The sequence below is a fragment of the Leptonychotes weddellii genome, chromosome 11, assembly GCF_054177405.1.
Source record: "Leptonychotes weddellii isolate Sample4059 chromosome 11, ASM5417740v2, whole genome shotgun sequence".
Lineage (NCBI taxonomy): Eukaryota > Metazoa > Chordata > Mammalia > Carnivora > Phocidae > Leptonychotes > Leptonychotes weddellii.
In genome coordinates, this window is record NC_138379.1 from 80,715,551 (window position 1) to 80,776,349 (window position 60,799).

General features: G+C 54.8%; 1 protein-coding gene across 1 annotated transcript; it reads left to right on the top strand.

The window, feature by feature from the left end:
- Positions 1-10,200: 10,200 nt before the first annotated feature.
- Positions 10,201-34,620, top strand: TRIM29 (tripartite motif containing 29). The gene is made up of 9 exons (XM_081799291.1): positions 10,201-11,057; positions 19,115-19,210; positions 20,014-20,247; positions 21,358-21,556; positions 24,159-24,260; positions 26,598-26,690; positions 28,380-28,475; positions 31,176-31,252; positions 33,466-34,620. The coding sequence occupies exons 1-9, from the start codon at positions 10,254-10,256 to the stop codon at positions 33,526-33,528; spliced, it is 1,764 nt and encodes a 587-aa protein (XP_081655417.1). The 5' UTR covers positions 10,201-10,253; the 3' UTR covers positions 33,529-34,620.
- The last annotated feature ends 26,179 nt before the right edge of the window (positions 34,621-60,799 follow it).

Genomic DNA, 60,799 nt, shown 5'->3' on the forward strand with positions numbered 1-60,799 from the left:
ATAACATAATAATAATAAAAAAATAAAAATAAAAACTGGGCAAAAGATTTAGAGAAACATTTCACCCATAGATGTAAGCAGATGGCAAACACATGAAAAGAAGCTTGACATCACGAATCATTGGATAGACATATATTAAAATTACACTGAGGTACCACTACAAAACCACTAGAATAGCTAAGATTTAAAAAGACTGATTCTACCATGTGTTGGCAGGATGAGGAGCAACTGGAAGTCATGTTAGTTCATGGGAATGAAAAGTGGCATAGCCACTTTGGAAACCAGTTTGATAGTTACTTATAAAGTAAAACATACTCTTCTCTCTCACGACACTGAGATCAAGACCTGAGCTGAGATCAAGAGTTGGATGCTTAACTGACTGAGCCACCCAGGTGCCCCTAAAGTTAAACACATTCTTATTATATGATCCAACAAACCCATTCTTAGGTATTTCCCCAGGGGAAATAAAAATAAACACACAAAGGCATTTTTGTAAGTATTCACAACAGCTTTATCTATATTAGCTGCAAATGCAAATACCTAGATGTCCATCAAGTGGTGAATGGATAAGTAAATTGCGGATTATCCATACAGTGGGATACTACTCATCAATAAAAAGGAACTTTTTGTATAGGCAACATGAATGAATCTCAAAAACATTATACTGAATGAAAGAAGCCAGACCTAAATGATTATATACTGCAAGATTCTATTTATACGACATTCTAGAAAAGTTAGAACTATAGTGTCAGAAAGTAGATTGATGATTTGCAGGGGCTAGGGGTGTGGGATTCCCTACAAAGGAGCACAAGGGGACTTTTTGGAGTTCCAGATCATGCATTTTACGGTGGTTCCAGAACTTTACACTTTTGTTAAAAACTCATTGAATTGTTCCCTTAAAATTAGTGAATCTTATGTGAATTATGCCTTAATAGATTTGATAAGAGGACACCATTGAGAAAATTAATAGGGAAGCCACAAATTTGGAGAAAATAGTCAGAAAACAATATCTGATAAAGGACTTGTTACCAGAATATATAAAGAACTCCTATAATTCAATAATAAAAAGGCAAGCAACTCCATTAACAATAGACAACAGACTTGAACAGATACTTCAGAAAAAAAGATGTGTGAATGCCAATAAGCACACGAACCCTTGCTTGACATCCTTAATCATCGGAGTGAAGCACATTACAACCACTACACACCCACCAGCATGGCTAAATTTTATTTTATTTTATTTTTTTAGGTTTTTATTTATTTAAGTAATCTCTACACCCAATGTGGGGCTCGAATTCATGACACCAAGATCCAGAGTCGCAAGCTCCTCTGACTGAGCCAGCTGGGTGTCCCTAGAATGGCTAAATTTTAAAAGCCTGACAACAACCAAATGTTGACAAGGCTGTGGAGCAACCAGAATGCACACACATGAGGGTGGGAATGCAAAACAGGGTAACCTCTCTGGAAAAAGGTTTGACAGGTTTTTATAAAGTTCAACATACACCTACTCTTTGGGTAATTCTACTCTTAAGAATTCATCTGCTTGTCTGATCCCTCCTGAGGCTGAGCAGGGCGGGCTGAGTCAATGGCGGCCTCCCATGGCTACCATCATCGGGTTAGTCCAACAAGAGGAAATGAACATTAACTTCAGCTGTAAGAAATGAACAAGGTTGGAGCTGAAGACCTCAAGTTGCGTGATTTTTCCCCGTTGACTGGATAACTAGAACTATCTGTGATGTCTGTGCAGCTTGGGGTTTTTATTATTTTTATCTAAAGAGGTCTCTTTTTAATAATTAACAAGTAAGTGTGTGTGTGTGTGTGTGTGTGTGTGTGTGTTTAAAGCCTGGTTTTTCTCAATACGTCTTTAAAGGTTTTTAAATCGTTTTATATCTGGTCAAGTTGAGATTTTTTAAAGAACCTCAGTTTTAATTTGTAAGAAAAGTTACAATTTGATTTTAAAAAGTCAACAAACAGCAAACACCTGTCAATAAAGGTCTTAAGTAATAATAATAATAATTTAAAAAAGAGATTAATTTGGGGTGGAGGTGGGTAGTGGAATTGACTGGGAAGGAACAGGAGAGAATTTTCCAGTGAGTTGGTAATGTACCATATTATGACAGGGATGTGGGTTACTTGGATAAAAGATTTATCAACATTTCACAGCTAATATTTGTACATTTTAATGTATGCAAATTTTTCTAAAAACTAGCAATGTCAATAATAAAAATTGAGTGGGTGAAAATGTAGTGGAAATGCAGAGAATGGCACAGCTTGATCATTGTGGAAGTGGGGTGATGGGTACCTAGGGATCTAAATTATACTATTACGTTTACACTGTGTATTTCTGAAAGTTTTCCATAATAAAAAGTGAAATAAAAGGAAAGGAAAGGATAATTGTGCCTTGCGGGGCTGTTGTGCGTTATGTGAGACAATGCTGGGGAAAGGGTTTTGTAGGCTGGGAAGTACATTTCCTTTTGACGTGAGCTTTGTCCCGTTGATCTGCCTCCCTGTCCCTCTCATTTCTGCACTCGGGTTCTTGCTCTCTACTGCATTCCTGTTCTGCTTCATCGTTCCTACTGCTCTCCGACCCGTCCCTTTCCCTTTCTCACCTGCCTGGCCACCTCCCCTCCCCACCCCACCCCACTGCCCTTCGTCCGCCCATGGCTCCCGTTGGCTGCTGAGCCAGGGCGCGTTGTCTTGATGCGTTGGTTGCGCAGCAAGCGCCGTGCTTTGGGGAGATTACGGAAGGCGCTGCTTCTTGCCTTTCTCCTCTCTTGCTCCCCACAGCTCTGTCACCTCCCACCTCCCCTGGGAGGAGGCAGGCTGCTCTTGTTGCACATGGCTCTCTGCGAGCCGGCGCTCTGTAACAGGACGGACAGGCTGCCTCTGCCCGGACATGTCGCCTCACCTGGCCTCCCTGGAAACTGTCAGATTTGAGGGGAATTTGAGCCGGGTTCCCCTCCCTGCACCCCAGTCCACCTCCTTCCCGGAGCCGCCCCGCCCCACCCCGTCTTCCATGGGGGTAACTGCCTTATGCTTGCTGTCAGCATTGTTCCCCGATTGTTCTTGCCACCAACCAGCTGAGCGCCTGGGACGGCTCCGGAACCCTCGAGTTTTAGGGCAGGACACAAGATGCCTACAGTTGGCTCTCTCTTTTCTTCGGTTCTAACCATCCATTAACTCGACAGGAATTTACTGAGCACCCACTGTGTACCAGGCACTGAATTAGACACTGGTGGCCATAGAGATGGCCCAAAGTGGGTGGAGTGGCAAAGCTGCAGCAGGTGAAACAGCCCCAGGGTGAGTCCTCAATGGCAGGGCCTTCTGGAAAGTTCCATTTGGTTAGACTTTGAGTGTGAAGGGTGGGCCTGGCCAGGAGAGGAGGACGGCTCCCCCGCCGGAGTGGCCACACCCAGCCTGCCCTGTGCACCCTCTTCCCCTGGGCACTGGTGCTTCTGCCCGGGTCGGGAGGACTCCCAGGTGGGCCGGCCTCCCCTGGAACAGCACAGGACTGGCGTGGGATTGTGCTGAGCTGGTGCCTGGGTGCTCCCCAGTTTGTGCCCCGTCCTTGTCCCACCAGTCCTCCCTCCAGATAGCCCTCCGGCCAGGCAGTGACTCAGGTGGAGCTGGCCTCATCTTCTTCCCTGTGACTTACGCCTCTGCCTCTGGGGGGTCGGGCGGCCTCCTCGGCCCCCCTTGCCTTTCAGGGAGTGCTCTGGCCCTGGTTCGGGTTCTGGTTGCGGCTCTGTGTCTAGTTCCAGTCCCTGTTCTGATCCCGGTTGTGGCGCTGGTTCTGGGTCTGGGTCTAGTTCTGGCCGTGGCTCTAGCCCCAGGTGTGACTGTGCTATGGGTGGGGGTCTGGCTCCGGTTCCAACTGTGGGCTCAGTCATGCCCACAGGTGAGGCCGTCCCCAGGAAGCCAGACCTTGCCAGGGCCGGGAGGGCAGATCTGACCTCACAGCCTCTCCTGCGGCCTCCCCTACGCCTGAGCCAGGGTGGCGGCAGCAGCAGCCATGGGGTGGAGTAGAGACTGGAAAAACATGGAAGACACGGAAGGAATTTTTGGACACCACCGAGGTAGCTGTACGACTCTAAAATCAGTTAGCGTGCTTAGCTCCAGAGGAAAAGATTAATCATGCGGTTTAAGGGGCAGGAAGGAGAGCTCGGCCCCCAGATTCTGTGGGGCTCAAAACCCACTTCTGTTCCTTATTAACCTTGTGACCTTGGGCAAGTGACTTAGCTGTTCCATGTCTCAGTTTCCTCCTCTGTAACATGGGGAGGATGGAAGTCCCCACGTTGTGAGATCACGGGAGTGCTGAGTGAGCTAATCCACGTTCAGGGTTGAGCCCAGTGCCTGCTACGTGGTACATATTTAATAAGCAGTGATAGGAATGCTGTTTGTTAATATTACTCTGTCCAATCCCTCTGAAGGACAGGGGAGTGACCTTGTCTGCCATCCACTGGAGAACCTTCGCAGGATTTCTTGCCTCCCTATGTGGGGATGAGAGACCTGCAGATGGGGGGAGGGGGTGCCCTCCATCATCCTCAGGTTCTTAGGGGAAATGTTCAGGTTTGGCCGCTGGGGTGTCTTCGTGACCAGTTCTCAGTCTTAATTTCCTCATTGGGAAGATGGGGATAATGCTATCTCGGTGATTAGTGGCGAAGTTTGGTGTGGCGTGGATGGATGGCACAGGACTGAGTCCCAGCTCTGCTTCGTGACTGTGGGCAAGCCGCTTCACCTCTCTGGGCTTCTCTGTCCTGTTTCCTCAGCTGAACCATGAATCATGTACCAGGGAGAGTTGTGAAATCAGGGGTAATCTGTGTAATGTGCGGGGCAGAGAGTCTGCCCTCCGTTAGAAATAGTAAGAGTATTGTCACTGATGATGGAGATGGGGAAGAAGCTCAGGGGTCCGGGAGGGCACTGGACATGTCTGCATGTTCCCTGGAAGAAGAGAACTACTGACCACAACCTCAGGATGAAAAGTGCATTTTATTTTCCTTAATGTCTTTCTGAGATGTTAGCACTGCCGGAACCTGGGCAGGTTCGGGTTGAATGTGTGTGGGAGGGGGATGGGGAGGGCAGGTGCCTCCTGAGGTCTTAGAAGCAGCCCAGGGCACAGAGTTCTTCTGATGACCGTCCCTGCTCCATGGGGCTCAAGCTGATTGACCCCCTCCCAACCTCTGGGCCGGCCTCACCACACCTGTTGTCTGCTCTCAGGTTTTTCTTTTCCTTCTAGATTTCACAGTTCTGGGGAAATTAGTTTCCAGAAATCAAACAGCAGGGAGGAAACCCAGAGGTCACCCAATCCATGGCCAACCACAAGGCGGGTCTGCAAAGCACCCTCGCAGCACCCCCTCCCCCACCCTCTAAAGGAGTAGACGTTAGCTCAGGTGGGACAGATACCCACCCTGCTGACCGACTCCAGTCCCTCTAGCTGGTGCTGTGTGTCTGCTTGCTGTTGTTTGCCCTCTGGAGAAGGGGAGAGAAGTTGGTCAGCCAGCGCCTACATCCAAATAACCCTCCCTGGTTAAGAAGGGTGTTATTAAGCCACCCGTTTCCAGGCTAAATAATACTAGTGCCTTCACCCTTTCCTCTCCGGTTGCGTTTTCCAAGTCTTTAATTATTTTCACTGCCCTTCTCTGTGGGATGCAACCCTATAATCATAGAATTTCAGAGCTGGCAGTTACCTGGGAGATGCACGGGGGAGAGCCAGGCACAGAGGGTTAAAGGCCTCGCCCCACCTGGGCTGGGGGGAGTGGGGAAGGAAGCCCAGTGTCCCCTAGACAGCTCCTCCTCCAGCAGAGGAAAGCCCTGCTCGTGTTTCCTTAAACAGAACCCTGTCGAGCAGTTCTTGTGAGCTGTGCACCAGCCTGGCATGTTCACAACTGTTACCTCCTTAATCCCTCTGCAGTCCTTCCAAGGAGCTGTGATTAGCCTCATTTTGTAGGCCAGGAAATTGACTCCAAGAGATTAAGTAACTTGCCCAAATTCACACACCAAGAGAGTCCCAGGGCTCCTTCACCCCAACCCTGCACCCCCTACCCTGCATGCTACTCTCACCCCAACCCAGCTGTACCCACAGAGAGCCGACGTCTGAGGGCCCTGATGGAGGGCCCCTTCTCATGAGAAGCCTCTCCAATCCCCTAGGTGACCAGAGCGGGGCTGTGGCAGGACTCAGCCAGGATTTCATGGAGAAACAGAACCTACAGGATATATATTTATATGAAGAGATTTACTTCAAGGAATTGGCTCATGTAATCGTGGGAGCTGGTAAGTCCAAAATCCAGAGGGCAGACTGGCAGGTTGGAGACTCAGGCCAGAGCTGCTGATACAGTTTTGAGGCAGAATTTCTTCTCCTCTAGGAAACCTCAGTTTTTACTCTTAAGTCCTGTCAACTGATTCAATGAGATCCAACCACTTTATAGAGGATAATCTTCACTTAAAGTCAACTGACTATAGGTATTAACCACATCTACAAAATCCCTCCACTGCATCACCTGGATTAGTGTTTGATTAAATAACTAGGTATTACAGCTTTGCCAAGTTGACGCATAAAGCTAATGATCACACCCCTCCTTTATGGGTGTTGATGGGGAGCCACGGTGAGAAGTCCATCTGATCCAATGGGCCTTTTCCCCAGAGTCCTAGGCAAGTGTTGGGTAGGTGCCAAGCCAGGGGACATGGGGATGGCGGATCCCTCTGTGGACCTCCTCATCTTGAAGGTGTCCTCGGGCAGGGTTATGCCACCAGACCCAGACCTGACCACTTGCCCCTGGTGAGGCCCCTCCTTGCTTCTGCTAACTTGAGAGTTACAGTTAAGACCCAGTGTCTTTTCAGGGGGTGAAAGGCCTGGAAGGAGCAAAGGAGGGGCTCTTGGAGTAGGAGGAAGTGTAAGAAGACTATTGCTTGAATCCTGAGGATCCAGTAGGCCAAAGGGCCCTTGAAGGCGGGGACAGTGTCTCATTTCTTCTGCACCCCAGGCTGGGACCATGGCTCACTGAAAATGTGCATAGGTCTCTGGCCCTTCCCCTTCCCTTGCCCCCTCCCCCTCAGGTGGAGGCCTGGAACAATCTAGGCAGGTAGAAATCAGTCCTGTTTTTAAAGTTCGTCTAAGAAGATAATTTGAAAGCAGGAATAGTCCCACCCAATCTAGAGAATTCTTAATATACAGTCTACCCTCCCGATTTCAGGATAAACTCCACACTATGAAGATAGCAGAAATGAGAAAATGAGACTTCCGAAGTTTTCTTACTGCTATAAAGTTTTGAATCACCACAGCCTTCTTGCTGCTGTCTACAACTAGGGGTACTCTAGGACAGAGAGGCCAGGAAGTCAAAAGAACCATAAAAGCACTCAGACTGGACTAGATCTGTCCCCTCCTGGATACAGTTGTCCCCTATCTCGCCCTTCGTTGGGCTGGAGGGTCAGTTCCTCATTGCTAACTCCCTTCCTTATAGAATATTTAAGTTAGACTCAAAGAAGAACTTCCGGCAGTGAACAGTCCTCCAGCTTGATGTGGATGGCTGAAGGAGGTGGTGAAGTCTCTTCCCTTTCAAGTCCTTTAGAGGACCTTTCTAGATACAGCCTTGTTCAGAGGCAGCAGCTGCCGCCCAACCCTGGGATCCCAAGGAAGCCAGAGGAGTTTCCTCCTTGTAAGGGGTTTCTTCTTTCATCTGGAGGTGACTGGTGATGGAGTCAGGGCTTACCAGGCCACAGCTATGGGTGGCTGAGGTCGTGCCACCTGCTGAATCAGGGGAGTCTTCTAGGAGGGGAACAGCTTTGAGATGCCTCATGAAAGAAGCCTGGGAGGAAGTTTGGGGTGGGCAGGTAGGTGGGCGTGGGAGAAAGGGACTCCGTGGGGGCTGGCTGGGCCTGCCTCGTCTGAAGGAGCTGACTTCATCCCAGCTCCATAAGGACACTTCCCTGAAGGCCCCACCTGCCCGCTCTTCTCACCTCCTAAACCTGCAAGGGCTAGGGTAGGGGCCGTAGCCAAAGTCCACCCGCACCTGGCATAGCGAGAAGCGTTGCAGCAGGAGGGCTTTAAGAGAGGTTGGAGGGTGAACAGGAGAAGATGAGACATGAGTGACCGAGGTTGCTCATGGGATCCCTTTCTTTCAAGGCCTTTAGAAACGAAAACGTTCCTTTGCTGCCAACTTAACCAGTGAGTACAAACAAGAGGGGGCTTGGTGGGGCCTGGGGACAGAGTCCTCGGGTAAGAGGAAACCCCACCCCTCCAGCACCATCCCACACCTCTTCTTAAAACTCTGGCTGCTCTGTGAAAAGCTTGTCTCTGCTCCTGTTCCCAGAGGCTGTTATTGCAAAGGATTAGCGAGCTCAGCCTAGTGAGCCAAAGAGGCAGGGCTCCCAGAACTCGACCCGGATGGTAGGGGAGGACTGGGAAACCGACTCCCCTCCACACAGCCCAGAGTCTGCCACCGCAGCTGGGCCCCATCCAGCCCTTTCCTCGATGGGGGTGCTGGCTGCCCAGGAGCAAGGCAGTGGGTTGTCGCCAGAGGTGACGAGGTGGCATGCCTTGGCAAGAGCCGAGGGTTCAGTATTCCTGCGGGTGGTCAGAGAGAGAAAGCGGAGGGAGCAGTTTTTCTCACTTTGCTCCCTGAGGTCTGTATTTATATGATTGTCATAGTCCAACAGCTCACTTCTGAGATTGACCGAGTGCTACACTTCACCAGCTGCTTGTTGGAGGGTATTGCCTGTGGCCCGGCCCAGGGAGGGCAGGCGGATTTTCTGAGTCACACAGCAAAACCGCTGTGGAGACAGAGGAGAGTGAAGTGTTTGGGCCCTGGGGCCTCAGCCACCTGGCCTGTTGCTGCCTGCATTCTCCTCATGAATGTTGCTCTGTCCTTTCGGTCCAAACAGGTTCTGACCTGCTCTGATGGCAGTAACATAAGGGCCGACAAATGCCATGTGATTTCACTCCTATGTGGAATTTAGGAAACAAAACAGAGCAGAGAAGGATAAACAAAAAAAAAAAAGGAGAGACAAACCAAGAAACAGACTCTTAGCTACAGAGAACGAACTGCTGGTTCCTAAAATGGGAGTTGAGGGGGGGCGGGAAGGGGGGAAGAAGGGGGATGAGGAAAGGAGGGCACTTGTTGTGAGGAGCGCCGGGTGTTGTTATGGAAGCGTCAAATCACTAAATTCTATACCTGAAACTAATATCACACTGGATGTTAACTAACTGGAATTAAAATAAAAAACTTAGTAAAAAAAAATAACTATTAGAAAATATGAAAAAAGTTCCAAAAAAGAAAGAAAGAAATGACCTAAGGGCCGCATGCATCTCGTTAGGGCCGCTGGGCCAGGCAGGACTTCTAGACGTCATTGACACTCGGGCGGCTCCCTGACACCCTAGCTAAAGAAGGGATTTTGGCAGCTCAAAGGTCTTGGGTTCAAATCTCAACCCTAGCACTTGACTGAGGCCAGTAAGGCAGCTTCTTGGAGCTTCAGTTTTCTTGTTTATGAAATAGGATACTTGAACAGGTTGTGGTGGGGATGAAAGGAGCCTCTGTAGGTGACAGACCTAGGGCAATGCCTGGAAGTTGGCAAGTAGGGTTCAATAATCAGAGGTCACTGCACTGCCCATCCTCCAATCCAAATCCAACCAGACCCACCTTTCTCCTTAAGGTGAGGAGGAACTCCACTGTCCCAGGGTGGGAAATCTCTCCTCTGAAATCCGGGCCCGCAAATTATAAGGCTATCTGGCTTGCGTGACCCAATTAATGGCCCTCTGTCCCGTAGACCTCGGCAGACACCTCACCTTTCGCCCCAGGGGCCCCTTGGCTCAGCAAAGCCTGCCCACCTAGGAGGACAGAGGTCCCCCGCTTCCTCGGGAGAAGAAGGTGCGTCAGAAAGGAGCAGGCAGACTGGTTGCTGAGCTGTGGAAAATAATTAAACCAGGGGAGAAACAAAACCCCACGTCCTTTAGAAATCGGGTGAGGTATGAATGTGCAGGGCGTGGCCCCCTGTGTAATGAGGTGCTCTGCTGGCTCTGGGAGCCAGCCGCCAGCTCTCCAGGCCCGTTGCGTCAGGCTTGGGCTGGTTGTTCCTCCTCTCCCCTCCTCCTCCTCCGCCCCCTCCTCCGCCCCCTCCTCCTCCACCTCCTCCCCCCGGTTCCCTATAGGTGTGTCTCTGGGTTCTGGCTACCTGACCCACTCCCCGCGCAGACGCCAGCCCGAGAGGTCACCCGCCTGCAGCGCCAGCAAGTCCCAAACACGCCAGCCGAGTGACGGGCCATGGAAGCCACAGATGCCTCCAGAAGCAACGGGGCCAGCCCGGAAGCCAGGGATGCCCGCAACCCCCCGGGCCCCAACGGTACCCTGGAGAATGGGGCCAAGGCCGAAGGCCAAGATGCCAAGACCACCAACGGGCACGGCGGGGAGGCGGCCGAGGGCAAGAGCCTGGGCGGCGCCCTGAAGACAGGGGAGGGCAAGAGCTCCCTGTTCTCGGGGAACGAGTGGCGGCGGCCCATCATCCAGTTTGTCGAGTCCGTGGACGACAAGGGCTCCAGCTACTTCAGCATGGACTCTGGGGACGGCAAGAGGTCCCCCTACGCCGGGCTCCAGCTGGGGGCCAGCAGGAAGCCGCCCCTCTCCTTCGCCGAGAAGGGGGAGCTGCGCAAGTCCATCTTCTCGGAGCCCCGAAAGCCCATGGTGTCCATCGTGGAGCCCGGGGAGGCCCGGCGGAACAGCTACCCCCGGGCCGACGGCGGCCTCCTCCTGCGCTCCAAGTCGGGCTCCGAGGAGGTCCTGTGTGACTCCTGCATTGGCAATAAGCAGAAGGCCGTCAAGTCCTGCCTGGTGTGCCAGGCCTCCTTCTGTGAGCCGCACCTCAAGCCCCACCTGGAGGGCGCCGCCTTCCGCGACCACAAGCTGCTCGAGCCCATCCGGGACTTCGAGGCCCGCAAGTGCCCCCTGCACGGCAAGACCATGGAGCTCTTCTGCCAGACGGACCAGACCTGCATCTGCTACCTCTGCATGTTCCAAGAGCACAAGAATCACAGCACGGTGACCGTCGAAGAGGCCAAGGCCGAGAAGGAGGTAACTCGCAGGGGCATCTGCTCCCCTGGGTGCTCCTGGGCTTGGGGCCTTGAGTCTCTGCTGTCCCTGGCTCTTTCCGAATCCATTTGTCGCCCCTCTGGCACCTGCACACTGGGGGCCAGAGGGGGTTTCCCTAATCCTCTAAGGCCTCAGGAGACAGGGGCATTGCCTACATGAGCAAATGGAGGCTCAGGAATGACTGGGGGCTTGATCAAGGTCACAGGATAAGTTCAAATCGGATCAGAGAATCCATCCGGGCTCAAGCCTGGGCTCTGTGCCTGGCTGCAGTGTTTCTTCTTTTTTATTTTTTATTTTAGGGAGAGAGAATTCTTACCACCTGAGCAGGACTGAGCGCTGGGGCAGGGGTCATGGGTGAGGAGGAGGGAATTTGGGGTCCACTTAAATGCTTTTTTTTCCCCCTCTGGCTTTAGACTCTGCATTTGCGGTACAGGGGCTTCTTGCTGCTTATCCGACCCCTGCCGGCCAGTCTCTTGACTTCCCCAACGGCCTCCTCTGTCCCTTTCGCTGGGCTCTGTGTGCTTTGTGTGTGCGGTTGCAGGTGCACGTGCCTGTCGGTGGACGCTGCTTGGGGAGGGCTGCAGTTTGTGGGTGGGTGGGACGTACATATATGTGTCTGTATTGTATATGAAGCGGGTGTTTGGTGCCTGTGTTTGTATATGGGACAGGCAAGTGCATCTGCATGATGGCTGTCTGTGTGACGGTGCCCGGACCTCCCTGGGGAGGAGCAGAAGCTTGTGGAGGCTTGTGAAAGGGCTGCATACGGAGAGAAGGCGTTCTGGGCCAAAGGCTCAGCTGGGGTTGCTGCCCCTTGCCCCACAGATACTGGGCAGCCCCCCACTCCCCTGGTGCTCAATGCGGGGGACGTGGCCTTCCTCAACAGCTTCTCTCTACGCCTCCGATTGGGGCAGCCCGGGACCCCTCCCCGCCCAGGCTTCCTGGCCAAGAGTTAGCTGATCCTTTTTCTGTGCCCCTCACCCACACCCATGGGCAGAGAGAGACGGGTTACAAATGGGAAAAGACGCAAAGATCCTCTTCAGGAGCCTTGTTTGGCCCAGGAAGGTGTTCCCAATTCCCCGGTGAACCCACCCCAGCCTGGCCTCAAGCCTCGGGCTGGGAGACAGTGACAGGGCAGGGCGGTGGAACCCATCCTTCGGGAGCTTCCTTGGGAAACCACAGCAGAACCAAGGGGGCAATCATCTTTATCTGGTGCAACCCAAAAAACTGCAGAGCCTCAGACTGGGTTCTGGGAGAGCCAACCAAGTTCCAGCCCTGGTTTTTGCCTCTAGTTAGCCGTCGGACCACAGACAAGTCCCTTGCATTCTCTCAGTCCTGGTTTCCCTATGTGTGTGAACCCAAGGTGTTGGACTAGATTGGTGGTCTTCAAATTCCCCCACGGAGTCTCAGGATTCTTGGAAATGTCAGGGATGAGGAGGGGGGCAAATTGGTGCCAAGAAGGCGGTGGCCTCAGGTGCCCACTTCCACTTCAACCAATATACACGCTTATTTATCTGTTTTATATGTCGGGTTTGCGTGCAAATTGCATCTGAAACCAGAGTGTCACCTAAAGAATACCCGAGTACCCCTGGAGGGCTGAAGGGTCTTGGGCAGCCCTCTGTGGAGGCGCTGGGAACTTGGAGTTCACCTTCAGGTGCTCAGAGCCACCGTAGGACTCAGAGACAGAGCCCTCGCCCTTGAGGGCTCACAATGTAGGTCAGGAGGCAAAGCTCAGACACACAAACAAGCCCGGGGTTGCATCCGCCCAGTTACACAGAAGCAACTGTAGATCAACATCAAACCATAGCGGGCAGGATGGCAGGCTGGCTGGAGTCCTAGCAATCTCCTCCATCTCCTCCTTCACTTTGCAGACGGGGACACAGGCCCCGGGAGAGGGAGGGACCTGTCCAAGCTAGTAGAGGGTGAGGAAGAAGTCCCCTAATTCTCTTCCAATATTTGAGAGCAACTGAGGGGAAGGGCATTGAGGAGATGGGATTCAGGATATGTGGGCTCTACAGGGGTTTCAGGGGAAAATGTCTGATCAATTGGAGTGACTTAAACACCGGGAGCTTCAGACAGCATGTGTGTGCGTGCGCGCACGTGCATGTGTGTGTGTGTCTGTCTGTCTGCACGCACACCCCAGCGGCATAGGGGTGGTCAAGGAGGGGTGCAGGGTGGCCAGGAGACTGGGCTGGAGTACAGCTGTTTGTCTAGGCTTGGCTCTGCTGGAATGTCAGACGTGGGAGACATTGGTACCGAGCAGGGTTAGTGGGTTGACTGATTGAAATGAATAAGCATGGGTCCCATCGTGTAATGGTTAGCACTCTGGACTCTGAAATGAATAAGCATGTCAATCCTGGCTTCCTTTGGAGGCATCCCCTGTAGACCCAAACATCAGCCCACACACAGTTTTTTGCAAGGAGCCCTGTCCAGAACCTGTTCAGCAGGCCAGCTGGTGAAGGCCCGGGTGAGGTCACCTGAGACTGATCTTGAATGGTTGCACGAGGCTGCAGGTGACAGCCGGGCCATGGGTGCTCATCTCCTGGGTTTCGACTCTGCCTGTAGCCTCTGAGCGGGGGCCATATGGAGCAAAGGCCACTTGATGTGAAAACATGCCCATCCTTCTCTGGTGGATCCAAGATCAGAATGTTCCAATTCCACTCCAAATGTTAGAAGGGATCCTACAGATGTCCACTCCTCTGCCTCTGGACATTCCCCAGGCTGGATTAGGCTGATGAGATTACAGTGTACATATCCATCCTTTTCTGTGTCTCTCTTTTTTTTTTTTTTTTTTAATATTTTATTTATTTATTTGACAGAGAGAGACACAATGAGAGAGGGAACACAAGCAGGGGAGTGGGAGAGGGAGAAGCAGGCTTCCCGCCGAGCAGGGAGCCCGATGAGGGGCTCGATCCCAGGACCCTGGGATCATGACCTGAGCCGAAGGCAGACGCTTAACAACTGAGCCACCCAGGCGCCCCCATCCTTTTCTGTGTCTCATGGCCCATCCTTCTGTCTATCCCAAGCCCTCCTGCTGCATCGGATCAGGAAGGATCCTGTTAGGGGCTGGTGGGGGAGCTCCTGCTCTGGGACAGGGTGGGCGAGAACAGAGAGGGGTGACCTCCATGGATGCTGAGGGGAAGCAGTTTATCTTGGAACCTCTTTAGAGACAGGAGGCAGGGGAGGAAAGAGACATTCCGGTTTTTATGGAGCACTGGCTGTTTACCTGTCACTCCTGACAACATCACCACAGGGTGTGGGCTACTGCATCTATTTTAGAGATGAAGACATAGGCCCAAAGATGCCAAGAGACTTCTCCAGAGTCCCAGCATGGAGTGGCAGGGCCAGGATTCAGACTCTTCTGATGGCAGTTTCCTCTCTACCATTTTACACTTTGTTTTCACAGGATGGCAGGCTATCCTGGGGAGCGTGGGGGCGCGGGGGGGAGCTCATCCTCAGATTGGAATCACCTGGAGAATCAAGACTCAGCTGCCTAGGCCTTTCTCCAGGAGGTTCTCATTCAGGGGGTTGGGGCCTGGAATCTGTATTTTTAAGTCTCCCTTGGTGATGCTGATGTGTAGCCAGGTTGGGAATCAGGTATCTTGTCCAACATCACCAGGAGGAAATCGAGGCGTGGTAAACGTGGGGTGACTTTCTCAAGGGCCCACTGCCAGTCTGGAGACAGCTGGGTGCTACTCTGTCTACCCCGTCTTGCGCGGTCCCTGTCCCGACACCCAAGGAAGCAGAAGGGACTGGGAGCCCCCATCACGCAGACTAGTACTGGGCTATTTGACATCTGGGTGGAAATGGGGAAATCTACCCAGCATTTCAGATTCTTATCCAGATAATTACCGTTTGCCTGAGAATACAAATTTGGCAATTAACTGGCTCATTTGGCAAATATCAGAGCCAACGGCCCATGTGGTTAAATCAAGCCTGAGGAGGATCACAGCCTCATCCCCCCTTCCCTGGGGGCCATGCAGGTAACACCTGTCCAAGTGAGTGCTCAGGGGTGTCTGCAGCAGAAGGCCCATCGGATTGGGGCACCCCCCGCTGCTGTGCCATCACTCTGCTCTCAGAGAAACCTCTGCTCCCCCAAGGCCAGAGGGATTTGCGGGCAGGGTGGCCTCCTCCGTGCCCATCCCAGGCAACAGAACGAGAGGCAACTGGACGAGTGTGGGAGAAAGGAACAAAGGAGGCATTTAGGGACGGGCCTGGGCAGGGTGGAGGGAAGGAACCGGGAGTGGGAGGAATTGAGGAGGGAGGTGTAGATGGGGATGGAGGGGTGGGGGAGCTGAGGTCCCATCAGATATCAGGGGCTTTCGTCAGATGCCAAGGGAGGAGGGAGAGAGAGAGCTGGGGCCTCAGGGGGCGAGAAGGAGGGTGTGGGGAGGAAAAAGGGGTGACGAGGAAAGAGGCAGGATGGCCAAACTGTACCATCTGTGGGGTGGGGGAGCCTAGGCAGGCTTAAGTTAGCAGGCGTGAAGGGGAGGACAATGTCTGGAAGATTCAGAGAAGAGTCTAGAGGCTAAGAGGGCACATAATGAGATCTGATTCCTATTGTTACATTTTGGCCTTAATGGCTTTCTAGCTCTGAAAACTTGGGCAAAGTTCCTAATCTTTTCAGGCCTTAGTTTCTGCATCTGTAAAATGGGGTAACACCACTTGCAGATGAAAGAAGAAAAAGGCTGGTGCTCAATAATACAATTAGTGTCCTTCCTTCTCCTAGTTTTGTGGGGGAACCCACTATCTTGGGGCCTTCCTATGTTATATTCTTTCCCACATCCTGCCTTTTCCAGCTTCAGGCAGCCCTGTTAGCAGGGAAAAGTTGCCAAGAGCCACACAGATGCTGCATATACCCCCAGGGGTCTCACCCCAAAGCCTCCTCCGCAGAGGGGAGCCCTCATCCCAGAGGCAAGAAGGGACCCTTGTAGCCGCACGGAGCTCCCAGTCCAAGGCCCCTTCCCCGGGCCCACTGTGTCCTGCAAGTCTGGTCTTGCAAGGCCCCCTCCCAGCCTGGGTCCGACTTCCCCCGTGCCCCAAAGAAATACGGAGCCGAGTCTCTCCTCCCCCCTGACTGAGTCTTCCGCCCACTGCTGCAGGCAGTGTGTCTCCACTTTCGACCCTGCCCTTGCATGCTTCCAGATCGGCTGCTCCCGCCCTCCCCTCCTGGGTCACTGGCCAACACCTCTGGCCCTCCTCGTCACACCTCAGCCAGCCCTGGTGCCTGCTTCCTTCCTTTTCTTCTGCAGGATGGACCCCCAGTGTCTGACTCCCTCTGCCCTTGGCCTGGGCTCTTCATTGTTCTAACCCCCTTCCTTTGCACTCGCTCTTGGGCCAGTGAATCCGCGCTTGTCGGGTGAGACTTCTCACTTGCAGGCCCCGACCCAGCCTCATGCTCCCATGGCTCCTGGCAGGTAGCCCCGGCACCTCTGCTCACCCCACATGAGTCCTCTGGCCTTAACCTTCTCTGGTCATACCGTTTCCCACGGGCAAGGTCAGCCTACCCTCATTCCCTTCCCCTCCCTCTGCTCTGTTCTCCCCAGTGTCAGTTCTCCACGATGCAGGCCTCTGGGTCCACACTTCTCCCTGTACCCCGACAGCCTACACACTATCCCCGGACCCAATACAGCGGCACCTGCCGTCCTCGCTGCTGAACACCACCGAGGCCTCACCTGATCACACCTGCCCACCCCACCCCCCGCCCGCTCACTTGTGCCCCACTGGCCTGCACCCTCTCTTCCAAGCCCGGCGGGAGGGAGAGCACCCGGCACGGCTCCTAGCCCATGGACCGTGCCCCGCACAGCGTGACGCTGGACCTCTGGCCGGGGCTCTCTCTGTGCCGGGCACTTTCTGAGAGCTTCACCTCCCAACTCCCAGCTCATCCATGGCCTCTGGGGGCAGACCTCTCACTATGTCCACAAAAGATAGAGCCACTGAGGCACAGAGAACTTAAGTCACTTGCAGAGGCCACCTGCTTAGAAGTGGTGGTAACTGGATTCAAATGTTTGGACTCCCAGTCCCAGCTCTGGGTGGGGTCCCTCCTGGCTCACCCGTGCTCATTCATGGGAGGGCTGCCCTCCCCCACCCTCAGCCACAGGCCCTGGGGCATGGGAGTGAATGAACTTTCGTTCTCTGCTTTCCCATCCATCAGACCTTGTTCTGGGGGTGCTGAGGTAGGGCTGAGAGACCCAGGGACCAATGCCCCCTCTCTAGCCGGGTCAGGAGGTGTCAGCTGCAGGGGGGTGGCTTCCGGCTGTCCCCTTCACCTGGGGCCTTGCTGGGAGCTCTCCTGGGATGGGCAAGGTGCCTGGCACAGACCCATTGTCCAGCCGTTTGTCTCTTCTTTATGGCTCAGATCCTTCCAGGCCACTGGATCTGCCACCCGTTGTGTCCTGGCTCTCTGTCCTCTGCTCTCCACCTTCCCGGCACTGTGTCTGTTGGCTCCTGGCTTCTCCCCAGCTTTGTTCCAGAAACTAGGCCAAATCCCACCCTCATCTCCTTTCACTCCTTTCCTCCTGACAGTCATTGTCCATCTCTGGTGATAGCATTTTCCATGGTGCGGGATTTGCTGCCCATTGCTGGTGGGGCAGATGCTACCTGAGAACCTGGAGTCTCCTTGCCTGGAGAGCCCAGGAGTGTGGGCAGAGAGGGGTTGTGGGGTGGGATCAGGGGTTTTCTGTCCGGGACCTCCACAGCTCTTGGTCCGGGCCTTCCCCATCTTCTCCACCTGCTCCCTGACCCTCTGGGCAGCCTTTCCAAGAAAGCCAGGGAAGCTCTCTCCATTCTCAATCCACTTCCCTGGGTGTCTGTGGAGGGACCCTAGTCAGCACCCCGTCGGCCTGATGGAGCCCTCCAGAGGTGTGACATATCTGTACCCCGCTCAGGACTCCTTGCCAACAGAGCTCACATTCCTAGTGGCTTGTGGCTTCCTCATCTTGACTTTTTTTGTGGGTTCCTCAAAGAGATAGCTGGAGAAAGGCGTGGAACTCTGCTCAAAAGGTAGTGGGGAGACTGTGAGCACCCTAAGGCGTTCTTGGATGCCTTAGTCTTCCTGCCTGCGGGGTGGAGATCACCCACCAGTCTTTCTAAGCTGGAAGGTGTTTTGAGATCACTGGCAGGGATCCCAGCAGAACAAAGAGGTGCCTCTTGGCCTGGCTGAATCGGCTTGGCCTTAGCTTCATGCCTCCCCTTCTGTCTCTGTTGTAGCTGCTTTCCAGAGAAGGCATTAACCCAATGGAAGGAAAATATTATCCGTACTTTCCGTATCCATTAGAGCTCACATCCCAAGGCACCTCGTCGGTCCTCTTCCCAACCCCACCCCCAGACCCCAGCAGGCTGCGTCCTCCCCTGAGCGGGGAATCCCTGGAGTCTGTTTGTCTTCTCTCCTCCTCCCTTCACTGCCTCCCCCACCTCACCGACCCCGAAAAGAAGTCCCTGTCTTGCCCAAACTGCGGACTGCACGGCCTTTCCCATAAACAGGTTTACAGCTGTGCCTGTCCAGACGGAATCCCTGCTGGTTGCAGCCTGGGCTCCTGCTTGCAACACAGGCCCCACGTCATGGCAGAGAAATGCTGCACACTGTTCCTGCCATGGGACACTCCCTGGGCTGGACTGGGCTGGGTCCCCTTTCTCCCTGAAGCTTGAAAGAGGTAGAAGCTTCCTCCCCTCCCTGGTGGCCTCAGGTCCATTGAAAGGAATGGGAACCCCATAAATGAACTAACCTTCCTGCTCACTTTGGGTGGGGGGATGTGGCAGAGGTTTAGTCCTTATAAAGACATGGCTGGGACGCCTAGCCCCTGAGGCCCGAGTTTATAGCGACATACATCCAACAGTTTGACTTGTTGCCAGATCCCTGGTGACAGGCTTGGGGCCTGGCATATCCGAGGTCCCAGTGACTGTTTGCAGAATACAGGCTGAAGGGCTGAGTGGTGAGCCCTGCCCAAGTTGGCTCCTTGGCTGGGCCCACTCCCTGATTCTCTGATGCTCCTCCACCTCCCTACCCCCGCCGGACTTCTCTAACCCTGGCTCCTTCTCTGCAGACAGAGCTGTCCCTGCAAAAAGAACAGTTGCAGCTCAAGATCATCGAGATTGAGGATGAAGCTGAGAAGTGGCAGAAGGAGAAGGACCGCATCAAGGTGAGCTGCCCCTGGGGCCATGGTCTTGCTGTATGCTCACCCCGCCTGTCCTACCTGGGAGGGGGCAGGCGTTGCCTCCTGTTCCAGGCCTCAGGCCCCCATTTATACTCCACACTTCTTTCTTCTGGGTTCTCCCACCCCCCTGGCATCCCCACCAATTCCCTTTCTAAGTCCGGGCCAGGCATTCAGGTGGCATCTCGTCCGTCAGCTAAGGCTCAGTTGACACCATCCCAGCAAATAAAGAACCTAGATCAACCCGTCCTCCGGTGTGTCCTCCAGTGTCTACTCCGTCCACCAGACCACCCAGCCACCAAATGCATGACGTTGTCCTTTTACTGATGCTAGTATGGCTGGGTGGATACATGTCTGCCATGGTTTGAGTAATTGCAAACCACTATCTGAAATCACTGACTCTTGACCCTGGCTACATAAACAGCCTGTCAATTCACTTTCTGAACAATGTTTGGTTCTAGTTGAGGTTTCATTGAGCGCCACCTGACTCATGGGGGAATCTTCTGGGTCCATGGAGTTGCCCAAGGTTGGAATGATGGCTCAAGTCAACCCACCCAGGGGAGGAGTCACAGATAGATAAAGACGAGTGGGCTGTGAATGAACCTGGCCATCTCTATTGACATTCAAAGATGCCTTTGAATGAGATCCTTAGCCAAACAGGCTTGCTGGGTTGGGGCAGTAGAAATGTCCTGGTTCTGACTCTGGGCTGGGAACCTAAAGATACACCCCACTTGGGAGGTTTTTAAAATTCCCGAAACCCTCCTTCCTCTCTCCTCTCACTCTGGACCCAGAGCTTCACCACCAGTGAGAAGTCTCTCCTGGAGCAAAACTTCCAGGATCTGGTGCGGGACCTGGAGAAGCAAAAGGAGGAAGTGAGGGCTACACTGGAACAGCGGGAGCAGGATGCCGTGGACCAAATAAAGGTGATCGTGGATGCTCTGGACGAGAGGGCCAAGGTGCTGCATGAGGACAAGCAGACCAGGGAGCAGATGCAAAGCATCAGTGACTCGGTGCTGTTTCTGCAGGTACAAAGCAACTCCTCTACCATTCGATCCCTCAATCCTTACACCCACATTCCCAGAACCTTCATCCATCCATCCATCCATCCTTCCTTCCTTCCAAGCTCCATTCCATCTGCCCACTTAATTTTTCCACCCGAGCCATTTCCCTACCTACCCCAAAGATGGCACGCAAATATCACCTTGTACCAACTTCAGTTGATATGTACTAACAGTGCTCCAGGCTCAGTAGGAAAGAGTTGTGGGGTTGATTAGTGAGGTCTGCTTTGGGTATGGGGCGTGGCATAGAAGTGCTGCCTATGTGTTATCCTTGACCTTATCTGTCTGTCTATTCATCCACTCATCCTTCCAATTGCTAGAGTGTTTCGGGTACCACTGCATGCCCAGGACTCTGGTAGGTGCTGTGTAGAATAGAGAAGTATAAGACACGGTTTTTGCCCCCAAGGAGCTGCAATCCAGCTGCGAAGATAAGACCTGTACAATTAGAGAGCAATATAGAAGAGTATGTAATTAAATGATAAAGCGTGTGGTTCAGGAGATAAGTGCCCATGGAAGCTCTGGGAAGGGCAAGCATGCTGGAGTAATCTAACACAGCTTTGTGGAGAAGGTGGAATTTGAACTGGGTCTTGAAGGCCCATAAAGGTTTCAGAAAGAGGAGGGACCCTCCGGCGAGGGGAGAAGGGAGGTGAGAAGCACAAAGTGCAGAGGCAGGCTTAGAGGGTAGTTTGACTGACCCAGAACATTCTAGAAATACCTTGCATCTCCTCAGTGCTTTCACTCCCAAAGATGTCACAGCTTGTGTTGCTCTCAGAAACCCCTGTGAGGTAGGATGACGTGTCCAGTTGAAGAGGTGGGAACCGTGGAGTCATAGATCTGACTACTGGCACCATCAGGGATGTTAGCATCTAGTGGAGTTTGGTCAAACCCTTTCATTTTACAGAAGGAGAAAGGTATGAGGTGAGGACAAGTGGAGCTACTTCATAGCCGAGCTGTGTCTAGAACCCACAAGGCTCCCAGCGTTGAGCCTTCCAGCTGGACTGAGAGCTCCCTGCAAAGAAGTGTCCCCGTAGCTACTAAAGACCTAGAAAGTTAATGGCTTCTTTCCTTCCTTGGTAGGAATTTGGTGCATTGATGAGCAATTACTCCCTCCCCCCACCCCTGCCTACCTACCATGTTCTGCTGGAGGGGGAGGGCCTGGGACAGTCACTTGGCAACTTCAAGGATGACCTGCTCAATGTGTGCATGCGCCATGTTGAGAAGATGTGCAAGGCGGAACTGAGCCGTAACTTCATCGAGAGGAACCACATGGAGAACGGTAGGTGTCCTCCGTGGGCCTGCCCCACGGCCATGGGCACTTTCCTCCCAGGCCGATCCCTGCTGCCTGGGCTGGCATCTAGCCAGCCGGCCTCTCATTGTCCCAAACCGCCCGTCCTACGCAAGGTGTTGGGACTAGGATTCAGGGATTGTAACCCTCCGTTGAACCGGCTGCCAAGGTTATGTGGTGTTACGAGGGCCCCCAAGGGCAGCAAGCATCTGGGCATTAGCTGCGCAAATGTCTCCTCTCTGTGGGTCATCCATCAAACCCAGGGATTGATTTCGTTCAGAGCTACATCTGATTATGGGGCCCAGCCCAGCAGCTGTGTGGATGCTGCCACTTGTAAGGGCCAGGTGCTAACCTGGTGACTTTGCAGACTCCAGTAGACGTGACCTAGAACTGCATCACGCTGGGAAGGAGACCTGACCTGTCACCATGGCCGCGCTGAGTGGTGTTGAACCCGGAGGCTGGACCTGGCCTCACGGGCTGGGCTGGGGACAATGGGACACATGTGTCTCAGTGATTCACCCGCTCCCCTGAAGACAGTTTCTCTTCCGAGTCACGCTGTCCCATCCCCCACTGAGGCCAATTGAATCACCTCATTGAAAGCCTCTTCATCTGAGAAACTAATCCATTAAGTCTTTTCTCAGCAGCCCAGCGCAGTCCCTTCAGGGCCTGAAGCCGGAGCACTTTCCCCCAAGGCCCCACCCGGTGGCCGAGGCCCAGCACAGGGCTTTAAGGACACTTCTGGCCCCAAACACCCAAAAGGGAGCGGTCCCTGTGTTTTGTCTCCAGGCGGAGCATGGGATTCTTTGGGGATGACAAGGGGATAATAGTGTGCCGATGTGCCGGGGCTTAGGGGGGCATCCATATATCCTGGTGATGGTGACATCACACAGTGTCCCTGTGAAATGTGAGGGACATTCAGTCACACCTGAGGATCCCTGAGCCACTGCAGCAAGACAATCATTAGGCTTCCAGCGGCTTTCGGATCCGGAAATCCTCCTTCTGACGACAATTATGATGGCATCAGCCGTGGTGGCCGACAGTGACCGAGGACTCCCAGTGCGCCGGCTCTGTGTGAGCGCTTTACTTACCGTGGCTCACGTTCCCTGCAGGATGCACCGCATTTCACAGATGAGAAGCCTGAGGCTCAGAGAAGTAGCTTTTCAAAGGGCACGCAGCTGAGCAGGGGATGTAGTTAGGATTCACGCTCTGCTCCTCGGCCTCCCGTGTCTTCCCATCCGGGAAGTTGCTGTGGCTGGTGGCCGAGCGGAGCGGCTGGGGAGTGTGAGGATCACGGTCCCTGGGGTACAAACCCAGGGGTGGAGCCCCTCCGCTGAGGTCTGCCCAGACGGAGGAGGGTGGCCCTGACTGGGCCAGGGTGGCCTGTGAGCCTTGCGGGGACCTCTGCCTGCCGCCCATGCACTGTGCCATTTCTAGGTCATAACTGTGTTGACCATGGCCTCTGAGCAGCTGTGGCCCTGGGCCCTGTGCAAAGTGTGCAGGGAGGCGCTGCGAGGAGTAGGGTGGGTGCTGATCATGTCAGTAGCCTTGCACCTGGGCCTGGGGCCCCGGGCCTCCATGTTGGTCTGTTGGGAGTGTGTCTGGCTATAGGGCGGGGCGGGGGGGATGGGAGGCCAGAGAGTCAGACCTCCTCTCCTCCTGGATGCCAGCCTACCCATCAGACCAGGGACTCAGTCCTAACCCCAAAGGCCCAGGGACTGACCACCATCATCCTGAGCTTGTGGGGCAGGCAGGGGTGGGGAGCACTGTGGGAAGGGCCGGGCCAACACCTGGGAGGACACGTGTTTGTCGTGGAGTGCCCTCCTGTGTGTCAGATCCCTGCTAGGTACAGGTGGTGGAGATGAAGGATGAGGGCCCGAGCCACTCATTCCTTCTCTTGCCCGGGGGAGAGGGAGAGGGAAGGGCAGAGGGAATGTGGAAGATGGGGAAGGAATGGGGTGCGGGGCAGCTGGGGGAAGGCAAGCGTGGCACCACCGATTTGTCTGGGTTTGAGGGTATACTGGTGGCTGGGGAGTGGAGTGGGGAGAGTCAGGGCCCCTCCACACAGCTCACTCCCCTCTGCGCGCCTCTGCTCAGCTGGCTGGATCCCTGGCCACGGAGGCCGACGCTAGGACCTCATTCCATGCCCGTGGGCTGCTGACAGTGGCTGGGACAAAGTGAGGACATAGGGATGAGGGCTCACACCCCAACTCTGCCCTTATTGGCCATGTGACATTGGGCAAATAACTTCACTTACCTCCTGAGCCTCAGTTTCCTGGTCTGACGCGTGAGGATCTCCAACAAATAAGAAATGGATGTCGGTGGCACCTTGTAAACTGCGAAGTGCTGTGCCTACGGTCTTACTCATGGGGGTCAGCCCAAGGAAGTAGATGGCTCCCTGCAGACCCTCTCTCACGTCCTAGCAGCTCAGGAGCAGAGGGGATGCTGGGCAGGGTGTGGTCTTCTCTGAGTTTGGAGAACCTCGCCTCTGCCTGGGACAGAGGGGCTGTGGGCTGACTCAGCAGAGCCCAGGGTGCCCCCAAGGGCCCGCTTCTGCCCACCTGCCCCTCTGATGACCGGCCTCTGTCTCTCCCAGGGGCTGACCACCGCTATATGAGCACCTACACTAACAGCTACTCGAGCGAGTGGAGCACACCTGATACCATGAAGAGATACTCCATGTACCTCACGCCCAAGGGTAAGAGAGAGCAGCCTGCCCCTCGGGGCCATGGGCCCGGAGACTCAGCCGGGTTCCGCCGTGCCAGAGTGACCGGCACTGGGCTTGCCCGCGGAAGTCCGGGCGCATACCTGCTGTCCTGGTGGAAGCAAAAACAGTCCCCTCTTCCTCCCTCAGAAGCATCCGGGTTAGAGATAAATTACCGGCACCAGCCCCTCCGGGCTTCCCTCCCCTCCAGTCCCTGCCTCCAGTCTGAACACGTCCTTCCCTTTCCTTCCAGAGGGTCTTCTGGCTGCTATTTTCTCCAGCAACCATCTGCCGGGCCTGAGCTGTGTTCTGCTCCTGCTTGCGTTGTTGTAGTCCTGGGGGAGGGCCGTTCTGCTCCTCAAGGACAGGGAGACAGCCAGCTGGTCTACCTTTCCTCACCTCTCCCTCCCGGCATGCCGCCTGGTCCTTAGCCCTCCCTCTCTGGATCCTGGATGGTCCCGGCCTGTGCCAGCCTGGGTGGAGTATAGACCAGAGCCTGCCTGTCCTCGGCCTGGGGAAACCTATTGCATCTTTTTGCACCAGCAACAAACAACGACAATGACCGTTACATAAGGGGGAGGGGGGGTGAGCCAGGTGTGTCAGCCCTCAGATAGAGGGTGTGTGTGTGCGCGCGTGATGAAGTGGTCTTCAGAAGAGGGGGGGTGTGGGGAAAAGCAAGAAAGGAGACAGGGAGATGTGGGGAAGGGGCTGGGGACGGGGGAGCGCCCAGGCCTGAGCGCTGATTCATACACCTCAGACACACACACACACCATGGGAAGGGCGTAGGGGATTTAGAGATGAGCTCAGCGGGAGGAACCTCTGTTGCTCCACCCAATTTGAAAACAACACCTGGGCCCTGGCAGAGGCCTGGCGAGGCACCTGGGCAGCCGAGTCCCCCCTGCCCCACATTCTTGGCGTGGGCCAGGCCAGCCAGCCTGGCCCCTTCCCTTCCCAGGGCACTGTCCTTGGAGCCCAGTCCTTGAGCCGGTGAGCGGCATTAACCAGCCTCCCCAGTGTCCCTTGCCCTGGTCGGTCCTTCTGAGGACCCCGATGTGCATTGATCCCCTCAGCTGGTCCCTGCTTGGTTCCCCCAGCTCCGTAGGGGACTGAGGGGGGTGTGGGTTCCACTGCAGTTCGTGGGGAGAGGAACAGAGCAGCAACAGGGGACAGAGGGAGGAACACCTGCCAAGATATTGTCAAGGACCTGGGGACCTTGGGCCTGAGAGGAGAGAAATTCAGCTCAGATGCTAGGAAGTCTTTCAGCTTGTCACTGAGTCAGGAGGTGATATTTGTAGGTGGAAGAAACAGGTTCATCCGGTGTCCCTGCCCTTGCACTGAGGACAGGAGGAAGGAGGAAATCTGCCCTCTGGGAGCTCCCAGGCTCAGGGTAGAGGCAAGGGAAGGGCCAGGGAGAGTCAGCAAGGGGATTGGGAGACAAGGCCACCCAAGGGCCACTGGCATGAGTCTGGGGGCTCTGGGGCAGTAAGCTCAGGCAGTAAGACTTCCCAGTGGAGGCTGGTTTCCAGGTCCCTGAAAGACGGGCAGTGTGCTCAGTAAAGAGGCATGACCGTGATGGACAGAGGCCACCCAGGTGAGAGGACCCACAGGTGCAGAGGCTTACAGAAGGACCAGCAGGTGCTTGGCCAGGCAGGCCAGATCCGGGAGCGGGGTGTTCGTTAGGTGGGAGGGGAGGAGCTGATCGAAGGACCCGGACACATGTGGGGAGCATGCCTTCTTCATCTGTAAAGTGGGAGTATGGAGCCCACTCTGCCAGCCTCTCAAGATTATTCTGAGAACCCAAATTCGGAGGCTCCTGAGCAATGTGAGGTCTTGTTCCTGGAGGGGGAGCACCTGGGAGATGTTTGTGGCCACTGGTTCATCATCACTGGCGAGCCCTTACCTGGCCAAGGGCCCAACACCTGTGCCCCCCACAGCTGCCATGATCCTCCTTTGTCACAGGCACCCCATCTCCCAGCCTCTGGGGTCTCCGTCACACAGAGACTGGCTCAGGAGGGAGGTGTCGGCTTCTCCAGCCTTGGTGATCCTCAAAGCCGCCCAAGTAGGGTGACCATACGTCCCTGTCTATGTAGGAGGCTCCAGGTGCTCCTGCTTACTTCCTAATGGTCTTCCTTTCACTCTTAAGTGTCCTGATCAGGAGGGAAAATTAAGCAGCTGCCTAATCTAGACCCAGAGGAGCTGTCTTAGTGGTGGAACCCCGGGTCCTGGGACAGGCAGTGGGAGCTGTCTGGGGACAAGGAGTCCCCCATAACCCCCTCAAGTCAGAAGCCACGGGCCTGCCTTGAAGCTGACTCAGCTCATCTGCTTCACAGGTGGGGCCAGGACAGCCTACCAGCCGGGGTCCCCCAGCCGCCTCTCCAAGGAGACCAACCAGAAGAACTTCAACAATCTCTATGGCACCAAAGGTGAGAGAGTGGCTCAGCACAAGGAGGGGCAGGGCCTGTGGGGGGTGGGCCAGGGGCCGGGGGGCTGGACTCCCCAATGTGAGGGGAATGTGGAGAGGTGGGATGGGCTTAGGGGCCCAGAGACAGGCAGGGAGGAGTCCTACTGAGCTCAAAGTGTGTGTGGGTGTGTGCACGTGTGTGTGTGTGTGTGTCTGTGTGTGTGATGGTGTGTGACATCATCAGTTAGGCTGTGGGGAGGCAGCCTGGAAATCCCTGAGTCCATAGGATCTTCTTCTCCCTGAACAGTGAGTCAGGGAAACCGGAAGTGGGGGTTATGTGTAGAAGCTTCCTTTAGCAAGTGTCGTGACCCAAGGACCTGCAGAGGACCTGGGCCCTTTGCTGATGGATGCACGTCTGTGTTGAGAAATCATGATGGTTAAGACAGACTAAAGTTACTGTAAGCGGGATGGATGGCAGGACACAAAGCAGGGCCGTCCCTGGAGATCCAGGACATATTGCTGCCGTGCCAGGTGAGGGACACGTCCTTAAGACCCAGAACAGGTGATTGAGGGGTGGAGCCGTGGCTTCCTCAGGGAGAGCTCCCGAGCACAGACATCCCTCTGCCCAGTGTGGCGAGGGCACCCTGTGCCAAGTGTAGGGCCATGCGCTCGAAGAGCCCAGGGTTTTGGAGGCTCTGGGGTGCCTGCCAGACATGTGCTGGGAGGGTGGGCCTGGGGCAGCTCCACCAGACATGGCCCCGGGAGGTCTCAGGTGGGGAGTGGGGGGCTTCTTCAGTGAGGACACGGGCCCTGAGAGATCTGGAGGGTCAGGGGCACCTGTAGACAGGGCAATGGCCAGGCCTTTGTGTCAGGGTTGGATGCCCATGGTTACTCCCACATGCACGGTAGGCTGCGCACTCCAGGAGAGCAGAAGCTGGGTTTCTCTGGCTCATTACTGCAATCCCAGGGCCCAGAAGGAGGGGCTCAGGGAACATGAGTCAAAAGAGAGGAGGGGTGGACAAACGAGTGAATGAAAGGGTGGGCCTCTGGCCCCTTGGAGCTCTGGGTGGATGGGCTCGTTAGGGGCCCACTGGGATGTGGCAGGGGTTCACAGTGGGGCGGGCAGACACCCCCAGCCGCCTCTGACTCCTGAGCCCCAATGTCAGGCCCCTGCCCTCCTGCAGGCGGCTGTGGGAGAGGACCACCAACCAGGACTGGGCCCTCTGCCACGGAGTGAGCTGACTGGGGACAGTCCCAGTGCTCCGGGCTGCTGAGAGGGTGGGCCTGGGGCAGGTGCATCATCTGTGGGGGGCTCTGAAGCCCCCAGACTTGAGTGCCCTCATGGTGCAAGAGAGAGCCTGGGGTGTTGGCGGGAGCTCAGAGGCAGCCCGGATGGAAGGTGGGGTGTCGGAGGGGAGCTGAGGGAGGTGAAGCCAGGAAGTGGAGGTGGTGGTGAGGGGGGCAGGCAGGCAGCAGCCCCCGAAATCGGCTGTGTGCTGGTTAAGGACTAGGTACCTGAGTCTGAGCACAGTGGGCCTTCAGGGGCGTCAGGGACTGGCGGACACTTGGTGGTTTAGGACAACTTTGATGGTGGGAAGGATTGGCAGGAAGCGTGCCGAGGGGCTGGGCAGATTCACAGAAATGGTCTCGTCCTGCCCGCCACCCCCATGCCAGGCTGCGCGGGTCTGATGCGCCTTGCTGTGCCCCCCAGGTAACTACAGCTCCAGGGTCTGGGAATACTCCTCCACCATTCAGAACTCTGATGAGGGGCCTGCAGTCCAAGGCAGCTCCTCCTTCTCCCTGAAAGGTGAGCTCTCCCCGCCCGCCCTGCCTTTCCTGTCCCTCTCCAAGCTCTGCTCTAGCCTCCGCTCCCTCCCTCACCAGCCACCCACCCTGGAGGGGACAGACCCCGGCCTGAGAGCCAGGGAGCTGCCTCCTCCATCCGAGTCTCAGCTGTCAGGGGACCCTGGGCCCAGGGCTTGTTTCAGCGAATGCTGGTCCCTAACAATGAGCTGCATTGTCAGGGAGGTGGGGACGCCACACCCCACCCCTGCCCCTGACATCCCCAGCGGGCTTCCATCAGGCCTGAGTCCTCCTGCTGCAGAAAGTTTAGCTTTGTTCAGCCAGTGCCGGCCGGCCTCCGTTGACTCTAGAACACTGTGGCCACGTAGCAGCCTGCCACATCCTGCAGAGCCAGAGTCCTGTCAGGCCCTTTTCCAGAAAGGCAGGACTAGACTAGATCTCTAAAGCCTCCCGAGTCTGACTCAGCTCCCCAGACCAGGCTGAGTTGGCCAGGCCCCTCCTGTCTCTTCTGAAAGGCCCTAGGGGCAGCTCTGTGGGCTGTGGTGTAAGCCAGTCTGTCTTCTGACGCCCCAGACATCTGGCCTGGATGCAAGGATACCAGGCTGGCTGGGGTCAGGGAGAGGGAAGAGAGAGGGCAGGGCAGGCAGGCCCCCAAGCAGTGGCCTTCGAAGGTGACTTTATCATTCAGTTGTCCCTTCCAGGCTGGAATCCCAGCCTATCCCCAGGGCAGGGATTCTTGGAAGGACCAGCTCACCTTGCTCACCTTAGAAGGTGAATATGACTGGAGGGACCCAGCCTGCAAGACCCCTGGGGATGTCCTCTCCCCAAGCCAGGCCTGGGAAACTCTGGCACGTGCCTTGACCTGTCTGGCTCCCAGCAGTCCCTCCCTGCTCTCTGGTCAAGCCTAGATCAAAGGCTACAGGTCAGGGAAGACGGTCACCCCCGGTGTGATTTGGAGCTTTCACGCTCCAGAGTATCTCCCCATCGGCTTGCAGCGCCCCCCCGCCCCCCGCCCCGCAAAGACCTTGCCCTAGGAGAGCCCCTCCTCAAATACACCGAGCCCCGCCCGTGAGGCTGGCCCCCGCCTGTTCCTACTCCAGCAGTCTGGAGGGAGGCTCCCGCATCTCAGCACCCCAGGTTGAGGTGTGACTGCTGCTGGCCCCTCCTGGGACCAGGCTGTGCTGTTAATCCCTCTCTCTCTCCCAGCAGGCACTGGGAAAGCCCCCTATCAGTTCACCACCTTGGGACAGGCCACCACAGAGTTTTCCAAACCACTGGACGGCAGTGGGCGGTTTAAAAATAATCCTGGTACCTGCCTGTCTTCCCTCCCCTTCTCTCTCCCACAGCAGGGCAGATGGGACATCCTCTGGGGCTCTCTGCCACTTCTAGCGTGTCCTGGTCCTCCTCCCCAGAGTTGCTGGAAGAGGGATGCATCCCCCCCACCCCTAGCTCACCCTTCCACTGGACTTCTGTCTGCTGCACAAGGCTGGTCTTCTGGACCACCCCCTGCCCCCATCCCCATCCTCACCTCTCCTGCGTGGCTGGCGTGGGTTTTTCTTTCTGGGAACTGCGAATTGAGATCTGAATTCCTCCTCTCTCCACCTCCCACTCAGGACCCATGGAACCCTCTTTCCAAGGCTGCCCCCCCACCCCCAATGCAGGGAGAGACCCGGGTTCTCTGCTCCGTCTCCACCCTCTTGCTAAATGCAAATGGTGGGAAGGGTCAGCCTGGCTGGCTCATCCTCCCTTAGAGCAGCCGGAACGGGGCTCTGGGCTGCCCCAGCCAAGGACAGACCCTATTTATTTCTTGAGCTTCTCCTGTCGGGGTCATAGTCTGTTCCTTCCCAGGCCCCGAGGCCTGTCCCTGCAGGCCCATGGCTGAGACCAGGAGTGCTTTCCACAGTTCTGTGGCCCAGAGCTCCTTACAGATCCCACTGGGCTGAGGGGGAGCAGGGCAGGTGGGAGGACCAGGCCCAGATAGCACCCACGTGCTCCAGGCCCCGTGGGCTTGCGGTCTTAACCGTGGACCTGAGCCACATGGCAAGTGACTGACTGTCCCTGGCCCCAGCCTCCTGCTCCTAGAACGGGCGAGAGGCCCTGGAACCGGGCAGGAGGAACATGAGGATGGGCTTCAGCATCCAGCAAAACCTGGGTTCGCATCCTGAGTGCCGCTTCCTGGAGGTGCAGCTCAGGGCAAACTTCTCCCAGAAACGGGGTGAGGGTTAACGAGAAGACCTGTGCGAAGGTCTGCACGGTGGGGAGGGAGGAGCCCTGGCCGTGCGGCATAGTCCGTCGGAAAGGGCGCCTCCTGGTGGAGACCCTGGCCAGTTGTGCTCATGGGAAGGGGCGGGGTCCGTGGTCTGAACCTTCAGGGCTCATGGGGGGACATCCTTGCGGAATAATGTGATCCTGATCCGGACCTGGATTTGGAGGCAACACTCCCCTGCCACCTGGCCCAGCCCACCTGGCCTTTTCCTCCGCCCTCTGTTTGCCTGGGTGCCTCCTCCCTTTGGCCAGCCTCCCCAGGATTTCCCCCGGTGCCCACCCCCCAGCTGCTGCACATCTCTTCAGGGGTCGCTGCCCTTGGTAGTGGGCTGGTTGGAGCTTGGTGGTCACTTTGGAGATGGTACCCATGCTGCTGTGTTCCCCGGAGGCCCCAGCAGCCAGCCCTGCTTCCTCCGACTTGTGCCTCCTGTCTCTGCAGGCTATCCTTCCCTCATCAGGAGCCAGAGCCCCAAGGCCCAGCCCCAGACTTGGAAATCTGGCAAGCAGACTTTGCTGGTGAGTGAGGGGCTGCCAGGACAGCCTGTCTGGGCATAGGCATGTCCCGAATGGGCACTGAACGGGGCTTCCCGGGGGGCAGCTGGTCATCAATCACCCAGGGGAGGTGGGGGGAGGATGTGACCTCTCCGGGCCATCGGACAGAGGGAGGGGGCAGCAGGGCCTGAATTCCTGCATTCAGTGAAAGGTAGCAGAGACCCAGGGCTAACAGGCAGTGGATCTGGGTAAGCATGCCCTTTCTGGGCCTCAGTTTTCTAATCTGTAAAGTGGGCAGCCCTGATTCTTTAATTTGGCAAATGGTTGCTGGGTGTCTGTACTTGCTGAATGGGGACTTTGTCCCCATCAGCTCTGCGAGTGTGAAATGCTCAGTCCAGGGGACAGACATCCTAATGATGGGTCCCACCTTCCTGGGGCCATTCCCCAGCTCTGACAGCACAGAGGCCATTGGGGTGATAACGTGGTGAGGCAGAAGCTATAAAGTCAGGAATAGAGATATTTAGGGGCTCAATGGCTAATGTCCCTGAACTGGGAATTGAAGAACCACACAAGAGGGGAGCGTGGCCTTGGGGTCTGGCCAGCTCAGGGGATCCTAGGTGAGTCAGATTCCCTCTCTGAGACTCTGTTTCTGCAGTTTTGTAATGCAGTACTGAGATACGGTGGTCCCTGATGCCCCTCCGACCTGACCCCCACCCAGGACCTCAGTGAGCAGGGCCTTCCTTCACAGGCTATGACTCCACTGCCCTGAAAGCTTCTCTCCTGGGGCCGAGGCAGACAGACAGCTGCCGGGGGATATGGGTGGCAGCAGGGGCTTGGCCGGGGACAGGGGCTAGGGTCCCCAGTTCCCTGCCGTCTTTGCATTTGGAGGTCAGAGCATGGGGAGGTGATTTGCTCCGGGCCACGGCGACTGGGGCTGGTTTAATTGGAGAGAATCTTTAATTTGCTGGTGATGGGAGCTAAGTGATTGCGTGTGTAATTTGGAGCTGGACCCAGGGGCGTTGCAAGAGCAGGACTGCAAAAAGCAGATATGGGGAGGAAAAAAAGAGGTGTTTTGCTCCTGGACTCAGTCCTTGCCCTCCCTACCACACACTCTTCCACCTCCCAGGGCCTGGGTCTCAGCAGAGAAAGCTCATTACCGTCTTGAGACACTTGCTTGGCAGGGCAGGGTTCCCATGTCTGTGGCTAGCATGCAGCGCCGGAAGAATGGATGCAGGTGCTCGCGTGGGAGGGAGGTTGTCCTGGGAGTCAGGATGCCTGGGGTCTGGCCCTCACCATTGTACCCACTTGCTGTGGGGCCTCCTGTGAGCCTTTCTTCCTCTGCTGCAGTTCTCACAACTGTAACAGGAGTCGGGGGCCTGGATGATTCTATAGCCCATCCAGCTCTGACGTGCTATGACCCTGAACCAGGGAGCTGACTGGGAGCAGAGCAGAGCTGGGAAGGTTGTTGCCGGCTCTGTGCTGAGCCCGCTTCCTGAATGAGGAGCCAGGATGAGAGAGGCGAAGGGGCTGGGCTTGGGGACCCCACCTCCGTGTTGGGCTGGGCAGTTATTTGCCTTCTCTGCACCCTCTCTGTCAGAGGAATCATGCGGAGAGCCCAGAAGCAAATGCCTGATGCCCTTGAGACTCAAGGAGCAATCTGGAGACATGGGTGGGGTTGTGGGGGTCGGGGGGTCGTGGGGGAGCCGTGGAGCTGGACTGCCGGGGCTTGAATCCCAGCTCCCCTACTCACCAGCTGGGTGGCCTCGGGCAAGTTTCTTAGCCTCTCTGTGCCTTGATTTGTTCATCTATAAAATGGACATGATAATAGGAACCCACTTAATTGGGCGGCTGTAAAAACCCCACGAGTCCTTCCATACAGGGCACACGTAACAGCACAGCGCAGTTCTGGAGAGGTGAAAATGATGTGCGAAAGGGAGCTGGTGGTGCTGGGGCGGGGACGGGGGCTCCTAGGCCACGGAGAGAAGGTTGGATGAGGGGCTGAGGTTCATGCTCATCAGCCGGCTGGCGGGAATGAACTCTGAGTGGGATATGAACCCGGAGACTCTGATAATATTGGGTAGATAGAGCCTGCGGGTTGGGCCACAGGCCCCTAGAACCATGGGTTCAGAGGACTGCTGCTTCCCCGGGGGGACGTGAGGCTAGGGTGGGTCTGGCTGGTCGGCTCTGCTGCCATCTGCCCTCCCTAACTACTCTTGTTTCCCTCCCCTCCCCGACAGTCTCACTACCGGCCCTTCTATGTCAACAAAGGCAATGGGATGGGGTCCAACGAGGCCCCGTGAGTTCCAGACAGGCAGCACACCGAGGCCCTGGCACCCCTGCCCTCCCCGGCTGATCCTGCTGCTCTCGCTACTGTGCTCATCTGCGTGGAAGGGGGACCCCCTCCTCCTTCCCCCCGTCAGCCAGGCCCCATCCAGGCCCCTCTCCAGCTTTGGGACTTCTAATGGTCACCATCTCTCCTGTGCTCAGAGACCAGCCATCGCAGGGGTGGGAGATAGGTTGGCTTCTCTCCCCTAATCCACCACCCTCCTCTTGGGTGGGATTGCTGGGGCCCACGTGGTGGCAGCCTGCCTCTCCCACCCATGCCCCTGCTGTCATGAGGCCTGTTGGCCGTTTCTCTCCAAGGCTTCTTCCCCGTGATGTGGTCAGTAGGTGCTTGGCCAGGATAGTTGCCCGTCTCTCATCCACGTGGGCCCAACTTCTCCTTCCCACCAGCCCGGCCCCATCAGGAGGCCGAGCCTGCAGCCCTGGGCCGCCGTGGAGGGGAAGCTCTCAGGGTCTCAGCATCATCCCCACCTTGCCGGGCGTCACCGTAACCGTGCGGAGTCCCGAGGTCCCTGGGGATGGGCTCTCCTGGCTGCAAGGATGGTCTTAGCCAAAATAGGTCCCTCTTCTACCTGCTGAGATAAGCAATTCCCTCAACATGATATAATCCATCCATGAACATAGTTCCTGGCCCAGCCGCCCAAGGGACATGCCATTTTCCTCTGGAATCCTGGTTGTCCTGCTGTTCTGTGTCCTCCCTGGCGACGGCAAGTGAGCAGGCCGGGGACGGTGTGTCTCGGCTGGTCACTTGCAATTTCCAGGTAACTGCTGCTGTTATTTCTAAGGGTAGCTTACCCACCGCCGCCCACCCTCATCCACTGCCCCCATCCGTCTTCCTCCTCCCTCTGACTACCTTCCATGTCGCACGCTGTCATGGGGCGCAGGGCCTGGAGAGGGACCAAAGTAGGAGCAGCAAGGTGGGGCCCTTCCTCCTCTCACCATCCCTCCCAAGGGCCCTGGGGGCAAGGAGGCGGGGGCCAGCTGGCCAGGGGGAGAAGGGGGGCATTCAGCTTGGGCTTTCCCCTCTGGAATAAACCATTGATCATGGACTTCTTTTGTATTGAACAAACATGTCTAGAGGGTCCCCAGAGGGACTGGTTGCAGGTCTTCAGGACACTTTCCCACCACTGATTAGTGTGGGGTCATCTTTCCTCTTTCCTCCAGAAGACATGGCTCCATCAAGTCTCCCTCTCACCCCATCAGAGCCCCTGGGGTGCAGTGCAGGAGACTGGACCTTTGTTCTTGGTGGGCCTCACTAACAGTGAACAGAAGGGAGGATGGGGGGAGTAGGGCACCCTGGGGTACGCTGAATACCCTGGGCCTGTGAGTGCTCAGACCGCCCCCATCCCCTGTCCCCATCCTCGGTCCCCTGTCCCCATCCCCCACCCCCATCCCTGTCCCCATCCTGGGTCCCCTGTCCCCATCCCCTGTCCCTGTCCCCATCCCCAGCAGGGAGCAGGACCCCAGGAATGGCTGTGTATAGGCTGGAGTGGAGACTGGTCAGGGGCTTCTCTGTGGTGGGGAGAGCTTCCTGGGCAGGGGGACCCCACAGCCAAGGCCTGGCAGAAGAACCACCAGGCTCCTGAGGGCAGCACCCTCCTGGGCTTGGGGCATGCAGGAAGGAGAGGAGCCCAGAGGGGCCTGGAGGGGTAGTCAGGGAAGGTTTCCTGGAAGAGGTAAGCAAGACAGGAGGAAGCATGACTTGGAAGAGAGGGAAAGAGGGTGCAAGCAAAACGCACACTTTCCTTGGTGTGGCCAGGACCGCCCCCCCAGGCCCCTTCATTCTCACTGTCCTTCCTTGCTCTGCTCCTCACCTGAGGCCAAACCACACCAGGGGAGCAGCCCTCTCCCCTGCCACCTAGTAAAAGTACCTAAATGAGCTAGCTGCTGGCGCATTGTGGAGGGGCAACCCCCTTCCCTCCTCCCTCTCCCCACCCTGCTGGGCCAGTGGCCAGGCTTCCGGAGGTAGAGGTGGGGGGTCCTTGGGATCAGAAAAGGAAAGGGAGAAATGAGCCAGACGAAGAGGGCAGAGGGGAGGGGGTAGGAGAGGAGAGGATGGTGAGGGGGCCCAGTGCAGCGCCATCAGGAAGGAGGCTGCCTCCCATGGAACCAGCATGCTCCCCCCCCTCCATGCTTTCCCTTGGGAGCTGTGAGGACAGTGTCCCCTGGATCGGCTGCTGCTGTTTCCCCAGCCCCTGCTCCGGGTCTGGTTCCATGAGCAATGCTCTCTGGAGCCCCTCCCCAGGCCAGCACTCGGTGCCCTGCAGCTTCCCGGACCTGCTTTAGGACCTGCAATCCCCGTGGCTGTGATGCGGAGGAGGGTCACGCTCCTGGGCTCTAGGGATGCTCAGTTCTTGGGGAAAGGCCTTGGCCCCCCACATTTGGGGCCCTTCCCAAAGCCGCGGCTCCAGAGGAGGGAAGAAGGGGAGGGACCGAGCCCAGCTGAATTCCCTGGACCCCTGCCTGTCCTGGGCCGGGGCCTCACCAGGAACTACCGGTAGTGTGGAGGCTGGCATGCTGGGAGGACAGGAGGACAGCCGCGTCCAGGGAACCTGGGCCCCAGGCTGGGGCCTGGGTGGGGATGTCCCCTGAGCACCATGCTCTCCCCATCATTCCCCGCCAGTTCCATTACCACTGGAGCTGTGATTCGAAAGCAACTGGGGGAATCCTTTCTTCCATTTCTTGCGAATGCCTCCCTCCTCAGTGAGTGAAAACATCGGACCGTTGCAGGCTCCGGGATGGGAGTCGAGGGGAAGGGAGCCATCTCTCCCCAGAAAGGGAGAGAAAGGAGAGAAGCAAGACTGTTTCCATTCTTGTTCCTCTCAGCACCAGCCAAGCCTGGTCCATGCTCCCCTGTGTCTGGTCCCCACTAGCTCTGGGCTTTAGGCAATTCCAGGCATGCTGTGGGCAGCCTGCTGGCAGATGGGGGAGGACCCTCAGGGGGCTGGGCTGGGGGAGGACGGAAGCAGAACTAGGGCTCAGCAGGGAGCCCTAGCCAGGTAGTTGGGAGTTCTCTTCCTGGCTCAGTCACTTTGGGCTGTGTGATCTGAGCCAGCCGCTTGCCCTTTCTGGGCCTGACCTTCTCCATCAACAGAAGTTTGGTGGTGTTTTCACTGGATCATTCCTGAGGTCCTCTCCCAGCTGTAATAGTTTGTTGGGTAAGGATCACAGCAGCAAGGGTGGTTGGGAGGGACTGGAAAATTGAGCTCCCATCCCAGCTGGGGCTCCGTGACCAGGACGGGGTTGAGAGCCAGGTGGATTGGATTCTCAAATCCCCGAGGCGCCCCTTACCCAGCCCAGCTGCCCCTCCTCAGCTCCACACCCTGCCAGTCAGGGATTGGACCCCTCCCCAAGCAGAAGCCTCCCCTGCTCACAAGGGCAGGGGGTGAGGGGGCCTGGGGGCCTCAGAAGCATCTGAGTCCTGCTCTGGGCCTGGATCTCCAGGACCCACTGCAATATGGACTCCATGACGTCAGGGGTTATTCCTTTTTGTTCTAGAAGGGTGTGGGCATGTGGGCAGGCCTTGGAGGCTAAGAAGCAGTTGGGGGGGGGGGGGCGGGTAATCCGGGACATTCCTGTGGGGAGCTGACACTTGGAATTCAGACTTTGGGCGACAGTTTGGAGCCAGACTGCCCGAGTTAGAATCCCGCCTGTGGCACTCACCAGCTGTGTGACCTCGGCTAGCTACCCAGCCTGTCAGAAGCAAACAGCATCTTAGAGGATTGCTGGGGACACAAAAACAATGTGCAAAGCACCTGGCCCCAGCAAGTGCTCAGTAATTGAGGCACAGTAATATTATTGTTGTCGGACTAACAACAACAATAGCAGCAACAACAGCATCCCAACCCGGGACCAAGCTCTATTTCTCCAGCCTTTTCGGGACCATGGGGGGGTTGGGGGAATGGGGCCAGTTTCCACTTTCCCAGCCCCGGAACCAGCTCCACAGCTCCCTGTAGTCTGAGACATGGCCAGCAGGTGGCAGCATTTCACTGCAGTTTATGGGCACTCAACCTCCCTCCCCAAGCCACTGTCAGGACTGGGGCCCCACAGCCCTCCCACTAGGGGAGCCCCTTTCTCCACTCCTTCTTCATTAGCTAAATAGACCTTGCCCCAGGCTGTGGAATGTGTGATTACAGGCCGGCAGTCCCCCAGCCCAGCAGGAATGAGAGGCTTGCTGCTCACCCCACCACACCCCGCCCAGCCTGGCATGGGGACTGCAGTGTGGGGCATGGAAGGGTCTCATCCATGTGGGGGGCTGCTACCCTTGGACTCTCCCTGCAGGCGGGCATGCTGAGGGAGGGGGCCTGGTGGGCATGTCAGGTTGAGTTCTGCAGCCCCTGAAGGTTGAGGGGACTCTACAGGTCAGCCTACCAAGCCAGGTGGTAAATAGAAAGCCAGAGTCCTCAAAATCCAAGGCAGGAGAAAATTGAGGGGCAGAGTCCCTTGGCTTCCTTCAGCCTCAGATTTCCTGCCTGCAAGGTGGGGAGATCGGTATCTTGCTCCTGATTGTGCAGGGAGATCAGAAGGGTAAAAGCTGGGGCCAGGACACATGTCCAGAGGGGGCAGGGTCTTGGAGGCAGAGATGTGAGCCCAGCTCCTATCCAGGTCTTCCCACCAAATCCTCAAATTGCCTCCCAGGAGGGACCCAGGCAGTTTTATCTTTCTGAATGTTGACTATTAAGTTTGAAAACTGTTGTTCAGCCGCATATACGAGGGAGATAAACACTAATTGCTGGGTGCGTGGGCCAGCCCCTGATTCCTAACCCATCACCCCGCCAAGGCGGAGGCTGAGAAGGGCAAAGGCAAGGAGGAGGGGGTGGGGCTGAGGGTCGTGGGAACCACTAGACCCTCTTGCAAGAGGGAGAGTGGTGGGGAGGCAGGAACCCTCCCCAGGGCTGAGAACGACACCCTAGTCCCTGGGGCTCTCCAGGGAGGACAGAAGCCAGGCTGGGGAGGTCTTTGGCTCACACATGGTGAAGAAATTAATCCTAAGTGGACTGATAATTTGTTTCCCCACTGGCTTCTTGGTTGGCCTGGGGGGGGGGCGGGCAAACTGCATTTCTCTGAGGTTGGTTCCATCTTCGTGTTAAGACCCTTAGTGGACTGCAAACCCTGGTCCTTACAGGCAACTTGCCGAAGGCGGATCCATCAGTGGAAGGCGTGGCCTTGAGAGCCTGTCCCTGAGAAGGACTCATGATTATTCCTTGGGAGGTGAGGTTGTGGGTCTTTGATGGCTCAGGTGGGGACCTGCCTAGAGGGGGACGTGGACCAGATAACCTGAAGCCCAGGATTGGGTCCACTGTGCAAGCCCAGGTGAGAGAGAGGGCTGGGTTGAGGATTCAGGATGGTGGGACAGAGGGGGTTTCCTTGTCCATTCCTAAATCTTCATGGCGTGCCAAGACCTCGGCACGGGGAGACAGGAGGCACTGCCCCGTCAGGGAAGCCGAGGATAGTCATAAATGAATGCGGGCTGATTTAGATGTGATAAGTACCCGGCAGAGGGACATGGGGGAGCAGGGCTGAGGGAGGCGGGCTCTCCTGGGGGGGCGGTGGACCTGGGGGTAAGGATCGTCCAGCAGGGGACCTGCGTTGGAGAGTGTTTTCTGCAAGTGTGGGGAGGGCAGGGGTCAGCTGGCTGGGGGTGCTGAGGAGGGGACACTGGGCAGCGGTGAGGGGGGCGGGGTCCCATCACACAACTCTCACGGAGAGTTGGGGTTTCCTGTAAGTGTGGTGCTGCCACCGCAGGATGGTGAGGGATCAGATTAGCGCCCTAAGAAGAGGGCCCTGGGATGGATGGTGATGCTGTGGAGAGTGGAGGTCCAGCTGGACAATGACGGCGGCCGGAGACACGGACGATGGGGCCAATTGTGGCGGGTAGACCGTCCGGGTGGAGGAACGGGCAGAGCCATGGAGGCTAGGAGTATAGGAGGATGAGGCAGTTTGGGAAACCGGCTGAGAGCAGAGGGCCCCTGGGCTGGTGAGGTGGGTGGGCGAGCAGGTCCCAGCTGCGGGGGACGGGAGGCCACAGCTCAACAGCGGGGGCTTCCGGGCTACGGTGGAGGGGGGGGAGGGACTCCTGCCAAGGGGTGTGGAAGCAGGGAGGGCACATTTGGGTGACATGACCCCGGAGATGGCTCCTTGCCTGTCTGTCCCCCTGGGAGGCCGTGTGCTGTCCTGGATCTGAATCCCGACACGGCCAGTTGGCCGCTGGGTCAGTAGAACAAGTTACTTATTCTTCCTGGTCCTCGGTTTTCTCGTCTGTGCAATGGGGCCCATAATGGAGTCCACTCGGGGTTTTTGTGAGGATCAGATGAAAGGAAGCTAGTAAAGGGTCACCACAGTGACTGGCACCTTGTATCACCTGATAAATAAGAGCTCAGGTGCCCAGAACAGGACAGAGGGTGGGCCCTTTACCCCCTCTGCCCGTTCTCTTCTGACCCCTGCTTTTGCTGCTGGTGGAGGCAGAATTCAAGCTCACCATCCCAGGGAAGGACCCGATTATCCGGCAGGACCACCCGGCTCTGGCCCCTGCGGCCGGGCTGAGCTGGGACCCTTCCTCCCCCGGGTGGGCAGGGGGCCCGGGGCCCTCCCAGCCGCGTCTGCCAGGGTTACCAGGCCGCAGGAACGGACGCTAATGCTTGTCTTCCCCAAGTGCGGGGCCAGCCACTACACGCATGGGTGGCCGGGGTAATTAATTTACACATTTCATCCTGCTTAAACTAATAAGCTGCTGTATCCTCCTTCTTCACCGAGCCCCAGACTTCGTGCTGGGCCTGCCAGGGATGTCATCCAGCCATGATGACACCATCACTACCATCCCACGGGCTCTGCCCAAGGCTCTGAGGCCCTGTGTTCATGCTCCCAAGCCTGCTGGTCCAGGTCAGCTTCAGAGGCCATCTCAAGGCGCCCCATCCACCTCATGCCCATCTGGGGGCAGAGGGGGGGACCCTGGAGTCCATCCTCACAGCCCCCTGTCCCACTGGCTCCCCGTCCTGGAGCTGCAGGGTCTTCCCGGTTCAAAGATGACCGAAACCTGAAGATATCCCCCGCAGGAATGAGGACAGTCTCCAAGAAAGGCGGTGAGGGAAATAACGTGGAATGTGTCCTGCTGTTTTGTTAAGAAAGGGGCAAATGGACATCCCGATCTGCTTGGAGGTTGGAGCCCAGAGGGATACACCAGAGACTGGCTACCCTGGGGAGAAGCTGGGGCCCTGCAAAGCAGGGTGGAGGGAGACTTCTGCCCCAGATCCTTCTCTACTTTCTGAGTCTCCAAGGCTGTGAATGTATTGCATATTCAAAATGCATCAGCTGCCCCAAAATCAATACAAATGTAACGTAAACACCCCTTTTGTGCAGCTCATGTGTGTTGGATCTCACTGTGCACCTAGGAGTGAGGGTGCAGAATAGATCATGTCACTCCCTTCCAAGACTGAGAGGTGAGGGCACGAGGTCGTCCTTGAAGAAGATAACCATCGGTGAAGGCAACACCCCGAAGTCCAGGCTCCTTGGGCTCAGGGAGGAATCTGAGTGGAGTTCGGGGCTTCCTGGAGGAGGGAGGCTTGAGCCAGTTTGAAGGTAGTGTAGGAGCTGGCCAGATGAAGAGGAGAGGAAGGGCTGGATGGAGCTGAGGTGTGAGTTCCAATTCTGATTGTTAAAATGTGGGGTGCACGGGGGCCCGGCATCCGTGCCTGTAACGTGGGAAGAATTTGCTCAGGGAGCCCCCAGAATGATCACCAACCCTCCCTCACCGCCCTGGAGCCGTTGGTAGGAGCTTTAGGACCCCGGTCTGTGCTGACTGAGCCTTCACAGAGAGGCTTTCTCGTTAGCTGAGGACAGAGGGCCCGCTCCTTCTGGCAGCTTCCCCCTACTTATGGATTCCATTTGTACGCTCCGATTCCAAATCCTGAAGGATTTAATATCCACTCTGTAATCTACTGGCACCAATAGGTATTATCTAACTAAACCTTAAATTGAAAATGCTAGGCTTCCATTTTCCCCAAGCCGTCGGGAGAAGTCGGGGCTCTCTACGTCTGATGTAATTTACTCTTGGGTTAATTAAAGTGTGTCGCGCTCCTGTCCTCGGAGGCCCGCCGCCCACTTCCCCTCCCCTGACACGCCCCATGGTGCAGCCCGGGGTGGACGCAGCCAGGCAGGGACTCGGGCTGGCCAGTCTCGGGGCTGCAAGATCCCTCCTGTGTCTATCCTAAGTACCTCTTGCTTTAAGTCCATTTCATTTCATCTCCTGAGAGGTTATAAGTTGTCTTGCTGTAATGGACATTCGTTCATTCACTCACTTACTCATTCCATCACCTGCGCATTTATTAGGCACTCATGGAGGGCAGGGAAATAAAAAATGCTAAACACCTAGTCAGGCGCTTCTTACCCCCCTGTTTGCCATGACAGTTTTATATGATGCCAATTCCCCAGGCCCACCAGTTCATAGAGGAACACAAGGGGATGGGGAGCACGAATAGTGAATGTTATAGATGCTCAATCTTCGCCAGACATAAAATAACTATTTTTAAAAAAATTGAGCTTTTTGAGACAGTTGAAGATTCACATGCAGTTGTAACAAATAACACAATGAGATCCCATGTTGCCCCCAATAACACCATCTTGCAAAACCCAAATACAATATCACAAGCAGGCTATGGACAGTGATGTGGTCCGGGTGCAGAGCATTTCCTTGGTTTCCATTCTTTTAAAATTTTATTTTATTTATTTATTTGAGAGAGACAGAGAGAGAGAGAGCACAAGCATGGGGGTGGGGGGAGGGACAGAGGGAGAAGCAGACTGCCCACTGAGAAGGGAAGGGAGCCCGACCCCAGGACGCTGGGATCATGACCTGAGCTGAAGGCAGATGCCTAATGGACTGAGCACCCAGGCGCCCTCTTGATTTCCATTCTTTCCACGAGGGTCTCTTCTGTTGTCCTTCCGTAGGTACCCTCACCTCCCCTTCCCCCCTCTTCCCTGACCCCTGGCAACCACTGATCTGTTCTCCATTCCTTTCATTTTGCTATTTCAAGAATGCCAAACAAATAGAATCACAGGGTATGTCGGCTTTTGGGATTGGCTTGAAGGACTCCTGTGAGGTGACGAGGTAAGCATCACACATCCACACTTTACAGACACGCGAGCTGAGGCCAGGGCAGTGAAGTAACCTGCAGGCGCGGGATTCAAGCTCAGCTCTCCCTGACCCCCGCCCCAGGCTCGCGACTGTCACACTGACTGGTGGGTGTTGTTGGAACCGATGGTTCTCCAGGCTCCCGGTGTCAGGGAGGAGCTCCCTTGGCATCCAGCACGCGGCCGGAGGCCCTGAATTGTTGAGGGTCTCAGTCCCAGAGGCAGGAGGTGGCAGTCCCAGCCTGTCCCACCCAGCCTGACTCCTCACAGGCAGACCGAAGGGGGCCCCTGCGCTGGGACCCCTGCTGTGGTGAGGTGGCCGGGGCAGGATGATTCCTGCAGGCCGGCGGACTTCCCACCGTGTCTGGAGGGGTGGGCTGCGGACTCGGGTGCTCTCCCCTGCCTGACTTCACGACAGGCTGGTGGCACTCCTTGGTGGGGGGTGGGGAGGCTCATGCCCTGACGTTTTCCCACCCCCTGCCCACCTGCCCCCCAAGTGCTGTGGAGGCCTCACAGCCTGAGAATGGGTCTCACGAGTCAGGTCAGCCTCGGGGCCACAACTGGTCAGCTCCGAAGCCATGTCATTGCAGAGCTAACCAAGCGTGGGATTGCTCAGATTGCTGGAATGAGCGTGGGCACCCCCTCCCGGCCACCTGCTCTCACCTGGGTCCTGCTCCTGCCATAACCTGACCAGGTGGCTGAGGGGGGTTACAAAGCCAGGACCCATGGCTCCCACATCACTGTGACAAGAGCCTCATCTCCCTGTGGAGGCCTTAGCTCCTGCTCCTTAGGGAGGGGGCTCTGGCTCTCTCTGTACCCAGGGGGAGGCAGTCACTCCCCAGACTCAGCCCTGTGGTCCCTGGGCAGGCCTGGGTTTGTGCCTGAGGCTATGAGTGGGGGAGGGAGGGGCCCCACTGGATCCCAGGGCTGGAGTTAGCAGTGGTGACCCGAGCCACTCGGCATCAGGGGACTGCTACGGGCAGAACCAGGGCTAGCGGGAAGGAGGTATGATAAAGGGCAGACAGTGTTTACTCAACGAAAGAAAGAATTTTGCAGGAACTAGAAGTATCCAGCAATAGAGCGGACTGCTTCGTGGGGTAGTAAGGTGTCCCTGTCAGTGAAGTCACTCATTCATTCAACACACCCTGATTGTCTACCTTGGGAAGGCAATACACCACTGCGGCTCTCAGCTCTAGAATCCCACAGACATGGGGTCACTCATCTTTAGCAAGTTCTCTGGGCCTCAGTTGTCTCACCTACAAAATAGGAATGATACCAGTTCCTTACCTATCACAGCGGAGCCCGACCCTGCTTCCGGTGATGCCCACCACACCCCCCTCCTGCCTTGTGCCTGACACACCAGGGCTGACTCCTGTCAAATGCTGTCAACAAATACTCTCATTTCACCCTCAGGGCAAGCTTCTGCTTAGCCTAGACTCCGAGCTGCAGCAGACCAAAGGCCGTGCGATAAAAGTGGGACCGTGGGTAGGGGCTGAGGATGGAAGAGGCGGTGCAGGCTGGTGGGTGGATCTGGGCGAGACGGAATGCAGGTGACTCTAGCAGCCCCTTCAGTGGACGCCAACGCCTCTCCCGGGACCCGTGGGCAGAGGAAAACTGGAGGCTTCTCCGCCCAGGGAAGGTGGCTACGTGTCCAAAGGGAATCACATAAGCACTCCTCATAAATAGCAGGCAGCCCTGCTCCCGCTAGCTAACAGGATTAATCTAAATGCACACAGATGCAGGTGGGCAAAATCAAAACAGAACCCAGGCTAAATGACACCGCTTAACAGTGGAGCCCTGGGAGTCTCGCAACACGTCACCTGCCTGGCTGGCCCACCGTGGGGGTGAGCAGGGCAGGACGAGGCCACGTGCGATGCCCGAGTGTGGCATGGAGGCCAAGGGGACCCTGGAGGAGGGCCAGGGACCAGGGAACTCAGGCAGCCATGGAGGGTCCAGGGCAGTGTCTGAGGGTCATCGCGTCCGGGGCGGGCACACCCTGAGAGGCGGAGGCAGCTGGTGTGCCCTGAAGACGTGGGAGAGGCCCCTGTGCGCTCCCATGGCCAGCGCTCCCGTCTGTCAGTCCTGCCTGACGAGAGGGTCCCAGCCCCGGGAACCCTACCCAGCGACATTCACAGACAGAGAAGCCAGGTCGTTAGGTTGCTCTGCCTGGTGGTCTGCCCTCCACAGGGAGGGAAGAGAGGGAACCTCTCTACCAGACAACCACATTTAATCCTCTCTATGGTACTGTAACTCCACTTCACAGTTGAGGAAACTGAGGCAGAGGTAGCTTTCGATCAGCCGGGACCAGAGCCCATGCTCCTGGCACTGCCCCCAAGCTTCCTCCCTTCCGTGGCTTGGGTGAGAAGCAGATCTTCTTTCCTGGGCCTGCCTTGGGCTCAGATCAGCTCCAAACCCAGGGTGAGAGCACAAGCTTCTTCACTCCCCAGGGTCTAGATCCGGGCTTCCCTCTGCCTGAGCTCAGGACGCCCATCACCTTGCTGATGTCCTCTGGCCCTTTGGTGAGGCCAGCTTTTGTGGACCTGGAGGGGAAAAGTGAGAAAGACATGGAAATGACTTTCTGGGCCCCTCAAACTAGGAGAGAACTGGGGGGGGGGGCTGTCACCACACCCATCTCTTGGCCTCTAGTTGGCAAGCAAACCAAGAGCACATCCCCCTTAAGGCTTAAGAATGAGAAAGCCGGTTGCTGGTGTTAACTGAGCACTTACTCTGCGCTGGGAGTTTGCTGAGCCCCTGATTCATTATTTCTCCTAACCCATCCAAGGACCCCAGGAGGTGGGGACTGCTTGTATGACCTCCGTCATACCGGGGAGTAGCTGAGGCCACTCCACTGGTAAGCAGGACATTTGGGAGCCAAACCTGGACCTCAAAGGCCTGTGATACCCCCTTTCCCAGGATTCGGCTTGTTCCCTGTTTCCCAGTGTCTTGAGTTGAGGCAGTGGAAAGGGAAAATGTGAGTTGTTGTTCTCGCTCCCCCAAGCGACCTGGTTCAGTGGCCAGTGACAGCCCTTTTACCTCCGGAGACTGAAAACTCCCCGTTTGTAAAACCAGAGGAAAGATCTCCACCTTAACTGCATTGCTGCCTTGTTGTGGGAATCAAATGAGAAAAATACACATGACTGGGGTTTTCATGCTGTGAGGCGCTGCCTAAACATGAGTTATGATTCCACACCCCAGAGCAAGCATGTTCCTGAGCTCGGTGTGATTTTTTTTTTTTTTTTACTAATGCTGTCAGGAACGATAATCACTAATAACAATCCCATTGCTTATGTACACACCTCTGTGTGGGGACCTCAGTGCTCCTGGGGACATTGTCTCTGCACAAAGCCTAAGAGGAGGAGGTTAGTGCTCCCCATTTTGCAGTGGGGTAAACTGAGGAACCCCCAGCAAGAACAAAGAGCTGACCAAGGTTCCCAGCCCTCCAGGAGAATGCTCTAGGCTTAGAATCTGGGATATCTAGAATTTCCTCCCTCCAGCTGCGAGGACTCGCAGGCTGCTCCTGAGAGTGATTTATGGCAGAAATTCGCAGACTGAGTGCTGTGTCAGCGCTTCCTTCCCCTCCTACCTTCCCATTCTGGTGTTGGCTGCCCTTGATCTGCCGCTCACCCCTGTTCCTCCCAGCCTGCTGCTCACCTCCCCCTGCTTCTCCCCGCCAGGAGTTGCCCAAGGCTGAGCTGGGCCTGATTTCAGCTCCTTTCTGGAGCAGAGCTGTCCCTAGTGGCTGGGAAACTTGAGGGGGTGGGGTGGGCAGGGAGGGGAGAGCAGGATGGAGATGCGCCCCCAGTCCCAGGCAGGCAGTCCTCTCTGTGGTCCCAGGTGATCTTCCATAAGGCCCCTCATGAAAAAGGCAGGAAGGAGACTTGGAGAGAGAAAAGCCACGTCACGTGCTTGTGTTCAGTAACCATTCAGTAGCAGAACCAGCTCCGAGCCCCACAGTCTGGGGGGGCCCCCAGGCCCACGTGTTCCCTCATCCCCAAGGTTGGGAAAATAGGGACATCAGGAGAGTAGGCAGAGCTGGCCCACTCAGGGCCACACAGATCCCGGTGTGGAGCTCCCGGTGCTTTGCCATCAATTGTAAGGCTTGAGCTACAGGCACCCAGATTCCAAGTCCCACTGGGGGAACGAGCTTCTGGACTGAGGAGTGGGGAGCAGGAGGCTAGAAGGAGGCATTGGGTCCTTCTTCCCAAGCTTTCATCAGGACTGGTGAAGCTGGAGACCAAGGACTTCTGGGAAGGCAAACGGGGCCAGCGAGTGGGTGCTTCCCAGGCAAACAGGCAGATCATTAGATAGTTAAAAACAACAACAAACAAAGGCCAAATATTAAATTTATGAAAGCCAAGGATGTATTGTATTATTAACTTATTTTTTAACATGAAGAAATGGGAAACTCAGAGAAGTTTTTCAACCTGCCCACGACGGTCACACAGCTAACGGAGTCAGAAGAGACGGCTCCGGGCTGGGTGGTCAGAAGCCGGGGTGTGGGCCACTCTCTGGCTGGGCCCTGGCTCCGCTCTCCCTGCAGCCCTCACCTCTTACAGGATCCAGAACCTGAGAACACCTGCTGTGCCCTCGGCTTCTAAGCTGAGCCAGACTCAGGGCGAGTGCGCTCAAGGCCACTGCTCATCCTCTCTGGTTGTTCGGGACGACACACTGCTCTCCTTTCATGTTCAAGTCCTGGGTGGGCCTGGGGAGCTCGGGAGGGCCTGGCATTGCTACCATGACTCTCATTTTGGGGACCCAGAAGTTCAAGTTTGGCGGCACTGGTGAGTGAAGAAGGAAACTGGGGAACTGAAACAGGACCCCGAGGGCTTGAGGGGGACGAAGCGTGGGCTGTCTCGAGGGAGAGCCGGTCCTACCCGGCAGGTGCAGCTGGGATCCTTGGGCCGCCAGCTCCCGATACACTAATGCTTTGGGCCAATGGGGCCAGACGTTCCGCCTGACTCCCTGTGGCCCGATCCTCATATATTGACTCCGTGAGTGGGGTGGCTCGGGCAGATCTTCCATCACGCCAGCGAACTTGTTAGGAATGTTGATTGGCGAGTGATTTGCAGCTAATTTGTTAATCAACCACAGCCTCCAGCGTGGGTGTGGCTGTCTCTTCACGAAGACTCACTAAGAAGATCCCATTCGAAGAAGCTGGCCTAGGCAGCTTGAGGGGAGCTGGTGGTGGTGATGTGGCCATGGGCTTGAACGCCTTCGCGTCCACAACCTCCGCGGACCTCACCGCCCTCATCTGAAACTGCCTCTCTCAGATTTTCCCCCACCCTCCCCCACCCGAGACCAGCCACTCCTCCCTGAGGCCGCCTTGCTCTAGGACCTCAGCTGCATCTCACCTCATCCCCTCTGCCTCAGTTTCCCCATTTCTTTGACAGGTAGCTACTGGATCTCTCAGTAAGGAAGATGGGTGATGTTTGAAAAAGTCGCCCGGGTGCTAGAGCTGCCTTGAACTGGCCCACGATTATTAAACTTTCAGTGATTTTGCAAGCTGGTTGATAAACACGGCCATTATTAAAAATTAAATTATACAAACTTACAATTAAATAAGTTATATTAAACACAAAGGTAATAAATACTCAAAACTCATTACTGAGTCCTAATTATTTTACTCCATTTTACTATTATCTATACTCCTGAGGTTATTTACATCAACTGTATCTGTATGTTGGAAATACTATATAATGGCGCATGGCTAAGCATCTCTTCCCAAATCCGCATTCGATAATGTCACGTTGGTAGATTGAGATCAGCCAGGTGGGAGTCTCCAGAACATGGAAATTAGCAGATGCTTTGAGTCAGGTCTTCATTTATTGTTTTTTTATTTGTTTAGACTTTAACAGTGATGGGGAAAATCTTAATAATGCAGATTGAACTTAAAAGAGTTTTGTGTGTGTAGCTATTACATTGTAAATGGCACCAAAAATCGAGGAAATATTCTCGCAGTAATTGAAGACTATTATCAGATGCAGGGAAGAAGTCACTCACATCGGTGACAAACAGAAAAAAGTTCCCGATGAACATCTTTGTGGTTTCTCTTTCTTTTTACGCATTAATGTAAATGCAAATATCAACCAACATTCAGGTGGGAACTACTCTCATTGTCAATTGCAACCGTAGGTTGGCTACGAGTTTTGCAAAAATCAACAGAAGCATTTTGTAAGAACCCACAGGCTATGCAGAATTTACAGTAAAGGGTATTGTACATTTTATTAGTATTTGTAAAATATTTGCAACCTATTTTTTATATCAGCAAAATTATGCACATACAGCCACATTTTTTTTTCCTAGAGAGCCAGTCATTGAACACTTATCAGCATACCACTGACCACTATCCTCTTCCTTTTTGCCCCCCGCCTGGCTCTAGGACTTGAATGGTACCATCCAGCCTTAATGTCTGCTCCAGATGTTGGGGAAGAGGGTAGAGCTTGGCCTTCTCATCCTCCCCAACTCTGTCCATAAAAAACTATTCCTAGCTGTGACTAGGCATATCCCCTGGGGGGACCCAGGGACAAAGGTGTCTGTAGGGCACGTTCCTGGGCAGGGAGCAGAAGGACCCAAGATGGGAACTTGCCTGCTCCGCTCTGGGGGGGCCTCTCCACCTGCTGTCGGACTCCATCTGGAATCTGACCATTGACACCACCTTGAGCAGGGCCACCATCATCTCTGGCGTGGATTTTGGCAAGAGCCTCCTGACTTGTCTTCCTGCATCTATCCTTGACCCCCCTGCAGAAGGGGTCAATAGACAGCCAAAGAGATCCCTTTAAAAGCAGATCACCTCCTCCTCTGTCGGAAGCCCTGCCGAGGCTCCCCTTTCAAGGCTTTCCAGTGGCCCCGCGCCATCCCGCCTCTGCGGCCTCATCCCCATCGCCTGCCCTTCTGTCCTCACTGTGCCTCTTTGCGGTTCCTTGTGCCCGCCAGGCAGCTCTCCTCTCAGGGCCTTTGCACTGGCTGTTCCCTGCCTGGATTGTCTTCCTCCAAGTCCCTGCTGGGCTAGTTCCTCTGCCTCCTTCAGTTCCACTCAAACCTCACTCCCCCGGAGGCCTTCCTCGTCACCGGCCAACACAACACTTGTCCCCCCGCCCTCGCCACACCCGGTCCCCCCCCCCACCCTAGGCAATTTTTAATTTTTGTCATACTATTTCTCACCTTGTAATATATTATCTAATTTCCTTATTACATTTGCCATGGAAACTGAGTGTCATGAGAGCAGGGACCTTTGTCTGTTTCATTCACGGATATACCCATCCTCCAAAAACAGTGCCTGCCCCAAGGCAGGTGTCAATAAATATTTTTGAAGAAATGCTTTGTGGGAGAAAGGGCAGTTTCTGAGGAGGAGTCCTTGCAAGAGAGCAGAAAACACTTCCTCTCTTGATCGATGCCAGGATGGGAGGCCTGCCTACCTCAGCTCAGCCTGGCTTTGCAGCTCATCTCCCCATTCAGAGCCTGGGCAGGACCCTGTAAGAGTCAGGATTCTCCAGAAAACAACCGACAGGCATAGATGCAGATACATCGAAATGGAGAGAGAGTTACAGGAAGGAATTGGCTCACGTGATTATGGGGGCTGACAAGTCCCAGATCCGCCGTGGGCAAGCTGGGTCTGCGGGAGAGCCGGTGGGCTGGTTCCAGCCGAGAGCCGCTAGGCTCAAGACCCAGGAGGAGCCCATGTTTCGATCCAGTCCAGAGCAGGAGAGAATGGAAGCGCCAGCTCCAGAGGCACACGGTGGGAGTTTCCTCTTCCTCCTCCTTTTTGTTCTATTCGGGTCTTCAGTTGATTGGACGAGGCCCACCCACACTGGGAGGGCAGTCTGCCTGATTCCCTCTAGGGGTTCAGATGGTAATCCCCTCCTGTACCATCCTCACAGATACACCCAGAATAATGGCCCACTAACCCTTCACCCGCCCCAGCCCTCACAGAGCAGAAGCAGAGCAGGATGCAGCAGCCTTTGTGACACACGACCTTCTCCCAAGGGGGCAATGTACTGCTGATGGGGCCTCTTAGCCCCACTGTCTCTTCCTGCTCTCCAGGGGCCGAGAACCTAGGTGACGAGGAGCGGAAAGATGGCTTAGAAAACCTTTGTGGCCTTGGCCTAACCTCTGTGTTCTCCGCCCCCCCAAAGATTTTATTTATTTGAGAGAGAGAGAACGAGCGGGGCAGGAAGGGGCAGGGGGAGAGGGAGAAGCAGACCCCCCCACTGAGCAGGGAGCCCTCCGCCGGGCTCGATCCCAGGACCCCAAGATCGCGCCCCGACATTTAACCGACTGCGCCAGCCAGGCGCCCCCTCGCTTCCGTGTTCTCATCTGTCGTATGGACTTGATATCTCACAGCTTCAGGGCTCAAATGAGAAAATGCTTTGTCAAATATAAAGCATTTTGCAAGCCCAAGGTATTTGTCTTGAAAACTTTCTGTTCCTACCCAACTCTGGCAAATTCCTATCCCTGCCAAGGGAGGGGTCAAGCCTGCCTTCTTATTTATTCCGTGTCTTTTGTCCTAGGAGGAGGAGCAAGGAACAAGGCATAAATGGAGTCAGGGTCTTTGAAGACAGCAGCAGTAACAACACATATATTTGAGAAGCTAGGCTGAGAACTGATGCTGGTTCTGTCCTGAGCCCTGGAGGGAATCGTCAGATTGTTGGATGTCCCCACTCCTGTGGCCTTGCCCAGTTCTGAACGTGGCGGATAGATATGATATCAGAGAGCTTCCTGTCCGGGGGCTGTGGAAGAACAGGCGTGTCCCAGATGAGCTGTGTGCAGGCACGCCTGGAAGCAAGGGGATGAATGGGAGACCCCAGCTCCTATCGGTCCCAAACAGGTATATTCCCACTGCTGTTTCCCCACTGCCATTAGCGCGTCCCTTGCCCCTGGCCCTGCGTGGTTGGGAATGAGAAACCGGAAGGCACCTTCCTTTCTAGGTCTCCTTTCTGGCTCCTCTTATCCAGTCACTGACTGAGCCCAAGTCCAGGTAGAAACTTGTCTGTCTGGATTTCCAGGATTGCCGAAGCCATCTGCCGTCCAGGCCTAAGAGCTCTTGTGCAAAGATGAAGCCATGATAACGGGCGCTAAGGGGCACAGGGCGTTTCAGCACAGAGGCCCATCAGGGAGACGTATGGCGGACGGGATAACTTGCACGACGGAGTGGTGAGGGCAATATCCAGGAGACAAGATGGCTGGCAGCCTCTGCCCTCCTGTACCCTGCAGAGAGCAGAGGGCGTGGGGACACCTCCCCCTTGCCCCCCCCCCCCAGTGTCTATCCTTAGCTACTCTGCCCTGGGGACTTCAGGTCAGGGTGTGGGTATAAAGCTCCTTGGTTTCATGACATAGTGATGGTGGGGCTCATTCATTTATTCATTCAATCGTTTACTGACTTAGTAGATATTCATTGAAAGCCTATTCCGGACCTGTATGCTGGCACTGTTTTAGATGTGGGAATCCAGATCCCTTTGCCATGGAGCTTACAATCTAATCTAGCTGGGAGACAACTGCATCCATGTAAGCAAGTGTAAAGAGGGAAACCGGATGGGTATGGGTCTGGGCCTTGCACATGTCGCTTACTAGCTCTGTGACCTTAAGCAAGCTACTTAACTGCTCTGATATTCAGTTTTCTCGGCTTTAAAGTCAGGATGATAAAAACACTGCTTTCATAGAGTTGTGAAGGTTACTTGGGAGAACATATACAGAGTACACAATAGAGAACTGGCTGGTGGTAGATGCACCTCTTATGCTTTCTTGTCATTATTAATATTGCATCTCCAGAAATGGAAGCAGGAATGGCCTCTCATTCAGCAAAGTGACACCCTGAAGGAGGTGGGTCCAAAGCATCATCACCTTCAGTTGGTAAAACATCAAATTCAGCCAACTCCTTGAGTGTTTGGTTAACAAGAGCTCTAACAACTGACTTCTTTTTTTTTTTCCAATGTTGGGATCAGGTGGTTATTTGAACTGGATGAACCAATTGGTGGTTCTAATTGGGTGAATCAATTCATTTTTCTGGGGCATCACGGGGACCCAATCTGAGATTGGTCACAGTTGGATCCAAGGCCCTGGGTGCCTTGTTTCACAATGCATCTTTTGGCCTGGTTTTGTCTTTTTTTTTTTTTTAAGTGTTTATTTTAATTCTGGTTAGTTAACATACAGTGTTATGTTAGTTTCAGGTGGCCTGGTTTCATCTTAATTTCATAACTGTTAAAGCTACGTGATTAAGCATGAGGACACATGTGCGTGTGCACACAGACTCACACACACACACACACACACACACACTCACACAAGGAAAAGCTATGCCAGCTCATGATTATCCCCGCTGAGTTGGGACCAAGAGAACCCAAACTTTATAGTTTGCCGACAGCTTTTACCTCTTCTTGGCCAGATCTTTCCCACTGCAGAAGCCAAAGAGCCAAATGGCATCATCTGAGTTTGGTCACTTTCCTGCCAGCCACTGGCCAAGGCCCTGGCTGGTGGCCTACTGCTCTGCTGCCCATTCTGAGGGGGCACCGGCTCTGCCTGGCGTGGAGAGGGGGGCTGGCACTGCCCAGCCTGTAGGTGCTTGCAAGAGGAAGCAGAGGATGCTGGTTACTGGCAGGCAAACCTGTTGCCGCTACAGCTTGGCACATCTGGGTGGTTTTAGCAGTCCAGACAGAGAATTAGCACGGAGGGAGAGCCTGCATGGCCACGCCAGCCCAGCTCCTTGGTGCTGGCCGTGGAAAGATCTTTCTTCCTTGGCAGAGAGCTTGGGACATCTCAGTGGCAAATTTATGTGAAGTGGGATAAAGGGGATCCCAGCATGACTATGACCCCATCCTCTGGGGAGGTTCTCTACAGTACTTTTTGCTGCATGGTTGGGAAACCTACACTTTCTGGGTTTTTCTAGAAAGCAGGAGTAGTGAATGCCACTTCTGAGTTCTTGGGAATTGGTGAGCTGGTGCTGTCTTGGGGATGACTGCTGTCTGCTCTGGGAGCAGTGTCCCCCATTGTCAGCCCCAGCCCTTGATGGAGTGCTTAAACTCTGCCTTCCTGGACCAGCTGCTGACAGATGGTGCCGGGAGCCCAGCATTCCAGGGCCAGCCCCACCTTTTCCCAGCTATGGGATGTGGACAAGTTGCTTAACTTCTCTGGGCCTGTGTCCATCGGCCCTAGCCCTTGTTGTGAGGACTGAGTACAGGAATGCTGGATAAACAGATATACCTCAACCACATGCAAGACATGAGAGTATGCTCTCCACACACAGCCTTTCCAGCAGACTAGCCCCTGTGGTAAGTTTTCTCCTTGCTTCTTCTTAGAAAACTGCTTACTTGGATATAAAACCCTTAGGAGAAGCAAGCTGTCTATCCCGAGGGATGCCCACTACCACCCGGCCCGTCTGTCTTGATCTATAGATTTCTCTGCACACTGACGCCCTCAGCCTACTCCAAAGCCTGTCCCTGGGCAGGCACAGACTGGAGGAGGGGTAGGGTGAGCCCGAACAACTACAGAAACCAAAGATTAGGGATTCTCTTCCTATTTCTTTCTGGGTTTCCTGTTCTGAGATGGGCAAAGGCAGCCTGATTTATTTTTGACAAACATATCTGCATTATAAATTATACTGGGGATGGAATTGTTACATTAAATCGAAGTTAATGTTTGACTTCTGTTCAGGGCGCCATAAATAATCAAGTCCGGGGTAAGGTTATGGACGGAAGTCACCCAAATTATGCTAATAAGGATGATTAAACTTTTGAATTCTAAGTTTCTGTAAGAATAACAATCAGTTAGCATTTACATTTCTGCTGTGCCCTAGGATTTGCAGCTTTTTCTGAAGCCCCTATTAAATATAAATAACAATACCATTTTGTAAAGCCAAGTTGAGCCCGATGGGGCATATTCAATTCTCTTTCCTGGCGCTCAGCTCCTGCAGATGTGGGTGAGGGCTTAGGCTGGGAGTCTGAGGCATGCAGAGCTGGCGGCGAGGGTGGGACAGAGTGTCACAGGACTGCAGTTGCATCTGCCTTGGAACTACAGAGGGATTTTCAAGTTCTAACAGGACAATAATTCAATTTCGCATTGGTCCATTCGGTGAGGAATGCCGGGAAGTCCTGTTGAGCTTTAGAAGTGCCCCCTGCACCGCCCCCCGCCCCCGTGAGCAGCGATTTCTGAGGTTTTGAACTTAGGATGAGGTCCCAGTTCTTTGCCTTCCCTGCTGGCATGCTGTGGGTCTTTGGGCCCATGGCATTAACTGTCTGTGCTTTGTTGTCCCTCCATCGGCTCCGGGGACCTTTTCTAGGAGGCCGCTGGATTCCCTAGCTGAGCTCGAGAAGGAGCAAAAAGGCCCAGTTGATTTCCAGCCTCATGTTTGGCCACCTGTTATGAAAACCTGCCCCCAAGATGCTTATCTCCTGATGCCTGCTTGAGACCCAGGCAGCTGCTAGCATAATGACAGGTCAGCTTGGAGGTGAGGCTGCTGGCTGAGTGGCTATTGTTTATCCCAGTTTCAATTTCACCGTCATGACAACCCACACAAGTCATTGTCCAAGCCGATGCCTCTGCACTGAAGGTGTGTGAGGAACGGTCCTCTGGGCTCGCCCCCCCCGAGGGCCAAGGACCCATCTCTACACTCATGGGGCTGCTCCTTTCTCTGCACCACGTGTTTAGGGTGATCTTATTTTTTTCCACCACTTACCCAGAAATTGTTTTTGAAAAGTGTCTCATTTCCACTGAATTTGGCCCAGAATGATGGGGGCCTGGATCTGTTCTCCCTAGTCAGCATTCTTGTAGGTTCTCTCTGGCTCCCGCAGGGTCCCGCACTGCTGTGACCACTGGATGTGGACAGGGGCCAGGCAGTGGGTGGGAAATACGCCTGCTTCACACCCAGAGCAGCGGAGGGAAGGCCTCCCGAAAGATCCTGCTCCCAGAACTCAGTTTGGTGCATCTCCGACTGGAAACCTGCCTCTGCGTGGCTTCCCAGCTACGGGGTGCCCCTCCTAGAAAATTTCAAGAGACAGATGGCTGGTGTTTCTGTTTTGCTCTACTGCTTTGAAGAATCCTTGAGTCTGTGCGGGGCTGTTTAGACACCAGTTCTGGATGTTAACGTCGGTGAGCCTTGAAAGAATTGCTCTGGCAGAATGGGACGTGTGTCTACTGAATTTCTCTTTTGGGTCGTCATGTACTTTATGATTCTGAAAGCAGACGTTCCTTTGATTTAGGGAGCAGGCTCAAAAAGGGGCTCTTTTTTGTGTTGGCTCACTGATGAGTCTGTGGGGAGGAGACCTCGGCCACGTTTGCCCATGGCAGAGGGTTACGAGGCAGGCCTTTATTGGGAAGGAAGCCTGCCTGCCCCCTGACAAGCCTTCTTTTGGAGGTGGCTTCCCTTGTGGCTAGAGGGTCACCTGCTGTGACCAAATTGATGGCTTATTTGCCTAAGTATCATGGTCCAAGATACACACACACACACACACACACACACACACACGATATTGGGATTGCTTTGCTTGAAAGAGGCCAGAGGGACTGGGTTGCTAATTGAGTCTCCAAATCAAGGAAGGCTGTTACAGAGACAGGTGGATCCACTGCTGTGGGAAATGGGGAAATGCTGAGGTTAGGCCCACATGTCTCAGCCCCTCTGTTATCATGGGGATGGGACGGGACTGAGCTAGGCTGTGGGAGAGGACAGAAGGCAGGCAGGGGAGTCAGGAGCCAGGAACTGAGCTAAGCCAATTTGGGGTCTGGGAGAGGAACCCTGTTAGAAGGTGGTCAGATAGGGGCCCAGGCCGACGCGGCCGGTCAAGCTAGGAGCCAGTAATGCTCACCTTCTTCACCTTCATTCATTCTGTGGATATTTTGCTATATTTGCTGTGTGCCAGGCACTCTTCTAGGTCGTCACGAGTGAGTGGTCAGTGAAACAGGCAAAAATTCCAACCATAACAGAGCTTCGCTTTCTACTGGAGGAGCCAGGTGATAAACAGATCATTAAACACCTAGTGCGTCAGATGGGAAATAAGGTCTACACTTAGGGGAGGGGCATAGGGAGTGCGGGGGTGTCGCAATTTAAAATTGGGTGAGCAAGGCAGGGCTTTCTGAGAAGATGATGCTTCAGCGGACTGCAGGAGGTGAGGGCTAGAGCCATGGGGACATCTGGGAGAAGCAGACCCAGGCAGAGGGAACAGCAAGCTTAAAGCCTTGAGGCCTGGCAAGCTGGGGGAAGAGGGGGGAGGCCCGCTTGGCTGGAATGAGGGAGGGGGGGCCACAGGAGTTGCTGGCCAAGAAGTAATGGGGCCAGAACACTCTGGGCTTTGCAGCTACTGTAAGGGTTTTGGGGGTGTGATGGGAAGCCACAGGGAGATTTGACAGAGGAGAGCTCTTCCAGGATCCTTCGGGCCACTGTGTTGAGAATACATCGAATTTCCATTAGGTCCTCACTCTGTCCTTGTCCTGGGACTGGAAAAGGTGCATATGATTACCAGATGACCTAAACTCTGCTAGGATAGGAACGTTTCTAGGAAAACATTGAGCTGAACGTGTCACACGTTTGTACCCATGAGCGAAGAGGCTAACTTGGCCCAATCTCGGTATGACCGTCGCCTCATCTTCCACCCCTGCCTCAGGGGTGCCAGCCACGGCCAGCTCTGACGCCCAGGCTCCTGCCCTGGTCAAGTTCTCCCAAGTCCTGCAGCTTGTCTTTGTGCCGTGGGATTCTGCCAGCACCTCCTGTCCCTGGCCACTCCACCACGGGGACACCGCTGCTCGCCGCAGAGGCCTAGATCGCAGCTCCCTCTTCTGAGCTAGAGGGATCCCAGCAAAACTGCTGTGTCTAACTGAGACCTGTTCGAGGTCCAGGGCCTCCAGCTCTCTGACCTTCGGCTGACTTCCACGGCCCAACCAAGACTGACTCAGAGCAGCTCAACCCCAGAGGTTGGCACTACCTCTGGCCTCCCTGGTTTCCTTTGGAGAGTTAATCCAAGAGTCTCTGGACTTGCCTGTCAGATCGGAGTGCTCATTGCTTGTTCCATGATCCAGAAAACCAGGAACGTCCAGCCTCCTGCTCGATGAGAGGAAGGACAGGTCAGCCACAGGAGCTGGAACATGTCCATCCCCATGGGTGGTCCCGAAGGTCGGCCATGTGGGTCTCAGTGCTGTGAGAGGTTCTGGGCCCATATGACCCAGGGTCCGTCCCCCTTTAACATTTAAAGTATCTGTGTGATGTCACTTGCTGTCCAGTGAATGGGAATTTACTCTCCTGCCTTACAGGGATGGGTCCAGCGATGTACTTAGGGGCGCTCCTCACTGAATTTCTTCCTCACCACTGACGACAGGCTTTGTGAGTTACCGACTGAAGACAGATCTGAGCTGGCAGAGTCAAAGGAAGTGGGTTTAGGAAAAGATCCAAATTACGTTGGGGGAGATCCCACTGCTGTTCCAAGCAGTCAAATACCCCTTTCTGATTGAATAGGCTTGTTATTAAAAATGCATTTTAAAAAATGAAATCGAAAGCAAATCCCTTCAAATAAGATTTCAGCCTTGTCTCAAATCCAGGGGTTTATTTGGAAGATCCACTTTCTCACACTCCATACGGAGCCGTGCTGGGAAGACCACAGACCACTCCATCCCCTGAACTCGATGCTGTCTGCTCCCCTCTGGACCACTTTCACTAGAAAGCTCTTCCTTATTGTATTCGGGGGAGGGGGACCCCACCCTGCTTCTGTGTGGCCTGGACTCGCCCTTAATCTGCAATCCTCTGCAAGAAAGAGAAAGGAGCTGGTGAGGCAGGCCAGCCAAGACAGTATTAACTTGAATCCTACTTAATTCCAGTTGCATGATGAAAGGCTCACTTTGAGACTTGATTGAGGTGAGTTTGGGTCAAATAAGAGGAGGTTTCATTCATCACCACAGCCTCTTACTGGGCAAGCATTCAGGGCTGGGCACAGAGCTCGGGGCTCAGGGTCAGAGGAACAATACTTGGTCCCTGCCCTTTAGGGAGACAAACAGAAACAAATAGGACCTAAGGACAGAATATGCAAGCCGTTCTGAAGTGTGTGTGTGTCCCAGCCCTGGGGAGAACAAATAAGGGACCTCTGGCGTGCCGCGGGAGGGGATACCGGGGCCAGGGGATCAGTGAAGAAGTGGACTTCCGCCTTGGGTTTCAAAGGTCTGAGTAATAAACTCACGGAAATAGAATTATGGAACTCATTACCTCCCAGAGAGATTACTAGCAGGAACCGTAATGGATTCTGAGAGGATGGGAGAATGTATGTGCTTGTCACAGGAGGAAGCTGATGCCTGACACCTCGGGGGGAGGGTCCCCACCCCGTTTGACAGGGGGTAATACTTGGCCAGTGTCTCAGCATCCTCGTGCGTCCACTTCCTCATCTGTAAAAATGGGACATAGAATAACATGGCGTGTCCTGCCGCCTCATGGGGTTGTTGGGAGGATGAGAAGAACCAGCGCATTGGAGCATGCCAAAAAAAAAAAAAGTCAAGTGTGCAAAGCAAATATAAGGGTATTTTTAAGCGTTTTACTTGGAAAGAATTTCAAACTCACAAAAGTTGCAAAACTAAAAATAATACGAAGAACATCCACATATGCTTTGCCCAGATTTACCTATTGTTTATTTTTAACAGAAGGCTAACCCTCCTCTCCTTAGAGTTAACCATTTTTAAAAAGAGTTTATATATTTATTTATTTGAGAGAGAGAGAGAGAGAGAGAGCACGCAAGCATGAGTGCACAAGGGGGAGGAGCAGAGGGGGAGGGAGAAAGAGGGGGAAAGACTCTCAACGAGACTCTGTGCTGAGCACAGAGCCTGACGTGGGCTTGATTTCATGACCCTGAGATCATGACCTGAGCCAAAACCAAGAGTTGGATGCTTAACGGCCTGAGCCTCCCAGGCGCCCCAGATTCACCTATTGTTGACAGTTTACCCCATCTACTCTGTTCTTTATTCTCTCTCTCTCCCTCTGTTTGTGTATATATATGTATATATACTGTATGTACACATAGTTTTATATGTCTGTATGCTCATACATAATTTTTTTCTGAACAATTTGTGGTAAGTTACATACATGTGGCTCTTTACTCCTAAACACTTCAGTGTGTATTTCTTAAAACACACCCCAACACACACACACACACACACCCTATCCTGCGCCAGACTGAGGGTAAATAGTCAAAAACTATTTTTATAAGTTACTTGGATTTGTTCTTTCTCTCTTTTCCCCCCTTCAGTGTGGTTATGATCCTCTCTTGAAATATAATTAGGCTCATTTGTTTCCGTCTTTTCCTTTCTCCCCATTCTTACTGATTTTAATTTATTTTTGGAATTTGTAGACTATTGACATGCTTGCAAAAGTCAAAATGATTGAAAAAAAAATAAAAGATACACTCAGAGGTACGGTTTTCTCCCATAACCCTCCCCCCTACCATCTGTCTAGTCTGATCAGGCTGCTATAACCAAATCCCATGGACTGAGTGGCTTACACACAACAGAAATTTATTTCTTAGAGTTCTAGAGGCTGGAAGTCTAAGATTGAGGCCCCAGCAGATTTTGGTGTGTGGTGAGAGCCTGCTTCCTGGTTCATAGATGGTAGGTCCTTTGGGCTGGGTTTTCCCATTCTTGAGGTCTCCATCGTCATGGCCTCGTCACCTCCCAGAGGCCCCACTTACTAACACCATCCCATTGGGGATTAGGTTTCCACATATGAAATCTGGGTGTGGTGGGGGACACAAATACTCCATCGATAGCATCATTCTTTCCCATTTCTTGTAGATAATCCACCTCATTATTTTCTGGTTTAACCTTCCTGTGTTTCTTTTGTAATCCTAAGCTGATATATGTACATTTTTTTCTTTTCCTTTATTTCTCACACGAAAGATAGCATACCACACACGCTCTCTTGCACTTTGCCCTTTTCACCCAATAACATCTGGAAATCACTCCATATCAATTCATAGTGATTTCCTCTTTGTTTTTTTACAGCTGCATGGTACTATATGCATGTGCCAGAGTATATTCAATCAATTGTCCATAAAGGCATGCTGTTTTTCAGGATGGTAGCACCCACTGTGGAGACTTTCCCCTTTGGAAGCTAAATGCACATCATGGGCAACAGGACATTCTGAGCATCTTGGC

What these genes read in the sequence shown, in the direction of transcription:
- TRIM29 (XM_081799291.1), top strand. Translation starts at nt 10,254, where the DNA reads ATGGAAGCCACAGATGCCTCCAGAAGCAACGGGGCCAGCCCGGAAGCC. An exon ending in AGGAGAAGGACCGCATCAAG is followed by an intron (nt 19,211 to 20,013) that starts GTGAGCTGCCCC and finishes CTCTGGACCCAG; the next exon opens with AGCTTCACCACCAGTGAGAA. An exon ending in CTCCTCCTTCTCCCTGAAAG is followed by an intron (nt 28,476 to 31,175) that starts GTGAGCTCTCCC and finishes CTGTCTCTGCAG; the next exon opens with GCTATCCTTCCCTCATCAGG.